The sequence below is a fragment of the Rutidosis leptorrhynchoides genome, chromosome 4 (genome assembly GCF_046630445.1).
Source record: "Rutidosis leptorrhynchoides isolate AG116_Rl617_1_P2 chromosome 4, CSIRO_AGI_Rlap_v1, whole genome shotgun sequence".
In the NCBI taxonomy this organism is placed as follows: domain Eukaryota; kingdom Viridiplantae; phylum Streptophyta; class Magnoliopsida; order Asterales; family Asteraceae; genus Rutidosis; species Rutidosis leptorrhynchoides.
In genome coordinates, this window is record NC_092336.1 from 622046837 (window position 1) to 622118925 (window position 72089).

The 72089-nt window shown below is 33.3% G+C and overlaps 4 protein-coding genes and 1 long non-coding RNA gene across 7 annotated transcripts; 3 read left to right on the forward strand and 2 right to left on the reverse strand.

Moving 5' to 3' along the window:
• Positions 1 to 7120: 7120 nt before the first annotated feature.
• On the forward strand, positions 7121 to 9387 carry LOC139843073 (uncharacterized). Its single transcript, XM_071833152.1, has 4 exons — positions 7121 to 7357; positions 7660 to 8004; positions 8185 to 8382; positions 9133 to 9387. Exons 1-4 carry the CDS (start codon positions 7121 to 7123, stop codon positions 9385 to 9387), a joined length of 1035 nt encoding a protein of 344 aa, XP_071689253.1.
• Positions 9388 to 11186: 1799 nt separating this feature from the next.
• Positions 11187 to 13833, forward strand: LOC139904145 (OVARIAN TUMOR DOMAIN-containing deubiquitinating enzyme 5). Its single transcript, XM_071886083.1, has 3 exons — positions 11187 to 11248; positions 12267 to 12365; positions 12709 to 13833. The coding sequence occupies exons 2-3, from the start codon at positions 12277 to 12279 to the stop codon at positions 13571 to 13573; spliced, it is 954 nt and encodes a 317-aa protein (XP_071742184.1). The 5' UTR covers positions 11187 to 11248; positions 12267 to 12276; the 3' UTR covers positions 13574 to 13833.
• A 1749-nt stretch (positions 13834 to 15582) lies between these two features.
• On the reverse strand, positions 15583 to 17955 carry LOC139904146 (uncharacterized). The gene is made up of 4 exons (XM_071886084.1): positions 17346 to 17955; positions 16833 to 16903; positions 16310 to 16688; positions 15583 to 16155 (listed from the first exon to the last, which is right to left on the reverse strand). The coding sequence occupies exons 1-4, from the start codon at positions 17454 to 17456 to the stop codon at positions 15997 to 15999; spliced, it is 720 nt and encodes a 239-aa protein (XP_071742185.1). The 5' UTR covers positions 17457 to 17955; the 3' UTR covers positions 15583 to 15996.
• Positions 17956 to 19566: 1611 nt separating this feature from the next.
• Positions 19567 to 43255, reverse strand: LOC139904147 (serine carboxypeptidase 24-like). 3 transcript variants are annotated; one of them, XM_071886085.1, is made up of 11 exons: positions 42873 to 43255; positions 30739 to 30766; positions 27096 to 27118; positions 22762 to 22869; positions 22543 to 22638; positions 21939 to 22031; positions 21552 to 21637; positions 21018 to 21415; positions 20826 to 20921; positions 20053 to 20158; positions 19567 to 19953 (listed from the first exon to the last, which is right to left on the reverse strand). In XM_071886085.1, the coding sequence occupies exons 1-11, from the start codon at positions 43153 to 43155 to the stop codon at positions 19810 to 19812; spliced, it is 1461 nt and encodes a 486-aa protein (XP_071742186.1). In that variant the 5' UTR covers positions 43156 to 43255; the 3' UTR covers positions 19567 to 19809. The 3 variants fall into 3 exon arrangements, with proteins under 3 accessions (XP_071742186.1, XP_071742187.1, XP_071742188.1); XM_071886086.1 differs by lacking the exons at positions 27096 to 27118; positions 30739 to 30766; XM_071886087.1 differs by lacking the exons at positions 21939 to 22031; positions 22543 to 22638; positions 27096 to 27118; positions 30739 to 30766.
• Positions 43256 to 67161: 23906 nt separating this feature from the next.
• On the forward strand, positions 67162 to 69397 carry LOC139904148 (uncharacterized). The gene is made up of 4 exons (XR_011778679.1): positions 67162 to 67361; positions 68054 to 68166; positions 68893 to 68972; positions 69108 to 69397. It is a non-coding gene; the product is annotated as an uncharacterized lncRNA (long non-coding RNA).
• Positions 69398 to 72089: the final 2692 nt, after the last annotated feature.

A 72089-nucleotide genomic window follows, 5' to 3' on the forward strand; every position in this document is an offset into this window, starting at 1 on the left:
ATCGGGAAATTCTTTTGCAATGGGAACATCATTGATGCTCTTTTCTTCAGTTTGTACTTTCTCGACGTGTGCTAGAACAGCATAGCAACCTTTTCTTATTAGTTTTTGTGCCTTCAAATTACTAATAAGATGTAGCTTCGTGTTGCCCTTTTCTCCGTACACCATTAAGGGTTTTCCTTTTTCTCGTATAATGCGAATTGCATTTTTGTAACAAACGATCTCCGCTTTCACTTCTTTCAACCAATCCATACCGATTATCACATCAAAACTCCCTAACTCTACTGGTATCAAATCAATCTTAAATGTTTCGCTAACCAGTTTAATTTCTCGATTCCGACATATATTATCTGCTGAAATTAATTTACCATTTGCTAATTCGAGTAAAAATTTACTATCCAAAGGCGTCAATGGACAACTTAATTTAGCACAAAAATCTCTACTCATATAGCTTCTATCCGCACCCGAATCAAATAAAACGTAAGCAGATTTATTGTCAATAAGAAACGTACCCGTAACAAGCTCCGGGTCTTCCTGTGCCTCTACCGCATTAATATTGAAAACTCTTCCACTGCCTTGTCCATTCGTGTTCTCCTGGTTCGGGCAATTTCTAATAATGTGGCCTGGTTTTCCACATTTATAACAAACTACATTGGCATAACTTGCTCCGACACTACTTGCTCCGCCATTACTCGTTCCGACACCATTTGTTCCTTTCGTTCTATTAACCCCTGGTCCGTAGACCTCACACTTCGCCGCGCTATGACCATTTCTTTTACACTTGTTGCAAAATTTGGTGCAGAACCCCGAGTGATTCTTTTCACACCTTTGGCATAGCTGCTTCTGATTGTTGTTGTTGTTGCGGTTATTATTGTTGTTGGGATGATTGTTGTAGTTGCTGTTGTTGTTGTTGTTGTTGTTGTTGTTGGGCCGTTTGTTGTAGTTGCGATTGATGTTGCGATTGTTGGGATAATTGTTGCGATTATTGTTGTAATTGCTGTTGTTGTTGTATTGGTGATTCTTATCACCGTTTTCCTCCCACTTTCTTTTGACTTGCTTCACATTGGCCTCTTCAGCAGTCTGTTCTTTAATTCTTTCTTCAATCTGGTTCACTAGTTTGTGAGCCATTCTACATGCATGTTGTATGGAGGCGGGCTCGTGTGAACTTATATCTTCTTGGATTCTTTCCGGTAATCCTTTCACAAACGCGTCGATCTTCTCTTCCTCATCTTCGAATGCTCCCGGACACAATAGGCACAATTCTGTGAATCGTCTTTCGTACGTGGTAATATCAAATCCTTGGGTTCGTAACCCTCTAAGTTCTGTCTTGAGCTTATTGACCTCGGTTCTGGGACGGTACTTCTCGTTCATCAAGTGCTTGAATGCTGACCACGGTAGTGCGTACGCATCATCTTGTCCCACTTGCTCTAGATAGGTATTCCACCATGTTAACGCAGAACCTGTGAAGGTATGCGTAGCGTACTTCACTTTGTACTCTTCAGTACACTTACTTATGGCAAACACCGATTCAACCTTCTCGGTCCACCGTTTCAATCCGATCGGTCCTTCGGTTCCATCAAATTCCAAAGGTTTGCAGGCAGTGAATTCTTTGTAAGTGCATCCTACACGATTTCCTGTACTGCTAGATCCAAGGTTATTGTTGGTATGTAGCGCAGCCTGTACTGCGGCTATGTTTGAAGCTAGAAAAGTACGGAATTCCTCTTCATTCATATTCACGGTGTGTCGAGTAGTCGGTGCCATTTCCTTCAAAATAGTTAAATGGAACAAGTTAATCATACAGAATATTAAGAGTAGTTAATAGTATTTCGTAGCATAATATGAACTCATTTATAAAAGCTTTTTCTTCATATTAGCGTTTTATAAGTTTAAATTCGGGTAGTACCTACCCGTTAAGTTCATACTTAGTAGCTAATATACAATTCAACTACTACAATTCTATATGAAAAACTGATTATAATAATATTTCGCGTTCAAACTTTTATACAATATTTTACAAACTTACAATACCGCTTATTTTACATAAAGCATGAAATATAGCACACAATAACTTTGATACAAGATAGTTGTGAAGACAATTCTAGCTAGTACACAAGTCGTTCAGCAAAGGCAATAAAGACACGTAATTCATACGTCCAGAAACAAGTCATGCATTCTGGTTTTACTAGGACTACTTCCCATCCTTGGTCTTGTGCAACATAACCGTTATGGCCGTTGATAAGACAGCGTGTTGTAACGTCATCAAAGGGACGAGGGTTACGTAATGTCCAACAGTCCCGTAATAATCTAAAAACCTCATTTCTTACCCCAATTACCGACTCCGTCACTTGTGGAAACATTTTGTTTAATAGTTGTAGCCCGATGTTCTTGTTCTCACTTTGGTGAGAAGCGAACATTACTAATCCGTAAGCATAACATGCTTCTTTATGTTGCATGTTAGCCGCTTTTTCTAAATCACGAAGTCCAATATTCGGATATATTGAGTCAAAATAATTTCTTAACCCGTTGCGTAAAATAGCATTTGGGTTCCCCGCAATATATGCGTCAAAGTAAACACATCGTAACTTATGGGTTTCCCAATGTGATATCCCCCATCTTTCAAATGAAAGTCTCTTATAAACCAAGACATTCTTGGAACGTTCTTCGAATGTCTTACAAACTGATCTCGCCTTAAATAGTTGTGCCGAAGAATTCTGGCCGACTCTAGACAAGATTTCATCAATCATGTCTCCGGGTAGGTCTCTTAAAATATTGGGTTGTCTATCCATTTTGTGTTTTTAAACTGTAAAATAGACAAGAGTTAGTTTCATAAAAAAAATACTTATTAATACAAGCAATTTTTACATATATCATAAAGCATAAGAACACTATATTACATATATTACACCACACGAATACAACTATCTTATTCCGACTCGCTCGTTTCTTCTTCTTCGGTTTTGGTTCGTTTTGCCAAGTTTCTAGGGATATATGATGTTCCCCTAATACGAGCCGTCGTTATCCACATTGGTTTAGAAAAACCTGGTGGTTTAGAGGTTCCCGGGTCATTGTTACAACTTAAGGACTTCGGAGGTTGACGATACATATAAAGTTCATCGGGGTTGGAATTAGATTTCTCTATTTTTGTGCCCTTTCCCTTATTATTTTCTTTTGCCTTTTTAAATTCAGTTGGGGTAATTTCTATAACATCATCGGAATTCTCGTCGGAATCCGATTCATCGGAGAATTGGTAATCCTCCCAATATTTTGCTTCCTTGGCGGAAACACCATTGACCATAATTAACTTTGGTCGGTTGGTTGAGGATTTTCTTTTACTTAACCGTTTTATTATTTCCCCCACCGGTTCTATTTCTTCATCCGGTTCCGATTCTTCTTCCGGTTCCGATTCTTCTTCCGGTTCCGACTCTTCTTCCGGTTCCTCTTCGGGAACTTGTGAATCAGTCCACAAATCATTCCAATTTACATTTGACTCTTCATTATTATTAGGTGAGTCAATGGGACTTGTTCTAGAGGTAGACATCTATCACATAATATCAAACACGTTAAGAGATTAATATATCACATAATATTCATATGTTAAAAATATATAGTTTCCAACAAAAATGTTAAGCAATCATTTTTAAAGAAAACACGGTTGAAGTCCAGACTCACTAATGCATCCTAACAAACTCGATAAGACACACTAATGCAAATTTTCTGGTTCTCTAAGACCAACGCTCTGATACCAACTGAAATGTCCCGTTCTTATTGATTAAAAACGTTCCATATTAATTGATTTCGTTGCGAGGTTTTGACCTCTATATGAGACGTTTTTCAAAGACTGCATTCATTTTTAAACAAACCATAACCTTTATTTCATCAATAAAGGTTTAAAAAGCTTTACGTAGATTATCAAATAATGATAATCTAAAATATCCTGTTTACACACGACCATTACATAATGGTTTACAATACAAATATGTTACAACAAAATAAGTTTCTTGAATGCAGTTTTTACACAATATCATACAAGCATGGACTCCAAATCTTGTCCTTATTTAAGTATGCGACAGCGGAAGCTCTTAATAATCACCTGAGAATAAACATGCTTAAAACGTCAACAAAAATGTTGGTGAGTTATAGGTTTAACCTATATATATCAAATCGTAACAATAGACCACAAGATTTCATATTTCAATACACATCCCATACATAGAGATAAAAATCATTCATATGGTGAACACCTGGTAACCGACAATAATAAGATGCATATATAAGAATATCCCCATCATTCCGGGACACCCTTCGGATATGATATAAATTTCGAAGTACTAAAGCATCCGGTACTTTGGATGGGGTTTGTTAGGCCCAATAGATCTATCTTTAGGATTCGCGTCAATTAGGGTGTCTGTTCCCTAATTCTTAGATTACCAGACTTAATAAAAAGGGGCATATTCGATTTTGATAATTCAACCATAGAATGTAGTTTCACGTACTTGTGTCTATTTTGTAAATCATTTATAAAACCTGCATGTATTCTCATCCCAAAAATATTAGATTTTAAAAGTGGGACTATAACTCACTTTCACAGATTTTTACTTCGTCAGGAAGTAAGACTTGGCCACTGTTGATTCACGAACCTATAACAATATATACATATATATTAAAGTATGTTCAAAATATATTTACAACACTTTTAATATATTTTGATGTTTTAAGTTTATTAAGTCAGCTGTCCTCGTTAGTAACCTATAACTAGTTGTCCACAGTTAGATGTACAGAAATAAATCGATAAATATTATCTTGAATCAATCCACGACCCAGTGTATACGTATCTCAGTATTGATCACAACTCAAACTATATATATTTTGGAATCAACCTCAACCCTGTATAGCTAACTCCAACATTCACATATAGAGTGTCTATGGTTGTTCCGAAATATATATAGATGTGTCGACATGATAGGTCGAAACATTGTATACGTGTCTATGGTATCTCAAGATTACATAATATACAATACAAGTTGATTAAGTTATGGTTGGAATAGATTTGTTACCAATTTTCACGTAGCTAAAATGAGAAAAATTATCCAATCTTGTTTTACCCATAACTTCTTCATTTTAAATCCGTTTTGAATGAATCAAATTGCTATGGTTTCATATTGAACTCTATTTTATGAATCTAAACAGAAAAAGTATAGGTTTATAGTCGGAAAAATAAGTTACAAGTCGTTTTTGTAAAGGTAGTCATTTCAGTCGAAAGAACGACGTCTAGATGACCATTTTAGAAAACATACTTCCACTTTGAGTTTAACCATAATTTTTGGATATAGTTTCATGTTCATAATAAAAATCATTTTCTCAGAATAACAACTTTTAAATCAAAGTTTATCATAGTTTTTAATTAACTAACCCAAAACAGCCCGCGGTGTTACTACGACGGCGTAAATCCGGTTTTACGGTGTTTTTCGTGTTTCCAGGTTTTAAATCATTAAGTTAGCATATCATATAGATATAGAACATGTGTTTAGTTGATTTTAAAAGTCAAGTTAGAAGGATTAACTTTTGTTTGCGAACAAGTTTAGAATTAACTAAACTATGTTCTAGTGATTACAAGTTTAAACCTTCGAATAAGATAGCTTTATATGTATGAATCGAATGATGTTATGAACATCATTACTACCTTAATTTCCTTGGATAAACCTACTGGAAAAGAGAAAAATGGATCTAGCTTCAATGGATCCTTGGATGGCTCGAAGTTCTTGAAGCAGAATCATGACACGAAAACAAGTTCAAGTAAGATCATCACTTGAAATAAGATTGTTATAGTTATAGAAATTGAACCAAAGTTTGAATATGATTATTACCTTGTATTAGAATGATAACCTACTGTAAGAAACAAAGATTTCTTGAGGTTGGATGATCACCTTACAAGATTGGAAGTGAGCTAGCAAACTTGAAAGTATTCTTGATTTTATGAAACTAGAACTTTTGGAATTTATGAAGAACACTTAGAACTTGAAGATAGAACTTGAGAGAGTTCAATTAGATGAAGAAAATTGAAGAATGAAAGTGTTTGTAGGTGTTTTTGGTCGTTGGTGTATGGATTAGATATAAAGGATATGTAATTTTGTTTTCATGTAAATAAGTCATGAATGATTACTCATATTTTTGTAATCTTATGAGATATTTCATGCTAGTTGCCAAATGATGGTTCCCACATGTGTTAGGTGACTCACATGGGCTGCTAAGAGCTGATCATTGGAGTGTATATACCAATAGTACATACATCTAAAAGCTGTGTATTGTACGAGTACGAATACGGGTGCATACGAGTAGAATTGTTGATGAAACTGAACGAGGATGTAATTGTAAGCATTTTTGTTAAGTAGAAGTATTTTGATAAGTGTATTGAAGTCTTTCAAAAGTGTATAAATACATATTAAAACACTACATGTATATACATTTTAACTGAGTCGTTAAGTCATCGTTAGTCGTTACATGTAAGTGTTGTTTTGAAACCTTTAGGTTAACGATCTTGTTAAATGTTGTTAACCCAATGTTTATAATATCAAATGAGATTTTAAATTATTATATTATCATGATATTATCATGTATGAATATCTCTTAATATGATATATATACATTAAATGTCTTTACAACGATAATCGTTACATATATGTCTCGTTTAAAAATCATTAAGTTAGTAGTCTTGTTTTTACATATGTAGTTCATTGTTAATATACTTTATGATATGTTTTCTTATCATAGTATCATGTTAACTATATATATATATCCATATATATGTCATCATATAGTTTTTACAAGTTTTAACGTTCGTGAATCACCGATCAACTTGGGTGGTCAATTGTCTATATGAAACATATTTTAATTAATCAAGTCTTAACAAGTTTGATTGGTTAACATGTTGGAAACATTTAATCATGTAAATATCAATCTCAATTAATATATATAAACATGGAAAAGTTCGGGTCACTACAGTGACAAAGCTTGGAGAGCGAAAGGTATACTGGAGCTGGTGCACACTGACGTTTGTGAACCAATGAAGACCCTGTCGCTTAACCAAAACAGGTACTTTATTCTCTTTATCGATGACTATTCTAGAATGACGTGGGTGTACTTCATGCGTGAAAAATCTGAAGTATTTACTATATTCAAGAAGTTCAAGAATTTCGTAGAAAAGAGTAGTGGCCATCATATAAAAATACTAAGGAGTGATAGAGGAAAGGAATATAGCTCTACACAATTCAATAAATTTTGCGAAGATGAAGGAGTTAAACGCCAACTCACTGTTGGTTATGCCCCTGAGCAAAATGGTGTCTCTGAACGCAAAAATAGAACTGTAATGGAAATGGCCAAAACAATGATACATGAAAAGTCCTTCCAAACAGTTTCTGGGCTGAAGCTGTATACATGGCTGCATATATACTAAATCAATGTCCCACGAAAGCCGTAGAAAATAAGACTCCAATAGAGGCATGGAGTGGAAGGAAACCATCAGCGAAACATCTACGAGTATTTGGATCTATCTGCTACATCCATGTTCCTAAAGAGAAACGTCACAAGCTCCAAGAAAAATCAGAGAAGGGAATATTCTTGGGCTATAGTACACAATCAAAAGGTTACCGAGTCTACAACTTGAAGACTAATAACATCGTGATTAGCCAAGATGTGGAGTTTGATGAAGACGCTTCTTGGAACTGGGAGAAGGACAAAGTTGAAAAACAAACATATCTGCCACAGATATCTATAGAAACTTCAGATCAACAACCACTACAAGTTGAGCATTCTGAACAACAAGAAAGTACTGGTGAAACAAGCCCTGCTACACCAACTTCTCCATCGACAAGATTACCTTTGGCGCAAGACGAGTCAAGTCCAGAGTCAACACCTGGAAGAGTCAAAGCGTTAGCAGAGGTATACGAGGCATGTAACTTTACAGCCATGGAACCTGAAAGCTATGAAGTTGCAGCCAAAGATGAAAAATGGGTGACTGCTATGAAAGAAGAAATCAGAATGATCGAGAAAAACAACACAAGGGAGTTAGTTGATCCTCCAGAAAATAAAGAAATCATTGGAGTTAAGTGGGTTTACAAAACAAAGCTCAACCCTGATGGTTCTATACAAAAACACAAAGCAAGGCTAGTAGCTAAAGGCTATTCACAACAGCCTGGAGTCGACTACAATGAAACTTTCGCACCCGTAGCACGACTGGATACTATAAGAGCACTTGTGGCGCTAGCAGCTCAACGAAGGTGGAAGATTTACCAGCTAGATGTGAAATCAGCTTTTCTAAATGGGTTTCTCGAAGAAGAAATATACGTCGAGCAACCACAAGGGTTCATTAAGAAAGGAAAAGAAAATCAAGTCCTAAAGCTAAAGAAAGCTTTTTATGGACTTAAACAAGCACCACGTGCTTGGTATAGCCGCATTGACAGGTACTTCACAAGTTCAGGATTCAGGAGGAGTCAAAGTGAGCCCACACTCTACATTAAAACCCAAGGTAACTCTGACACTCTCATTATTTCTTTATATGTCGATGATCTTATATATACGGGAAACAATGAGAGAATGATACAAGAGTTTAAAGAAGACATGATGAAAACATTCGAGATGAGCGACTTTGGATTGATGCGCTATTTTCTTGGCATCGAAATTAGTCAAGAAAATGAAGGCATCTTCATTTGTCAAAAGAAATACACAGAAAACATCATGAAAAAGTTTAAACTATACGGTTGCAAAACCGTAGCCACGCCACTAGTTGCCAATGATAAGATGAGACAAGAAGATGGATCGGAGAAAGCGGATGCTTCAAGATTCAGAAGTCTCATTGAAAGTCTACTATATCTAACAGCAACAAGACCAGACATCATGTACGCAACAAGTCTACTATCCAGGTACATGCAAAACCCTACTCAAATACATTATGGAGCTTCTAAAAGAATATTAAGATACTTGCAAGGTACCATGGACTATGGAATATGGTACAAGCCCACTATAGACTCGAAGCTTCATGGATACACAAATAGTGATTAGGCCGAATCGGTGGATGACATGAGAAGTACTTCCGGATACGCATTCACACTTGGATCTGGTTTATTCTCATGGACATCAAAGAAACAAGAAACAGTGGCACAATCATCAGCCGAAGCCGAGTACGTAGCAGCTGCAAACTCAGCTAATCAAGCTATATGGCTAAAGCGAATTCTAGAAGATATGGGCGAAAAACAAGATGAAGCTACAAAAATATTCTGCAACAACAAGTCTGCAATTGCAATGGCAAAGAATCCTGTGTTTCACGGCAGAACAAAAATATTGACATCAAGTATCACTTTCTGCGAGAAAGCTCTGCCAAGAAAGATATTGAATTAAAATACTGCAAGACAGAAGAGCAAATTGCAGACATATTCACCAAAGCATTACCAAGATCAAAGTTCGAGTTTTTACGCAACATGCTCGGAGTAACATCGAAATACATTAAGGAGGAGTGTTCAATTAGTAATGTATTTCTCTAGACTAATCTAGACTTAATAGATATTTATGAGGCATGTTGTAGAACTTACTAGGATAATTAAAATATCCTAATAGCTAGTCAAAATATAAATGTTGCTAGAAAAGTCCACCACCGACATTTTAAGGCCTATAAATAGGCTAAGTGGTGATGCAATGTGATGTACACAAAAACACTCAACATTTCAATAATATAAAACATTATTTCTTACAAGTGCTATCTCTATCTATCTATCGATTCTATATTTATAAAAAATCCCCTCATTTATCACATATCATTATTCTAATACTTCATAACTAAAACTAAACATCACATTTTAATTAAACTAAATCTAACAATCGGATTGTACTTTATATATTTAAATATTAAATTTTACAAATTATATTTGTAAATATAGAAAAAAACCATAAATGTAAAAATAAACTTTAACATAATTGTCTAAAATTATTCATTTTGCTCAAAAAATATAAAGTTCTAGTTTAAGTTAATGTTAAAATGTTAACTAATTGTGACTTTGACCGACTTTGATTGCTAAATTGGATTTTGACCCATCAATTGATTTTTTTAACGTCCCCAATCAATTGATGTTGACCGTTTAATTAAACGGATTTTTAGAAATCGGAATGAATTGCTCTTAAAAACGATTAATCGGAGATTAATCGACGAGTAATCGGGTTTTTACAACAATGGTAGCTACTACTCAAATTACTACTCATTTCTAGATATATAATTCTGTGACTATGAGTCTATGACATTATGTCCAGACAATCGTGTTTAAGGCATGCTTATTTTCTATTTAATGATATATTTTTGTACATCTCTTAATTTAACAAGTAAATTTGTTGTTTCTTTGTCATATAATTTTAAATATGATCAGACATGGAAACAGATAGAGACATCTTCTCAAAGTGAGGTATATAAAACAACACTTTATATGGAGGTATATAAAACAACACTTTATATGATTGTCATTCGTGCATAATCTATAGTTTCTATTATATTGCTAAAATGATGATGTCATTATTAGGCTAATTCATTTGTTAAGAAAAAATTAAAAATAAAAATAAAAAAAATCTAATTATGATGGGTGATGTCATTAATCTAAATAATTTTGAATTAAAATTAAATCTTATTAATTAATTATTATTATTAAATCTTATTAATAATTATTTTAATTATTAAAATTAAATAGTTTTAAATTATTTTAACTAATTATTTTGAATTGAGTACGAGAATGTATAAAAGTTAGGAAGAAGGAAACCAATTCTACATTTATATTTTGATTTACACTTTTAAAATAAAATGACAACCGATATTATCTTTTATGATTGGATGTGGATTGTTAAATATGCATTTTAGGTGTTTGATGAAATGTTCAGCTGACGAGTTTCTTAATCGTACTATGTGATTCCACGGATCATAAAACTAAATAACTTTAGCATGTACGTTCACTTAATACCTATCATTAAACTGTTTCGTTTAAACAAACCCGTGATTCCACGGGTCATTTCACTAGTCTATTCATTACATGTACAGGGTAGGTCATAGCTTTTTAAAGAGTGAAAGGGGTATTTATAATAAGTTGTAATAACCGAAGGGTAATAAGACATATTAAATATTAATGAAATATATTTATATAAAAAACCCTGGTAATTGTGCCCTTTCTTTGCGCAGCGTTGCTTTGCTGCTTCCTTTTCACTTCGCTATTCAAAAACCCTCAAGGTAATAAACTTTCTTTTTTTCATTCAGACGATTGATCTAACATCGTTAATCCTTTATTTTTCTATATTTATTTTATAATATTATTATTTGATAATCAATCAATATAGAACCTTAATTTGTTGCTAATTCCCAGCTTAATTCAATTTACGGTCTAAATTTGAGTGGATTTGATCTTAGCTACTCGTATTAAATTAGGGCTATTTGTATTTCTTCATTTTTCTTTTTTTCAAAAAGTACTAATTTTGGCATTGAAAAGTGAAAATGTAGTAGCTTAACGCTAATGGGCATGTTTATCATCTATCTATTTAATGTTAATGCTAGTCCATTTTATATTGATTTTTTTTTTTGGTACAGAACTGTATATATATGGTTCCAAAATGATATGAATGTATAAGTTGAATTGTTATACTTGAACATCAAAATCATATCTTCTTGTATCTGTTTCATTCTCTGTACTGCCTGACAAGTTGGGTAAAAACGATACAACTGTATAAAATCTGTGTATATCATTTTATTTTACCAAACATATAGTGTGTGTTTTTATTTCACTAGTTATTATGGTAACTTTATAGTTTTTTAGTTGTTGAAACGATATATAACTTATTACCAATTATATAGCGCACGTAACTAAGGTTTTCCGGATGTTTAGACAATTGGGACTCTTTAGTTGTTTTAAAAGGTAACTAGACTAGTATGAAGAGGTAAGTTGACAGATTCGTTCATAAATGGCTGCAAGACGTCTAATGTAACTGGATGCTGAACATGATTCTAATGTGTATGTTATGGCACATGTATATTCAGTTTCATTTGTTAATGTACTCATATCTATATGGCTTACGTATCCAAATTGATAACATACCGTGTAGTTACTTATTTCTACTCTTGAATGCTCTTTGTTATTTTATGATATACTAGAGGACATTAATGTTTGCGCACTTGTTTCTTTGCCAATAGGCTCTTGTTACTAAAATTTATGTTTCTTAGTGAAGCTCTACTGATAATCATCTCATGATTACAGAGTTCTGATAATGGAAAATACTGAAGAATTGGTGGAAAATCAGACCAAGGAGATTCATGTAGAAAAAGAAACTCGTGAGGACATGCTTTCAAGGCACAGGTAAGCAGTTTTTATTAAAAACTGGCGAGGTGGCAAAATAGCAGGTTGGTAAATTGGTCGAAAAGGGTTGGGTCGAACAAGTAGTTTTTTATACCACAGGTCGACACACAAACGCTATTTCTCTTATCTTTATTTTTGAGTTTTACAAACAATTAATGTTTTAAATGAGTAAATAACTAAACAGGTTGGGTAATTTTGTTTTTGGAGTAAAATGGTTTAGAAAGTTTGATGCTTTCTGATTACAAGGCGGCCGACATTCAACGTGGTTGGCATGCTCAATCTGTTTTTATTTGAATTAATAGTGTACTCATAATTTTTAACCAATTTACCCAAAAAATTACAGGAAAGAGATTAACCAGATACAGAATAAAGAAATTGCATTAAAAAAAGCAGCTGCTAAAGGAAGCAAAGCTGAACAAAAAGCTAAGAAGAAACAAGTGGAAGAAGAGATCTCTCGACTCACTAATGAGCTCAAACAAAAGCACGTAAGTGAACTAGCTTCAGTAGGTTACGCTAGTACCACTACAAGTGGAGAAATAAAAGAAAACAATATTGATATTTTAGCAAAAGCCATAGCTGGGTTCTCGGTTACCAACCAAAGCGAGCATTCAAAACCTACTAAAACTGCAAAGAGGAAAGAAAAACGGGCCCAACAAGAAGCAGCTAGAGAACAAAGAATACAAGAAGAACAAAGCAATATTGTAAGTGACCGAATGGTTGAAAATGCAAGATTAGAGAAAAAGCTTGAACCCCTTGGTTTAGTCATTAATGAAATCAAACCAGACGGTCATTGTCTCTATCGAGCTGTTGAAGATCAGTTGAAAATCAAAAGTTCTCCTTTTTATACATTTCAAGAACTTCGAAAAATGGTGGCTGATTATATGAGGGAAAATTCGTCCGATTTTCTTCCTTTTTTTCTATCGGAAACTGTTGCAGATGGAGAATATGATGATTCTGTTGTAGAGAAGAAGTTTGAAAGTTACTGCAATGAAGTGGAGTCAACTGCTGCTTGGGGCGGTCAACTTGAACTCGGTGCATTGACTCATTGCTTGCAGAAACATATCATGATATTTTCCGGGTCGTTTCCCGATGTGGAAATGGGAAAGGAGTACAAAGCTGGTGACTCTGCAGGCTCAAGTATTATGCTTTCATACCATAAGCATGCATTTGGGCTAGGTGAGCATTATAATTCAGTCGTGCCTGTTTGAAAGCAAAGGTCTGAGTATGCATATTATACTTTGAAGTTAAATTTATACCTTTCACTTTCGTAATTTTGTTATCTGGTGGTAAAACTTTGGTTGATATTTAAACTAGGCTTTGTAGTAGACTCTTGATATGCCCTGCTCTTGATTTTGACTTGTATCACCTGTATAATCTGATTGCCATCATAAATACTGGATGGCATGTGAATTATGGTGCTTCGTTTGAATTTATGATAAATAAATGGGTTTTGATTTTGGTTTCGTAATGTCATTGATCGACTGGTTAAAGGTGAATGTTACGCCTTGTTTATCATGCTTGTGAGCATGCAAAGCATATTATTTTGCTTGTAGTGCCTGATACATTCGAAGTATGTTATTCTGCTTTGAGTGCCTGATCAGATCAACTTAATGAACGTGAAAAATGGTGAATATTTCAAATTATTTGAATAATACGTAGTTAAAAGGTTCAAATATGATTGGAATAATCTTTGCTATTGATATAAAGTTACAGTCATCATCATAAAGTCGGCAAAATCATATCTTTGCCCATGATGCTTGTTGCTTCGGAATCTCGGGCAACACCAAACCATCACTAACACAGATCATCGATCCCACCAAATCAAGAAACTGTTAATTTTCGATACTAGTTTCATGAGTTGGCCGGAGCTATTGGCAGTTTTCCATCACCCAAGTGGAGCAAGAAAAGGTCGATATCAGCCAAGTCAATAGCTAAGAGCTAGAAAAAACAATGAGACCGATCAACCACCGACGAGTCAACAAACTACGAGTATGGGTTTTACTTAGAGGTACACAAAAAACCGGATCCGATCCGGGAAAAAATCCAAAACGGATCCACCGAATGCCGGTTCTAAAAAAATCCGGATCCAGATTCGAGATCCGATCCAGTTCCGATCGGACATGGATTTCGTAGGAAAACGGAAAAAAACCGGATTTTATCCGGATCCAGTCCGACTCAAAAAACTAGGCGTTTTTCTTTTTTTATTTTATTTTATTTTATTTATTTATTTATTTTTTGAATTTCTGGCCTTCATTTTGGTTTTTTTTTTTTAGTATTTTATTAACCAATTTACTCCCATAATGTATATTACAAATAGAAGATGGTAGTGTTTTGGTTGAAGATGCACCGACATACACTCTCAAATTTCTTTCTATTATCTAAATACTCTCTAAGTACAATATAATTACTCTTTAATATTTACTTACTTATCCAGTCCTATAATGGATAATTCACAAGTTTCCGGTTCCGGTTCCACTTTTGTTGGAACATCTTCACAAGATTACACCATGGCCGATATTAACTAAAAAAAATACAAAGCAAAAAAGTAACGTTTGGTCTAAATTCGATTTGTGTGTAATGAAGGCGGTAACAAAAGAGCTCGTTGTACACAATGTTCGAAGTTCCTAGGTGTTTTGGTTAATACTAGTTTAAAAACATTTTGACAAAAGTTGTAGCGCAAACGCAAGAGACCCGAGACAACAAACACTTCGCCAAGATGGTTCGATTTATGATTACGATGCTGAAGCTCTTCGGCAAGATTTGTCAAGGTTTGTCATTTGACAAGGGCTTCCTTCAAGGCTTACGGCGCTGAAAAACCGGATGAAAAATCGGCAAGATGGTTCGAGTTTGATCTTGATGCTTGATTCCTCCCACGTCCGAGAAATCCGGAGACGTGTCATTGTCATAGTCAGGACCTGTGACCTGTCAGAAAGAACGTTACGCCTTCAGCTGGCATAGTACACGTAAAACTTGAATCATACCTTATCAATCGATGGTCTGTCCATCTTAAGATTAGCCATTTATACGTCATGCGCCGCACGTGATCATGCATGGCGTGACACACGTCTTTATACATATACATAAATTATGTAACAATAACAACCCTTTTATCAAGATTTCAATTAGAAATAGTCTTTTACTTTTTGAATCGTAAAGTAAATAACAAAAGAAACAAGTTTTCTACTATACACAAGATACTACTACAAAACTTTGAAGTAAATTCAATCAAGTAATCAACTTAATGCAAAAACATAAGCAAAAAATAATTTACCATGGTAAACATGCTTCAAATAGACAATATCTACTTACTCATCAAGATCAGGATTAAACAAACAAATCAAGAAACTTAAAACCAAAGCTCATCTTGTTTACTCAGCCATAGAGGACAGACAAGGCATTGATCAGCCATATACATCATAATGATTCTTTATAATTCAAATCGTCTCTGTGTCAAAAGGAAGTCACTAATACACAAAGTTCTCTTTACAAAATACACTTTTTTTAACCATTGAATAATTACTATCAAAGGATCAATGTAACCATACCCGATAACCAACTCAAATGCAAATTCTTCGTCAAAGTATAGACTTTGACCTAATCCATCTAACTTAGCTTTTATTAGTTTCGTACTTCATACGCTTAAAGCCACAGGATCTTGCCATGAGATCTTCCTCTTTCCTGCTCGATTTGTCGAACCATCACCCACATTTCTACAGATTGAAAGCTTAATATCATTTTGTTGTTCTATCCTTTGATCCTCATAGCTCTCCTGAACTTCTTCTTCTTCCATCTGAAATTCAACCAACAATGAATTGTAAGAACAAGAAACCATTGAGTTTGTAGTTGTAGTTTGACTGTTGCTACTATCTACATATGTATCTTGCTCACAGTTTCTTCGATTTCTTCAATCAAAGCTATACAATGATCAATGTTCATTAACTTACCGAAATCTGGTTCAAGTCAAATATAGGAGCTCGAGGTTGAACGACGGCTTCTTTAACACTAACACCGCTTTCTGTCTGGTTGAATTCGGTCACTATAGACGAAATGTTCCCAGTAATCCTTTGATTTATATCAACACCATGGAAGTCAAAAACAAGAGGTGGTCTACTTGGAGCAATGTTTTTCTTCTCAGCATACACTTTTCCCCTTTGGTTTACATCAGAAACCGAGGGCAAATGGCGCAAAGTTGCCACCTTTTTAGAGTTCGTCTTGTCTTTATTGCTTTTCCTGTATTGGGCTGTATCTAAATTTTGTGAGCTCACTTCTTGTGGAGCCGATGATTTCGTTTTCAGTAGATATTTGTGTCTACGCCTCAAGAATCTGTGTGAACCGAGAACAGTAGCAAGTCAGTGCATAATAAAGACAAGTAGTTTGGATTTATGGAAACTCAAAATACAAATTTTGTAACTAAAACCTAAATGGAAAGCAAGTTTTATTGAATTGAGTATAAGAAAACAATTGTACCTCACTTCAGCTTCTAAAGTCTGTTTCTTTTGCTTCATGGCTTCCAATTTGTTTCTTGCAGCATCTGTTTCCTGTAATTTTTCACAAAAATTAGAAAGCTATTGACAAAAATACCCTTTTCAAAGATTTACACCAAAAAAAATATTATGCTAATCAGTAATCAATTCTCTTCCCAATCCAAACCCTAATCCCCAAATTTTGGAATCATTTGAAAAAACGAAACGAGAGAACAAAATTTATTTTAAAAAATCATGGTCAAAAATTGATCAAACAGATCAAAATAAATTATTATACAGAAACAGTTGATTCAACAGATCTATTCCCAAACAGACCATATATATGTGATCTATATAACAATATGAACAAGAAACATAAACAGTTGAGCAATATATATATCTCAACATGTAATCAAACCAACAATATCCCTAAAAAGAAATCAAACAATCCAAACCCCAATACCAAATCTTTAAGCAAAAATGATTAGATCAGAAGAAAACAAATAAAGATTCTTACTTGTTGCAACTCTAGGTAATCTTGGATAAGGGTTTGATGTTTAAGTCTAGCCCTAACAACATCTTCATAAGAAGATGAATCAAAAGCAACCGCTTTCATCTTCTTACTCATCAGATCTCAACTTTCTTGAAATCCCAAATTGATAAAGAAATCAATATGATATGATAAATATAAATATATATTATATAAATAGAAATAAAAAAGAGAGACTTCAAAGAAAAATGATAGAGATAGATATATAATTATAATGGATAGAAGGGGTGTTGAAAAGAAATACTTAAAGAAAGAAGAGAATGGGTTTGTGTGTGTGTGGGGTGAGAAGTTTCTTGCTTTTTCCTGTTTTCTGTGTTAATGGTGATGAAACTCTGACCAAAGAGAAAGCCCCAAAAAGCCCATATAATTCGGTTGGTTTGGTAGACAATGAAGTGATGAAGATGGAGAATTTTGGGGGGTTGCAGAAGGGTAATTGTGGAACAACCATAATTAATTGATCTGTATGCCAAATTTTGTTTTTGTTTTTGTGTGTATGGATGGATGTAATGATAACTGAGTGAGGTGGGTTTGGTTGGATTTTGAAGACATCTTCTTTCTTTCTCTATTTTTTCATGATTTGTTTTTTCCTCACTTTATCTAACCTTTCAAGACTATTTTTTTAACATAAAAAAAAATATTTTTTTGTCCAAATTGGACTCCTCTTCCTTTCTTTTCTGATAATGTGTTTCTTTTCTTATAATACTCATCGCTAATCCCATTTACAAATTAAACACACCCTTAATTGTGATTGTAATGGTAACTTTACTCAAATTAGTATTAGAAGATTTTTTTTTTTTTTTTACTCATGACTCATGAGAGCCTTGTGATCTGGGTTTGCCCACTATATTCCTTTTAGGCTTTTATCATATGCATAAATGCATACCACTCCATGGGTAAATAGGTAAGGTATATTCAATTATATAATGGAAAATGCAGGTCCATTCTTTACTTTCTGGTTGGGTCTCACTGTATGTATTATTAGTATATGCTATCAATAACAGTTATGGCAGAGTAAATCAGCAGTGGAGAAAGTTGGTGAAGAATGCATTAAAAGAATATTTTTTCTCACCAAAACCATTGTAGAAACTTTTCATTGAATGTCAATTTTTTCTAGCAGTGGGACTACTATTGGCCCATCCTCTATCTACAAAAGTTGACTTGAGTTTTTGTCTATTTAATATTGTTGTTTGACTTTGTGTGTGGTTTTCAAGTTAGATAGAACCAAGCCTAAGCCCACATGCAATGGTACGTGAAAGCCCCATGTTACCAATGTTAAAGCTTTAATAATGAATGTGGTCAATTGGTGAAAGGTGGCGCCAGCACTTCTGTAACGAGGGAGTGAAAGGAAAAATGGGACCCATTATCTTTTTTATTTGTACCTTGTGTTAGTTTATTTGTACATTTTATATTTTATAGGTATATTTGTGGGTATATGTAGTTTGAGATGGAGTGGTGATTGTGAGAGTTTAGTGAAAAGAATGTGAAAGGAATATTAAATGGTTTCTGCTGATGTGGCGATGATGTGGAGAAAAGAAGTTTAGTGAAAGGAGAGAACGATTGTATGTGGCCTAACACTGATTTGGTTTGGTTTGACTTTTAGTGTTTTCATGCCTTTTATTTTGCTAACAGCAATTTGGATCACCAAGGCGACTAAACTACACACGCGATCATCTTTCGCAGTTGCATAACTCGCCCCAACTACTGCCCTAGAAGAAACTCGGACCAATTCGAGGGCATGGCTGGTAAAACCCCCTCCCCGATGCCTCCGCAACCCAATGTGCGAAAGACAACCTTTGGTGGATTTCAAGGACATGGAATAATCTTGTGTGCAATGTTGTAGTCCGGGTAGTCGAACTTCTGACCTCTAACAAAGAGTGTCAGACCAGTAACTCTTGAGCTACAACATAAAGGTTTTCATGACTTAGAGTATAACTGACACCCTATTAGAAATGGTATAGATGTTGAAGATGCATATCATGAATTATGTAAGATGTAGAATAATACTCGTATTTACGAACCTAATCAAACATGAAAATCTTAAATTACAAACTATACACTACAATGACATATCCAAGAGTGTACAAATCAATTTTCAATTATGTTATTATGTTGAGCTAGAACCTAATTATTGGTATGATTACTGTACTTCAAAAGTTTCTTTCGTAAAGAAGGTTTGATAATGGTAATACAATAGTACTAGTATTAGACTTTATGCTCTTACAATGTGGGAACAATGTGAAGTTATATGTGTGAAAAAAGAAAAAATGGAAACATATACCAGGGATGTGAAATTCATTGACAAATGTTTGATGCATTTGAGTAACAAGCAGGATAACGGTCGATCTACCTGACTGAATCAATCATGCCTATACTTACTAACCCACAATTTGTTGCAGGTTGATCATATTACTTCTAAAATTGCTAGTGTTTTTCATGATTTTGGTAAGTTTTTGCCTGCCAAGAACCGCTGGAATAGAAGAAACGCTCTTTTTGGCTGGAACAAAGGGACTTCATGACCAGCTCCTCGAACCGTTGCAAAGGTTAGTCCTTCATAAACTTCAGTCCATCCTGCTACCTGTTTATCAACACACATATTAACCAGCACATGGTCATTTTCAGTTAGAAAAGCACCAATCTTTATTATCAAGACTCAATTGGCTAACGTATATTGTACCTGGCCTTTCGAGTACCAGGGGTACCACGGTGTCTTGACCGTGAGATCTAGATGGCTTAGTGACATCCTTGTGGCAGTAACCGGTACAACCGAATCCGTATCACCACTGTATAAAAAAAACAGTTTTTTTTTTTTTTTTTTTCATTTTTGAGATGTTGGTAATCCAAATGAATTAAAGTTGGCAAGATAAACAAGCCGGATCAGTTAACATATCAAAACGAGTGCTCTTTCCCAGTGTCTCGAAACACGTCAGGTCAGATCAACCCAAAATACTCTGTGTTCCCAATAGTTTATACCTTCCTTTATACATCCAGTATGAATACAAATATATACTAAGTATCATTACATAAGCTGTGTTAAGGCCATTTATAAGCTGATTAGTTGGTTAAATCTATTAAAAACTACAGTGTGGGCTAGACCGATTTGACCTGTTTGAAGTATTTTCTTTGGCTATTTTCTGTTATTATACCCATTTTGACCGGTTACAGATAATACAATAACCTGATGTGCCTATTCACATGGGCGGATGTACATTAACACGTGCTACCAGTGAAACAAGTTACCTAGTGTAAAAAAGTTTAGGCTTTTAACTAATGACATGTGTAGCTAGTGTAAAAAAATAGGGTTCTAAACAGTAACACTGGTGGATGGACAATTATTATTATGTGATATCAGTGAGTACGATTCCTATATCCGCCACTGCCGGCTATTCATAAGTAAATGGATCGAAAGCACCACCTATATTTACAAAATCTTGTATGCGATAAGTTTACCTAAACACCCATATTCGATAACCAGCAGCAATTAGTTTCTTGTAAGTTGGTAGCATCGAAAACTGAGAATCCTTCCAGTTTTCCAAAAGTTCATCACTGCCAAAAAAAAAAAAACCAAGAACCTAATTAATCTCTAACATACAAGATACAACACTTGTCATAAAACATTGACATTATGGACAGACAAGCAACCTGCAAGCAGTCCACTTATACGCAATCCCTGTATTGTTTGCGTGCATTGCCTGTTGTACCTCAGGCCGGTTAAAATACTTCTCTGCGTTCTTTTCAATGCAAGGATCATAGCCTGAAACTCGTCTACGCATAAGACTATTCTTGAGTCTTGTTGACGTAACATTAACCGATGATTTGTTACAAGAAGGTGTGTAAATACTGTATTGATCAATCTCTCCAAACTCATTATTCCATGCATAATCGATTGCATTATCACATTTTTCAGTGTATTTTGTAGATTTGAAATTGCACGAACTCTTGATTGATTTGTAGGCTGTGTCTGATATAATCGAATGACTCCACCAATAATCTACTGTCCCAATGTTATCATATTGGTTATCTGTTACTGCATTCCCTACCTGCATTTAGTATTTATACACATTTACTATTATTATTTGTTACTCAAAATTTGAAATGCTTGTGTTTTGTATTGTGCAATTGGACAGCGTGATTTCGTCATTGTTTTGTTGAGTGTTTCGAAGAAAGTTAACTTACAATGAACCCTTTTAGATTGATGAATGAACCCGGGTGATTCTTGTTATAGTTATGAATTTTCTTGGCTAGTTGAGGAACATAATGACCTAAACAAAACAAATACTTATTAATTATCACCCAAATGCGGTTAGTTTCAGAAACAATAGGAACAAAGTTAAGGAACCAAACACATCCAAAAAAAAATTTAATCACCCCTTTTAGAATAAAGCTCTATCCCTAATATATAAATGATCTAATTCAAGATTTCAAGTTGACTACTTTTTAGCATAACTTGTTCTCTGTAGCCTGTTCCTTAAAGGTTGTATCTTGATTAAAAAATGATTATTTTACCCCTGTAATCTTGATAATATTGCTAGATGATACTTTTGTACAAAGTTTAAAAGTGACCTGCATAACTTTCTCCAGATATATAGAAATCTCTGTTTTTGTATTGTGGAAATCTTGTCATCCATTCTTTGAGGAACTTAAGTGCATCCCTGGCTGCATTACAGTTACAAAGAGTATAATTAACTACTTGTACTTGAGTTACTATTTTTGCTACTACGGAATGGCTGCATTACAGTTACAAAGAGTATAATTAACTACTTGTACTTGAGTTACTATTTTTGCTACTACGGAATATCAACGCTTTAACAGTATGCATCATTTTGTACAATTTACTTGTACTATGCAAGAGATGATGCATACCATGGTTGCCTCCTATTCTACCCGTCCCAAATCCATTGTCTTGTTTTGACTTTTGAGGTCTTTTTCTTCCAACTTTGACTTTATATATTTCTGTTTGTACTATATATTATTCGATGAAATTTATATCAATGAATTGGTTTTTGAATATACTTTTAAAGTTATAACGTTCATCAAGTATTATGTAACACATAAAAAATAATTTAAGGTCAAAGTTGAAAAGAAAAGACCTCTAAAGTCAAAACAGAACAATAGATTTGATCAAATTAGCATGAACATAAACGAGTTTATAATGATCAATAACTACCGGTTCTTTTGTCACCCGAGTTTCTAAGTTCGGTACTCGTGTTGGTATATGAGAAGCCGACACCAGCAGGAGATTCGAGGAATAGAATATTTGCCTCTGTATTATTGTATCATATAACATATAACATATAATTAAAAATTAAACTTAAACTGGGATGAATATTAATTTGAGAATTTTACTGAAAGATTTTAGTAAAAAGCAGTAACAAATTATGATCACCTAAATTCCAGGAATATTTATTGAGATAAAGGGAAGAAGCATTCTTGTGAATTCTGAATGGTCCAATTTCTTCTGATGCTCCATATGCTATTGATGAGCAACCTGGACCTGTATTTATTAAAAGGAATTCAATTCAATTCTGCTTATATCACTTTTTCAATTTTCCTTTTTTTTTTTTTAAAAAAAAAGTAACAATTAGATGAATGATAATGCTAAAAACGAACATATATTTCATAGCATTATTCCTCAAGAAAGACAAGCTTTTAGTTGCAATTGTTCTATTTACAAGTGATATTCGTTTAAATAATAAAAGGTGAAGACAAAAGACAGATTCGACGATTTGAAGACGCAAACGACCAAAAAGCTCAAAAGAACAAAAGACAATCAAAAAGGTTCCAATTATTGATAAGAAACGTCTCGAAATCACAAGAGTACAAGATTCAAAACGCAAAGTACAAGATATTAAATTGTACGCGAGGACGTTCGAAAAACCAGAACCGGGACCAGAGTCAACTCTTAACGCTCGACGCAACGGACTAAAAATTACAAGTTAACTATATATATAAATATAATATAATATATAATTAATTATATTAATTATATATATTTTATATATATATATTTAAAACCGTCGGCAGCAGGAAACTCCAAGGGTGTAAACTGAAAATACCTCTCCGCGACTCGCGGAGTTTGAAGGCTATTTGGCCGCGAGTCGCGGAGCCCCAAAAATCATTCCTGGCTATAAATCAACCCGAATTCTGATCAAAATCATCATTTTTTTCTTCTCTTCATACGAAGTAATATATATTTATATTTATAATTTATATTTTAATTTTAATTATAATTCTAATAATAAGGGTATGTTAGCGAATGTTGTAAGGGTGTAAGTCGAAATTCTGTCCGTGTAACGCTACGCTATTTTTAATCATTGTAAGTTATGTTCAACCTTTTTATATTAATGTCTCGTAGCTAAGTTATTATTATGCTTGTTTAAAACGAAGTAATCATGATGTTAGGCTAATTATTAAAATTGGGTAATTGGGCTTTGTACCATAATTGGGGTTTGGACAAAAGAACGACACTTGTGGAAACTAGGCTATGGGCTATTAATGGGCTTTATATTTGTTTAACTAAATGAAAGTTTGTTAATGTTAATATAAAGATTTACAATTGGGCGTCCCTATAAATTACCATATACACTCGATCGGACACGATGGGCGGGGTATTTATATGTACGAATAATCGTTCATTTAACCGGACACGGGAATGGATTAATAGCCACTAGAATAATTAAAACAGGGGTGAAATTACATTCAAGGGTAATTGGTGTAATTGTTAACAAAGTAGTAAAACCTTGGTTTACACGCAGTCGATAACCTGGTGTATTCATTAAACAAAGTATTAAAACCTTGTTACAATTCGAATCCCCAATTAGTTGGAATATTTATCTTCGGGTATAATAATAATTTGACAAGGACACTTGCAATTTATATTTATGACTGATGGACTGTTATGGACAAAAACCAGACGGACATATTGAATAATCCAGGACAAAGGACAATTAATCCATGGGCATAAAACTAAAATCAACACGTCAAACATCATGATTACGGAAGTTTAAATAAGCATAATTCTTTTATTTCATATTTAATTTCCTTTATTTTATATTTAATTGCACTTCTAATTATCGCACTTTTATTTATTGTTATTTTATTTAATCGCACTTTTAATTATCGTACTTTTAATTATCGCAATTTAATTTTATCGCATTTTTATTATTCGCAATTTCATTATCGTTATTTACTTTACGCTTTAATTTAAAGTCTTGTATTTATTTTATATTTTACATTAGGTTTTAACTGCGACTAAAGTTTTAAAATCGACAAACCGGTCATTAAACGGTAAAAACCCCCCTTTATAATAATAATATTATTTATATATATATATTTGTATTTTTATAAAAGTAAACTAATATAGCGTTGAGCTTTGTTTAAAGATTTCCCTGTGGAACGAACCGGACTTACTAAAAACTACACTACTGTACGATTAGGTACACTGCCTATAAGTGTTGTAGCAAGGTTTAAGTATATCCATTCTATAAATAAATAAATATCTTGTGTAAAATTGTATCGTATTTAATAGTATTTTCTGCTAAAATTTAATAGTATTTTATACCCCCCTGCTTTGACATCAAGTATTTTTGGCGCCGCTGCCGGGGAATCATCTTAAAAGCCGGAAGCGCAACGCTAATATAAAAAAAAAAAAAAAGATTTTTATCTACTTTTATTAAAAGTCGTTTTTGTAAAAAATTACGTTTTAATTATTCAAAAATATAAAAAGAAAAACAAAAATATAAGTATTTTTAGGATTTTGTTAAATATTTAAGTTTTATAAGTTTCTTTATCTTTATTTTAATTTATAAAAATATAAATTTTATTAAAAATCGTTTATTTAAAACTAAAAACAGAAAAAAAGAAAATAAAAAAAAAAATAAATAAAGAAAAAACGCGTAAAAAGTGAAACCTGTCAACTGTTTTTCTGAACCCCGCGACTCGCGGGGTTTTCCTTTTTAATTGCCGCGACTCGCGGAGGGCTTCTGACACACGGACAAAAACCCTAAAACCGCATTAATCACGGGTTATTATTTATTATTATTATTTAAACATTATTATTATTATTATTATTATTAGTTTTAAGTTTTATTTTTATTTAATTTATGTATTTAGTTTAAATAAGTTTAATTAAATTGTAAAATTAGTAGTTTTTATTAAATAAATAATATAAAAATAATATTTTTATAAAAATTGTACCTTTTACAACTTTTTGTATATTTTTATATTTTGTACCTTTTTAATCGTTGTAGCGTAACTTTTGTATTTTTAGCTCATAATTAATTTTAAACTTAGTTTTTGCTATAGTTATTTTTACTCCTAGATTTTTAGGCTTTGCCGTAGAATTCCTTAAGTGCTTTTTCTTTAGACTAAGATTTAGGTGCTTTAGAATTTTGCGACGCCTTTTTAAGTTTTAGTTTCTTTTTAAGTTATTTCCATTTGGGATTTAGTTTTTCCTGTAAGCTTTAATATTTTTAGACCTTTTACTATGTATCAATTATCATTCCAATTAGTAATTTCAATTTGCGATTATAATTTTAAGTTAGTTGTAGTAATAAGGTTAAATTAGTTAAGTATTTTTAAGTTTTTATAAGTTTCTTTTATTTTTCCGTCACCTTTTATTTTTCAATCATTTTTCTTTTTTCGACCTTTTGCGACGAACTCTTTTTCTCTCTTATTTCTCGCTATTTTAGTTTTAGGACTTAGATTTTTTTTTTCTACTTCTTATCTAAATTTCTTAAAATTACGAAAATTTATTTTAAGTGGTTAAATTGATAGACATCAAAATTTTCTGGTTCGTAGTAATAGTTGGATTTGTACGTGGACCGGGTTATTGGAGCCAAACAGTCCTCAATTATATTGAGACCAAACGAATCCTGCCCCTCTGCTGCATCTTTTGGCTATTCGAAACGTGGGCAAAATCAGAAAAGTCTATTGATTGGATAACTTATTATAATTTTTCTTTCCTTTTTAAAACTAATAGGATATTCTGTGAATGCACCGAGCAAGACGTTCACCACCTTTTGTACGTTCACCACCTGTAACTCGATCAAGACATCGTTTAACAAATATAACCGCCGTTGATTTTTCTTTAGAATCGTCATCCAGTCGACCAAGTACTTCAGTTCAAATTTCCGATAATCCATTTTTTGAACCCGACCTCACAATTGAGAATCCAGAAAATATTCAGGAACGGTTCATAGATCCTGAACCATTAAACTTTCCTCCGGAACCACCAATCATTCAAACAGAGATTGTTGAGGAACGAACTATTAAATCAGAATCATCTAGTGATACCGATTCAACAAATTCAATTATGGAGAATCTGGAACCTTTAAGTATGGAAGACCGAATGAGAGCTAAACGCACTGGCCAAGGTCACGCAATTACTCATCCAGACATTAATGCGCCAGATTATGAAATCAAAGGACAAATTCTACACATGGTGACTAATCAATGCCAATTTAGTGGTGCGCCGAAGGAAGATCCAAATGAACATCTACGTACCTTTAATAGGATCTGCACACTATTTAAAATACGAGAAGTGGAGGATGAACAGATATATCTCATGTTATTTCCCTGGACTTTAAAGGGAGAAGCCAAAGATTGGTTGGAATCGTTACCTGAAGGGGCGATTGATACATGGGATGTTTTAATTGATAAATTTCTTAAACAATTTTTTCCTGCATCTAAAGCCGTAAGACTTCAAGCAGAAATTGTTACGTTCACACAGAAGCCAAATGAAACTCTATATGAGGCGTGGACAAGATATGGAAAGTTGTTAAGAGGATGTCCGCAACATGGTTTAGACACCTGTCAAATAGTACAAATATTTTACCGAGGATGCGACATCACTACAAGAAAAGACATAGATATAGCAGCTGGTGGTTCTATTATGAAGAAAACCGAAACTGATGCTTACAAAATTATTGATAATACTGCTTCCCACTCGCATGAGTGGCACCAAGAAAAAGACATCATTAGATCATCTAAAGCAGCTAGAGCCGATTCTAGCCATGACTTAGATTCCATTTCAGCAAAGATAGATGCTTTCGAGAGACGAATGGAAAAGATGACTAAGGATATTCATGCTATACGAATTAGTTGTGAGCATTGTGGAGGACCACATTTGACAAAAGATTGTCTCAGTATTGAATTAACAATGGAACAAAGAGAGAATATTTCATACATAAACCAAAGGCCTGGAAATAATTATCAGAATAATTATCAACCACCAAGACCGATTTACAATCAAAACCAGAATTATAACCGAAATATTCCATACAATAACCAACAAGGTCCTAGCAATCAACAAGTATCCAATAATACTTACAATCAGCAAAGACCGAATTTTCAAAACAAACCGATGATAAAAAGCCGAATTTAGAAGATATGATGACGAAGCTAGTTGAAACTCAAACGCAGTTTTTCACATCTCAAAAACAAACCAATGAACAAAATGCTCAAGCATTTAGAAATCAACAAGCTTCTATTCAAAATCTGGAACAAGAAGTAAGTAACCTAGCAAGGTTAATAGGTGAAAGAAAACCGGGAAGTTTACCTAGTGATACGAATGCTAACCCCCGGAATGAAACAGCTAAAGCTATTACCACAAGAAGTGGTACAACACTTAAACCACCTGAAATACCTGTAACTTCTGATGAAACTATTCCTACTCCACAAGAACCACAACCTGATCAGGATAAGGAAAAAGAACCGGTAGTTGAGAAGGTTAATGAAGATAACACAGTTAAGGATAAACCTTATGTTAAACCATACCAACCACCACTTCCTTACCCGAGTAAAATGAAGAAAGAAAAACTTGAAGCCGAGCAATCCAAATTCTTGGATATGTTTAAACAGATAAATGTAAATCTTCCTTTCATTGATGTAATTTCAGGAATGCCAAGATATGCTAAATTCTTGAAAGATCTAATCACGAATAGAAAGAAAATGGAAGAACTCTCGGCTGTTACTATGAATGCTAATTGTTCAGCAGTGCTGTTGAATAAGATACCAGAAAAACTATCTGATCCAGGAAGTTTCACAATTCCATGTTTTCTGGGTAGTCTTAGTTCAATAGAAGCATTGGCTGATTTAGGTGCTAGTATAAATCTAATGCCGTATTCACTATACGCTAAACTAGACCTCGGAGAATTGAAACCAACAAGAATAAGCATACAACTAGCCGATAGATCAATAAAATATCCTAGAGGGATAATGGAGAACATGCTAGTTAAAGTTGGTACTTTAGTATTTCCAGTAGACTTTGTTGTTTTGGACATGGAAGAAGATTCTCAAGTTCCTCTCATATTAGGAAGACCATTCTTAAACACGGCTAAAGCAATGATAGACGTGTTCGGTAAGAAACTGACCCTAAGTATAGAGGATGAGAGTGTTACCTTTTCAGTTGATAGAGCAATGCAACAACCACAATCTGCAGATGATACATGTTATTATATTCAAACTATAGATGCACATGCAGAATTGTTAGAAGAATTTCCAGAATTACAAGGAACAGGAGAATGTTCTTTAGGAGAAAGTAATGAACCAATTGATGAAGCTGAAATGTTAGCTACACTTATAGCTAATGGATATGAACCAACAACAGAAGAAATTCAAATGCTAAAAGAAGAAGACAGATATCGATACAAATCATCGATAGAAGAACCTCCGAAATTAGAGTTAAAGCCACTTCCAAACCATTTGGAATACGCTTATTTACATGGTGAATCTGAATTACCTGTAATAATATCGTCTTCTCTTACTGAAAATGAGAAATCACAACTCATTTCTGTGTTGAAAGCTCATAAACCAGCCATTGCATGGAAGATTCATGATATTAAAGGAATAAGTCCTTCGTATTGCACACATAAAATCCTTATGGAAGAAGGTCATAAAACGTATGTGCAACGCCAACGAAGACTAAATCCTAATATGCAAGATGTAGTTAAGAAAGAGATTATTAAACTGCTAGATGCAGGTTTGATATATCCAATCTCTGATAGTCCATGGGTAAGCCCAGTTCAATGCGTGCCTAAGAAGGGTGGCATGACTGTCATCACAAATGAGAAAAATGAGCTTATTCCTACTAGGACTGTAACAGGATGGCGTGTATGTATTGATTATAGAAAATTAAATGACGCCACCAGAAAAGATCACTTTCCCTTACCTTTCATAGATCAAATGTTGGAAAGATTAGCCGGAAATAGTTACTACTGTTTTCTAGATGGATTTTCCGGATATTTTCAAATTCCAATAGCACCCGAAGATCAAGAGAAAACCACATTCACGTGCCCTTATGGTACTTTTGCTTACAAACGCATGCCATTTGGACTTTGCAACGCCCCTGCAACCTTTCAAAGGTGTATGATGGCGATTTTTCACGACATGATAGAAGAATGCATGGAAGTATTCATGGATGACTTTTCAGTCTTCGGTGATACATTTAAATCATGTCTAGTTAATCTGGAACGAATGCTAATTAGATGCGAAAAATCAAATCTAGTACTTAATTGGGAGAAATGCCATTTCATGGTTAAAGAAGGCATCGTTCTTGGACATAAAATTTCAAAAGAAGGAATTGAAGTGGATAGAGCTAAAGTAGATGTAATTGCTAAACTTCCACATCCCACCAATGTTAGAGGAGTTAGGAGTTTTCTAGGGCATGCCGGTTTTTACCGACGTTTCATAAAAGATTTTTCAAAAATTGCCACTCCTATGAATAAACTCCTAGAAAAGGATGCGCCATTCATCTTTTCAGATGAATGTATCAAATCTTTTAATATTCTTAAAGAGAAACTCACTAATGCACCGATCATGATAACACCAAATTGGAATCTACCATTTGAACTAATGTGCGATGCAAGTGATTTTGCAATGGGAGCCGTTTTAGGACAAAGGATTGAAAAAAGATTTCAACCTATATATTATGCTAGTAAGACATTACAAGGAGCACAAACGAACTATACAACTACTGAAAAAGAACTCCTTGCTATTGTCTTTGCTTTTGACAAATTTCGATCATATCTCGTTCTAGCAAAAACGGTGGTCTATACCGACCATTCTGCTCTTAGATACCTATTTTCAAAACAAGATGCTAAACCAAGATTAATCCGTTGGATCTTACTCTTACAAGAGTTTGATATTGAAATCCGAGATAAAAAAGGAGCAGAAAATCTCGCCGCTGATCATCTTTCTCGTCTTGAAAATCCCGAATTAGAAGTTCTGAATGAATCGGCCATACAAGACAACTTTCCTGATGAATATCTATTGAAGATAGATTATAAAGAAATCCCATGGTTTGCAGACTATGCAAACTACTTAGTTTGTGGATTCCTTGAAAAAGGATTATCGTACCAAAGACGAAAGAAATTCTTCAGTGATATAAAACACTATTTCTGGGAAGATCCACATCTGTTCAAAAGTTGTCCCGATGGAATAATACGCCGATGTGTATTTGGAGATGAAGCTAGTAAAATATTAAACCATTGTCACACAGGACCAACAGGAGGGCATTATGGGCCTCAACTAACAGCAAGAAAAGTTTATGAAGCTGGATTCTATTGGCCTACAATTTACAAAGACGCACACCTTCTTTGCAAATCCTGTGATGCATGTCAAAGGGCCGGAAGAATAAGTCAACGTGATGAAATGCCACAAAATGTCATCCAAGTATGTGAAGTATTTGACATTTGGGGTATTGACTTTATGGGTCCATTTCCAAAATCTCATAATAATTTATATATACTCGTAGCCATTGATTATGTATCTAAATGGGCGGAAGCACAAGCTCTCCCAACCAACGATGCACGAGTTGTAGTCAACTTTTTAAAACGTCTTTTTGCAAGGTTTGGAACACCGAAAGCTTTAATAAGTGATCGGGGTACTCATTTCTGTAATAATCAACTTGAGAAAGTTCTTAAAAGATATGGAGTAACTCATAAAATCTCCACCGCATATCATCCACAAACAAGTGGACAAGTTGAAAATACTAACCGAGCTTTAAAACGTATTCTAGAGAAAACCGTAGGATCAAATCCGAAGGAATGGTCCATTAAATTGGAGGATGCACTCTGGGCTTTTAGAACAGCCTACAAAACTCCAATTGGAAACACACCTTTTAGACTTGTTTATGGAAAAGCATGTCATCTTCCAGTAGAAATTGAACACAAAGCATTTTGGGCTTTGAAGACATGTAATCTTGATTTACATGAAGCCGGACGTCTACGATTAAGTCAACTAAACGAATTAGAAGAATTAAGACATGAAGCATACGAAAATTCGTTAATCTATAAAGAAAGAACGAAGAAATGGCATGATAAAAGAATCAGAAGTTCAAAAGAATTCAAAGAAGGAGACAGAGTTCTTCTTTTCAATTCACGATTCAAGCTATTTCCTGGAAAATTGAAATCAAGATGGTCTGGACCATTCATAGTCAAAAGAGTTTTCCCATACGGAACGATAGAATTAATAAATTCAAATGGGATTGAATTTAAAGTTAATGGTCACAGAGTTAAACATTACATACATGGTCCGATGAAAGTCGACAACGAAGTTAATCACAATTTCGACACCACAGCTAACTAAGTGTGGGGAGAATCAAGTCTTTAAAGGAAAAATATGTATTTCTGTTAAAGTTAGATTGTCTGTTTTCGTGTAGTTCTCGAAAATGGAACACGTATGGTCTTTCCCTAGCAGACCCTAAAGAACTAGTCTTCTCCCCCCATTCTGAATTTTTATTTTTTTTAGGTTTTTACAAAATGAAGACTGCCTGTGAATTAAACCATGGTCTAATGCTACACGCTTTGATCACTAAACGTAATAATGACATACTCCCGAGTGAAATAGTATCAGTAATCAGAGAAAGAATGGACGGAGTTAGAAAAGGATCCAGATGCGAAGATAATAAGTTACAATTTGGTAAAGGAAAATCAAAATCCGCAGCGAAAAGAAGAGCACGACACCTAGAAAAATGTCACAAATGCGGAAAATGGTCACATGGAGGTAAATGTTCAAATAATCAAACCTATTCAAATACCGAATTTGTTACTTTATGCAGAGACGGACCGTTCATATGTTTAGAAGAAAAGACAATGAATGCTAGAGGTTACGCCTATGCAGCCATGGAAAACCAATTAAACCGACTATCTTATGAATATAATAGATCATATAACTAAGAAATCTATTTCACAGGTATGTCTGTACAGTTTTTATTTTTATTTTTATTTTTAACCTTTTGATAATAAACGCTAATTTGTTCGCTAAAAAGTATTAAATTGGTATTAAATAAAATTAGGTTTGGCGACCGAAATTATTGATATCATTCAAAAATTTATTACATCACTGCGAAATTTAACGTTTATTCTTAAGGTATAAATATCTTTAATCAATCAACCCAAAATATTTCAAAAATTCGTCATGAGTTAAATTAGGTCTTGGAACCGAAATTACTTTACCGAAAAGAGGGGCGCATATTTTTGATAATATTTGATTGATTAAAGTGGGATAAAAAGACAAAAAGATTTTTTTTAATTTATTTTTTATTATGTTTTTAAAATTAATATTTAAATCTTAAATTAATATTGTAAACTTTGTAAAAACAATATATTTAAAATTGTAAATATTTGAAAAATTAATATAAGTTTGGTGTGAATTTATAATATGAATTTTTAAATTAAGTTTGGTGTGAATTTTTAATTTTTAAAAATATTAATTTTTAATTTTATGCATTTTAAATTTTAAGTTTGGTGTGAATTTTTAATTTTTAATATTAATTTTGAATTTTATATTTATGTTGTGTGAATTTAAAAACAAAAATTTACTTTATCTCATTAAGTTAAGAATATGATTTTTAAAATTCGTCGTAAGTTGAAGACTAGGTCTTTGAACCGAAATTGCTTTACCCAAGGGAGGGACGAGAACTTTTATTATCATTATTTTTAATCTTATTGATTTAAAGTATGCCAAAAACATTAAAAAACCCAAAAATCTTAGCTTTTAAAACAATCGCTACAAAAAGACAAATTTTAAAATTTTGTCGAGGGACGGACTAGGACATCGATCCGAAACGACCTCGTCCTAAATAACAAGGGAAACAAAATTTTAAAATTAATTTCTTAATTGTTTTATAAGTTAAAGATTATAAAAAAAAAAAAAAAAAAAAAAAAAAAAAAAAAAGTAACTCCGAGACTCGCGGAGTTTTAAGTGAAAACCTCCGCGACTCGCGGAGGGACAAAATTACAGAAAAAAAATATAACCAGCTGCTCGATCAGTTTATCTCCCCCACACAAAAATAACCCGAACAAACTGCGAAAAAGAACCCGAAAATACACCCAAAAACACTCCAAAAATCTCAATTTTTAACCGTTAATCACCAAATTTTTTGCTACAATCATGTTGAGAAGGATGATATCTAGGAACTACTCAAGAAAACAGGTACAATTACACCCCAAATCACCTTTAAATCCGAATTTTAGTGTGTTCTTGAGCATATTTTCATAATTTGAATTTTGTTAATTTTTAGTGTAATTAGTGTTAAATTGTTAGTATATTATGCATGTATAACCTAGATTGATGCTTGTTAACATGATTTGAAGCCAAAAACTTCAAAATTTTTAGAATCTAGGGTTTGTGTTCTTGAGCAAATTTGGGGCTTTTTGATATAAACAGGTTATGGCCGATTTTTGTCATGAATTGTTGCTAAATTGAGTAGTGTAACATGTCTAGGTAGTTAAATGATCCAAACTTTGAGCCTAAACATGATTTTGAGAATTAAAGTGGACTTTTTCAAGTCCAAAATTCATGAACTTGATTTTTGAAAGATAATGCCATTTGAGACTTGTTTATTTGCTAGTAATGATTATTTTGACATGTTATTTGAGTTGAATGCTTATGAACTTGGCGAAAATTTTCGTATATGATTATTTGAAAAAGTGTAGATTTGATAAAAATGTGAAAATGAGCTTAAGTTTGATATAAATTGATAATGTCATTGTAATTATTTTGATTGATGATTTTGCTGACACTAATGCATATTTGGATGCACAAAATTTGTGTTTGATATATTTTGCAGAATGAAAGGGGTGAATCTTCATCCCAAGCCCGCCATGCTCCTGCTGAGAACTTAGAACAACAGGAGGTAGATAACTACTACAAGCAGGATGTACCTCATCCAGTCATGACCTTTTCAGATATGCACTTGGAACAGTTGCACCCGAACCTGCGATTTGACAGACTTTGGATAGATTATCCAAAATATCAACGGGGTTTGCATACTCTTCACTCTAAGGTTGTTGAGGTACCGAGGGTCATAGAATGGGGACCCTTGGAAGCTGTAGAATTGGCCGGGCCAATTAGGGAATTACTGGTACAGAGGTATGGTAATTCTTATTTTAATGACTGGATATGTTTATTCACCATACGCAGACCTGTATATAAAGTATGGTGTGAAGAGTTGTTATGTAGTATAGAGTTGAATGATCGGGTAGCTAGTTTAACCGATCGTTCTTTTATTAGATTTTTGTTAGGCGGTTCGATGCGCCACATGTCTTTACTGGACATGGCTCAGGCTTTACGTATATATACGCCTGAGGAATTAGCGTCTGCCGATTGTAGAGGATTGATACTAAACGGTAGGAAAATAGATGAAAATTTTGATACACACGGTGTGTGGAGTCAAATGACAAGCCATCACCGTTTTAAAGGGGGAAACTACTCTTATTTGGATATAGATAGAGCCGAATTAAGAGTAATACATAGGTTTTTAGCTAATTCGATTACACAAAGGGGTAAAAACAAAGAAAAGGTAAATGAACAAGATTTGTTTTACCATATGTGTATTCGAGACCCACACAGCGCTGTAAGTATACCATATTGTGTGGGTTATTATTTATCAGCTATGGTTCGAGGGATGCGTCCACATAGCATAATAGGAGGTGGTATTTTTATTACTTTGATTGGTGAATATCTCGGTGTGGATATAAGTCGGGGGGGATTATTAGTAGAAGAGCCGGAACCCCGCGACACTATAGGTTTAAATGTATACCATGGTGCGAAAGTGTTGAAGCGGCGAAATAACGCCGCAGTACGATACAATGGTAGACATCCACAGGTAGAGAGAAACCAGGAACAAGGTAATGTAGGAGGGGGGCAAGAAATGCACAGGTTTATAGCTTCTCAGGAATACGAAAATGCTAGACAGAGAGCATTTGAGGATTGGCAAGTTCATCAGAACCAGATCATAGCGCATTGCCAACATATAGGTAGAAACTATATTCCTACACCGAAACCCGTCTTCCCTCCTTGGTCGATAGAGATGCAGCCACCATATCCTACGTATGACCCTGCCGAAGCATTCTATAGCACTTATGGTTATGCGTGGAACCCCTATTGGTACCAATATCATCCTTAGTTACTTTTTATTTTTATTATTTTGTAATTTGTAATTATTGATACATTTAATATTTTTGTTTATATTGTAATCATTTTTATAATTTCTAACTTTTATTCTTAGATTTTAATAATTTTTGAATGTGGGGTAATAAACCAAACTTCAAAAATATGTATATATGTTTGCAGTTTATCTTATGTACACAACAGGGTAAAACAACGCATTTTCAAAGACTGGCATTAAGTTCAGCAAAAGCAAGTAATTTTGACGACAAAGATGCAAAATATATGTGAAATAACAACAAGACGGAATGAACAAATGATGTGCACCATTTATCATTCAGCAAACAAACGCCAATATATTTGGAAACTTTGGTAAAAATTTAATCATTTTCACACAAATCACCCTCAATAATTTAAATTGTTACTGATTTCTTGCAAATGAGGGCATTGCAAGATCTTAAGTGTGGGAAGGGGTTAAATTCTTTCGGATTTTAAAATTTTTATATTAAACACTTGGTTACCATTAAAAATACTAGTAAAGCAGTAGTTGTATTAGAATCTAGTGCTCTCTGATAAAAAAAGAACAGCCCTAGTCTTATATACTGACTACCCAATTCTAGTAAAATTTTTCAAAATTTTCAATTAAATGAATTAAAATCATGTTTATACATATTTATGAACGATAAAACTAGGTTTTAACACCGAAATTATTGTTACCTCGGAAAGGACATAAATTGAGAAACAAACTAAAATGTTAAAATTCATTTAAAATGGAATAGAGGACGATAAAAAGAAAAATAAAAAGCCAAGTGTGGGAAAATTTACCAAATTATTTTAAACATATGTCACATATATCTGTAACAAATAACTGAAAATACTTTTGCTTTGGACTAAACTAAACTGTTTTACCCGATGAAAGAAAAGAAGAGATGGATCTACACGATGAATCAATTCCATCATTAAAAGGAAGTAAAGTCTTCCGAAAAAGACACGCGCTTCTTGATTTAGGTCATGAAGTTGTCGTTCAGACCAGCTGTAGGTTGACGAAAAATCTAGAAAAGTCATCACTAAAATCAGCTGGACATCCACGGACCTCAGCATTAAACAGGGTCGCCAAGTGGTCAGATTTATCCTAACCATGAGAAGGATTTATCTCGTACAATGGGGGGGCACCGTGCAAATTAGCTGGATAAGACTAATAAATCAGATCCCCAGAAAGGATAATCTCCTTAAAGATTAAAAATCAGCTTTTAAGACTGATATTACTCAATCCTAGAGATTGACCTTAAAGATTGAGAATTCAAACTCATGGAATTCAATGATATCTAAACTCGAGCTTGAACGAGAAAATATTTTGATCAAAAATACAAACCGATTTGTTTTCTGAAAACCCTATTTTCAATGCGTTCATTACCATTGAACGTAAAATCCTAGGAATTCACCTGGAATTCATTAGGTCACCTGAACTAAATCGGGTGTCAACCGTAAGAACGGTGGTTGCATAGCATGGTCAAAGACAGGACTTTGTGCCAAACCGAAAAATTATAAGGGTGAGCTTTACTATTGCTCCTACCAAGAATAGTAATTGCATCCGACACGTTATAGACCATAATCAAAAGCATGTCACGGGACATTGCCTTAACAGTTGCTTGTTCAACGCTTTCCTTTACAACCGGACGGTAGTTTGCCGAAAGGTAATATACGGAACAAGTAAACTGGACGTGTTGCTTTCCAAATACAAGGTTAGCAAGTGGGTGACACAAAACCGCAAGTTTTGAGCTAAAATTTTCAAATCTGAAACCCACCAAACCCACAAAAATATTTTGCAAACACCGGTAAAGGGTTATTCCGGAAAACTTATCTAGGGTAAAAACTAGATTTAATTTTCAAAAGATCAAATGTTTTCATAAAGATCCAATTTCCTTAATGGATCTAAATTTTTATAGTCATGTGGGACTGTAAACCATATCGTTACTACCATTGTTTATACCGCCGTATAGAAATCACTGATGTACAAAGTGTGAAGAATAAAGAAGTGATTCTAGTATTTCAAGACAATATTGCTTGAGGACAAGCAACGCTCAAGTGTGGGAATATTTGATAATGCTAAAAACGAACATATATTTCATAGCATTATTCCTCAAGAAAGACAAGCTTTTAGTTGCAATTGTTCTATTTACAAGTGATATTCGTTTAAATAATAAAAGGTGAAGACAAAAGACAGATTCGACGATTTGAAGACGCAAACGACCAAAAAGCTCAAAAGAACAAAAGACAATCAAAAAGGTTCCAATTATTGATAAGAAACGTCTCGAAATCACAAGAGTACAAGATTCAAAACGCAAAGTACAAGATATTAAATTGTACGCGAGGACGTTCGAAAAACCAGAACCGGGACCAGAGTCAACTCTTAACGCTCGACGCAACGGACTAAAAATTACAAGTTAACTATATATATAAATATAATATAATATATAATTAATTATATTAATTATATATATTTTATATATATATATTTAAAACCGTCGGCAGCAGGAAACTCCAAGGGTGTAAACTGAAAATACCTCTCCGCGACTCGCGGAGTTTGAAGGCTATTTGGCCGCGAGTCGCGGAGCCCCAAAAATCATTCCTGGCTATAAATCAACCCGAATTCTGATCAAAATCATCATTTTTTTCTTCTCTTCATACGAAGTAATATATATTTATATTTATAATTTATATTTTAATTTTAATTATAATTCTAATAATAAGGGTATGTTAGCGAATGTTGTAAGGGTGTAAGTCGAAATTCTGTCCGTGTAACGCTACGCTATTTTTAATCATTGTAAGTTATGTTCAACCTTTTTATATTAATGTCTCGTAGCTAAGTTATTATTATGCTTGTTTAAAACGAAGTAATCATGATGTTAGGCTAATTATTAAAATTGGGTAATTGGGCTTTGTACCATAATTGGGGTTTGGACAAAAGAACGACACTTGTGGAAACTAGGCTATGGGCTATTAATGGGCTTTATATTTGTTTAACTAAATGAAAGTTTGTTAATGTTAATATAAAGATTTACAATTGGGCGTCCCTATAAATTACCATATACACTCGATCGGACACGATGGGCGGGGTATTTATATGTACGAATAATCGTTCATTTAACCGGACACGGGAATGGATTAATAGCCACTAGAATAATTAAAACAGGGGTGAAATTACATTCAAGGGTAATTGGTGTAATTGTTAACAAAGTAGTAAAACCTTGGTTTACACGCAGTCGATAACCTGGTGTATTCATTAAACAAAGTATTAAAACCTTGTTACAATTCGAATCCCCAATTAGTTGGAATATTTATCTTCGGGTATAATAATAATTTGACAAGGACACTTGCAATTTATATTTATGACTGATGGACTGTTATGGACAAAAACCAGACGGACATATTGAATAATCCAGGACAAAGGACAATTAACCCATGGGCATAAAACTAAAATCAACACGTCAAACATCATGATTACGGAAGTTTAAATAAGCATAATTCTTTTATTTCATATTTAATTTCCTTTATTTTATATTTAATTGCACTTCTAATTATCGCACTTTTATTTATTGTTATTTTATTTAATCGCACTTTTAATTATCGTACTTTTAATTATCGCAATTTAATTTTATCGCATTTTTATTATTCGCAATTTCATTATCGTTATTTACTTTACGCTTTAATTTAAAGTCTTGTATTTATTTTATATTTTACATTAGGTTTTAACTGCGACTAAAGTTTTAAAATCGACAAACCGGTCATTAAACGGTAAAAACCCCCCTTTATAATAATAATATTATTTATATATATATATTTGTATTTTTATAAAAGTAAACTAATATAGCGTTGAGCTTTGTTTAAAGATTTCCCTGTGGAACGAACCGGACTTACTAAAAACTACACTACTGTACGATTAGGTACACTGCCTATAAGTGTTGTAGCAAGGTTTAAGTATATCCATTCTATAAATAAATAAATATCTTGTGTAAAATTGTATCGTATTTAATAGTATTTTCTGCTAAAATTTAATAGTATTTTATACCCCCCTGCTTTGACATCAATGAATCAAATCATGATCATTATACAGAATTATAATAATAATCTCCCATTTAATATATAGAATGTAGTATTGTCATTCTGGGTAACATATCCTTATTTTACTGACAATTTATTCTTAAATTCCACATAAATACTTCACAGTTAACGTACTCCTTAACTACCCATAATAATATATTTATATAAATTTACAATGACATAAAAATTTCCTTCAGTTATTAATCTTGACTTGTCACTTTTCTCCAAATTTAATTGAAATCAATACAATATAGAGAGAATAAATATGATAGTATATGTTCAGCCTATCTTTTCAAATGTGTACACATTCTAAATACAGTAGTTAATACTCAGAATAATTGAAGAATGCAAAACTGCACACTCTTTCTTTAATGTTTTAAGACATATATTATATATACAATACAATATACATATAACTTGGCCTTGAATGTTGATGTAGTGCCAGCACATATAGATGCTATATGATCATCAGAGTAATTAAATTAAACACATATAGATATATAATAGATTGACAGACTGAATTATATTAAATTTGACAAGATATATGAATATGACAAGTAGCTAACCCACCATCAAGAAACCTAGCTAGCACACACTAAATGTGCATGCCTCTTCACAACAATTCACCACTTATTATATTTGGTTATACATAAGTTCATATATCTATATTTGATTATGTTATTGCTGTGTATAAATATTTAGACATACAGTTGATGTGCGTATCAAAAACGTACACAATATTGTTGGATTAATTAGTTTATCCTAAGTATTGGTTTAGTAAGTATTTATTAGATCAACAGCAGCAACAACAACAACAACAACAACAACAGTACCCAATCTCACATATGAGGTATGGGAGAATGGGAGAAGTGAGACGAGTTTAATTAATTGTTAATTAGTTTTATTAAGTAGTTTGTGTATTTGACTGATTATTGTTTTAAAATGGTGGTCAAATAAGAAATGGTCTAGTGGCTAATACGGAGCACGTAGCTAGAGTAGCTGGTAGTTACATCCGAGTAAAATGGGTACATAACGTGGGTTATAAAGGGGCAGTAGTTTGCTCCACTTTGTTGTTTACATGGACTATTTATAGTCCCTTTGTTATTAAAAAAAATTGTGAAGTTTTATCTTTTTTTCTTCACAGAGCATATTATTGTTGCTAAAGGGCCTCTTTTTATACAAATATAAATTACATAATCCAGTCTCGCAGAGGCGGGGCATGGGGAGGTACAACTAAAGCAGTCATCAAGGGTAGATGTAGTGTGTTAACACTGTTAGCACGTGTTACTAGTGAAATAAGTCATTTGGTAGAAATTTTTTAAGCATTTACTTTTGTGACACTCAAAACATTTTTCTTGACGACAAATTTTCGCATCGAATATTCTCATTTGCGATCCACACACACTAGGTAGGAAACTCCAAGGATTGACCCGTGTTGCTTGATAACTAATCGCGGGTTTCAGGATGCTTGACAACTAATTGCGAAAAAATCTTGGAGAAAACCTCCCCCTTATCGGAATTGAACCCGGGTTGCTTGACAACTAATCGCGGGTCCCCTTACTAAGGTTTGAAAACCACTCAGGCAACGATTCTTAGATTCGCCAATAAAAGTCATACCTTGAAGGGAGACTACTTTCTAAAAGGACCTCTTGCTAAATGTTATTAATTCAATTGATGTACGTGTATAATAACCAGTGGGTCATAGCTCAGTGGTCACCGAGTTCTCTGTGAAACCGTAGATCCACGTTCGAATCTTGATAACGCTCAAGATCAAATTAAAATGGGCTCTTGATCAGGCGGAGTTGCCAATGTGCGCAATTCACTTGGTTACGGGTCTCGTCGCGCGAGGGGCTCGTCACCCAGAGTTTTATTCGTTAGCGGGACCCAATGTGGTTGTCGCTAGGGAGCTTTTCTCTAAAAAAAAAAAAAAAAGATATACTCAGTATAATATTTCCTTATATATAATATAGTTTTCTTTGTATGACAGATCAAGCTGTATATATATTTATATTTATATTACTCCATCTGTTCCATCTTAAGTGTTCATTGTTGACTTTTCAAAAAAAAAATTGTCAACTTTGACCGTAATTTTTATTTGTGTTATATAATATTTGATGAAAATTATATGAACGAAAACACATTTACAGTGGAGTATATGTGTAAAGTTTATGTATGCAAATTATATAAAAGGTAGACTTAAATTTTGTTGTTTGCGACATTGAGATATTTATAAAGATGATCTGGATACAGTTGAGGCACGTACTCGCTCTTTGCCTAGGTTGGGTTGAGTTGAATTGAGTGAGTTGGGTAGGATGTACATGCCTCTAGACATTAAGGGCAGTTAAACATGCATTAAATATGGTCTTGAATTTTATACACGTGAAAGTAGGGTAGATACATGAGACAATATATGTGGATGGGATTAAGGTTAATCATCATCAACATATCAAAACACACGCTACTAATCATTACCAAATCATTTCATCCCATTCTATGATTTGATTACTATTACTATGTTTTTATATAATTTCCTACAAAAATATATACTTCGTATAAAAAAGAGCATAACCGTTTTTAACACATTAATTGGTTCTTAAAATATATATATATATATGCGTGTAATTCCTAAATTATAATACGATACTTGCAAATTCTTTCACCAAATGGTTTAGGACTTATCTTTGATGATTCCGAATCAACTGTTCAACTCTTACTTGAAAAAAAGACATATATTATATTTGGTACTTAAAGTGGGCGTATGAAAGTACATGAACATAGACACACAGTACGGAGTATTTGTTTACCCGTTTATATATAGTAAGTGTATAAGTTTGTAGAGAAAAAACAAACAAAAGGAACTTTTTAATTAATTTCCTGAATTACTCCGTAGTTTATAGCCTTGTTGTTTAAAATGACAAACATTATAGGTTTGGTTGAATATATATTACTGAATAAAATTATATAATGCATGGCTTAATTGAAATTAAATTGGTAAATAAAGATTACCTCCATTGAGCCAAAGAACAAGAGGCTTATCTTGTGGATTGACTGCTTCAGTTAACCAGTAAAAAAGGCCTCTACCATGTTTCTTGTGCACCGTAACATAGCCCGAAAATTGCGAAAACTCAACTGCCGGTTGCCCTGGTAATGCAGTGATTCGATCATTTTCTTGTTCTTGGGTTAGTGATGAAACTGTGGTGATTAGTGTTATGAGAAATAAACACATAACAAATAGCTGCTGCAGATTCATAACAGCAATTAGTATTAATTTTCTTCTTTGTCCTAGCATTTATCTCTGATCTTTTTTCTCCCCACCTAGCTCTAGCTAGGTTGTGATGTCTATACGTTATATAGAGGAAGAGAAGGAAGGAAATTATAAGTTAATTCGGAGTATTTGCTTTACTTATTTACTCCGTGTTTATTTAAAACTATATGAATATGAAGGTTAGAGAGAGAGAGAGAGAGAGAGAGAGAGAGAGAGAGAGAGAGAGAGAGAGAGAGAGAGAGAGAGAGAGAGAGACCATGAGCTAGAGTAGCAAGGTAGATTAGTTATGAACGTTTAAAAGAACACAACCATAAATGGTGACAAAATATCAATATCTACATTCCATTATAATTCGTTAATAGTGACGTGTTGAGAGGTAGGGGTGAGATGTTTGGATGACGTGCTGAGATCACTCTCAACTATGACATACTTCCTTAACTTTTTTTTAGTGTCACATCAGCTTTCCTCTTTTCATTTTCCTTTTCACTTCCTCTCATAACGCTCTCATAACACACAATTGTCAACCATGACATATTTTCTCAAATTTTATTATTATTATATTATTATTATTATTATTATTATATTTCGATAATATATACACTTTTATAAATAATACTATTATTAAAATAAAAACACACTTAAATTAATTAAAATAAAACAATTACAATTTATTAAAAGTCCTAAAAATTAAAAAAATTACAATAATTAAAAAGTCCTAATACAATTACTACTTTAAAATCCTAAAATGAAATTTTGTACATGGATCATTTTCATATGGGTCAAAGTGTTGTCCATCTTCATCGTCTTCTTCTTGAATTTCTTCATCATCATCATCATCAAATTCCAATTACAGATAAATTCGATTTGAACGGAAGGCGAGATCGAGTTTCTTTTATACCGTTCCATTGATCCTCGGTACGAAGGTAAAGAGCGGAAAATTCCGGTATACAGTCGTAGTCATAATATAACACGTTTGTGTGTTGAAACAGTACATTTTGTTTCAAAAATTCAAGCAAGCCTTCTAAACAAACATCTCGAATGTCAATGTCTTCAAATAAAATGTTTTAACCACGTTTGTAATCATATAATTTGGATTCGTAGTCGAATTCACTGACGTAATAAACATCGAATGAGACGATAATCGGGGAAACTGTCAACATTTTTGAAGATGTGTGTGAAATGTATTTTTGATTTTGAATTTTGTGTTTTGAGTTTGAAGATAAATATATACGTTGCATTAAAATATATCCGTTGCAACCATTCTGGTGCCCTACAAGATGCTTCACAAAGAAATGAACGAGGGCGAAGTGGTGTTTGGTAATCGAGGGCGGCCATAGCATGGGCAATGTCATCAGCGCCCTCGATAGCATACTTGAGGGGGGGTGCATAGCACCACAGATGGGAGTGGTCTAATAATCTCATAAATAATGAGGAACGTGTTGGGGGTAGGGGTGGGTATTTATAATTTCTTTTTCATTTTATTATTATATAAATGATTTTAGTTTTTATTTTGTATAATTAGTGATGTTATTATTTTGTAATTATAAAAAATAAATTATATTAATTAAACACACTTAACTTAAAATTAATAACACGGTTACATTATTTCAAAGGTCCTAAAATAAAAAATTACAATATTTAAAATGTCATAAACTTACATTTTTTTAGAAAGTCCTAAAACGTGAAAAGTACAATACTAAAAATATTAAAACTACTCGTCGTCTTTATCTGACAACTGAATTAATTCGTCGTACTCTTCGAGCGAGTTCTTCTTCATCTTCAAGCAACGTTTCCTTTCCTCTGGGTTCGGTATGTTTGAGATGTACAAAGACGACATAAATTTTGTAGCTTCGAGTGCGGCTTTCATAAGTTCCGTATTGGTGATTGTGTCCATTTGGTGAAGCTTTTCCCAATAACGCATCTTCAGTTCGAAACCATCTGTAGTCGTTATCGTTGAATTTGCTTGCTACGGCAGCCCATAAATAATTTCTTTTTTTTAAGTTTTCGGTAATCGAATCCTCAGACGAATCAATCCAGCATTTTCCAACCAAACCTCTACAGTAGTTGTTGCCCAAATTTTTTTGTTGCACGAATCTCGTGCCTTATATTTGCCTTTTCGATGGTGACTTTGTTTTCTCCTCGTGCCACCGGGTTGTTCAGTTTGTTTGTTGCGTTTTTTGTTCGGTTTCTTGTTGGGTTTGATATTGAGTTTCTAGTTGGCTCAAGTTAAAGGTGTTTTGAGTTTTTTTGAAAAGGTCGTTGTGGGGTTATCCCGAATTTTTGTTGCATTTCTTGTAGTCTATGAAGTTGTTGCACTTGATGGATTTGATGTTGAATTTCTTGTTGGCTCATATTGAACGAGCTAGTCGTATAATTGGAAAAACCAAGTGAATGTTGAGAGTGGTTAGAAGATGACGAGTCAGGTGTAGTCGATTCGCCGGTACTGGTTAAAATGTTATTATAAAACGACTTATCGTTTGGGTTCGGGTTTGCCATTGTTGAGTGTTGTTTTAGAAAATATTGAAGAACAAAAGTGGAAGAAAATATAGATGAGATTGTGTAGAAAATGTGTTGAATGAAACGTATTTTACAGGTAAAATTGTATAAATTTATTTTTTTATTTTTTATTTTTATTTTTGAAAAACAAACAAATTTGATTAAAAATTATCATACTTACAAAGCTTATATATTCTACCAATACACAGAATGCTTAAGCTAGCTAAACACAAACATCTCAATAGATAAAGATGTTTTATTATTAAAATAATTGTATCAATCATATAAATGAATTATTTTTTTAAATAGTTTTCATTAATATAATACTTCTAGTAAATTAAAATATAATTATCAATAAGGTGAATAAGATAAAGAGAAAGAAATGTAACATAACTATATACAAATATGACTAGACGTATTATCCACAATAAAAATTGAAAAGCTATAGTAGTTAACATCGCATTGCATGGTCAACGTGCTAGATTACATAATTGTATAGAAGAATGTTGTTGACATAAAATTTCTTGATTGATTTGAAAGATGAACAAAATGTCATAAACTCACAATACGAATATATATATATATATATATATATATATATATATATATATATATATATATATATATATATATATATATATATATATATATATATATATATATATATATATATATATATATATGTGCAAACAATTTTCACCAATATATTCACTTTTGTACTTAGAATCTACTACAATTTTATAACAACAACAACAACAACAATACCCAATCCCACACTTGTAGGGTATGGGGGAGGTGAGACGTAGACAATCCTACCTCTACCCTAGGACAAAGAGAAGTCATTTCACCACCCCGAGTGAAACACTCACAAGGGTAGGGAAAGTCCTCCCTCTCTATGTTCGACGGATAAAGAGATTGCTTGCAACGGACCTCCGGCCAAAAAAAAAAAAAAAAAAAAAAAAAAAAAAATGCCAACGCCATGAAAATGGTGGAACGAATTTCCATGGGTTTTAAAATGTTGCCTGGAATTCGATTTAGGCTCTAAGCGACAGTCAAGTCGCCAATAATTAGACGCTTGCTGATGGCTCCCGAAACAGCGCCGTAAAAAAGAAAAAAGAAAAACGTACCTTAGAGTGTACTGCGGAGCACAGGACGAATAAAGTAAAGCTGCATTAAGTGAGAAATAAACATAAATGTCCACATACAGATAAAAACACAACATAGCAAGCCATTCTATAAGAATTAACATACAAACATACATAAAACAGTATCTACCCAACAAGCATACATACGGGAAAACCAACATACGCATACATAGATATAAAACATACAAACATACGAATATACATACCAACATACGGATATACATACAAACATACGAATATACATACAACCAAACATATAACTATACATACATATAAACATACAACCATACATAAATACAAACATACATAAATACATAAATACAATCAAAGACAAGCAGAAAAGCAAAACAAGCGAACATACAAACAACCAAACATAAACTTGCGAACAAAGTTAAATACATACATACAAACACGAACATCCATACATACACATAGAAACCCACATGTCCAAACTTACACCATCGATGCATGGGTCTAGAGAAAAAAAAAAAAAAAAAAAAACCAGCAAAGAGCAAAGAGCAGAGTGAAAGAAGATACCCACACAGACCCACAAAACCACAAACACACAAACAAAACCAAAAAACCTACTCGTCTATTCTAATTCTAGTCCTCCACGCAACCCTATCAGAGGTCATGTCCTCGGTCAATAAGAGCTCCTTCAAGTCTAGCTTTATCCTATCTTCCCACCTACGCGTAGGTCTACCCCTTCTTCTTACGCCGTCAACCGTAAGTGTCTCGACCCTCCTAACAGGGGCAGTAGGAGGTCGTCTTCTCACATGCCCAAACCATCGAAGTCGTTCTTCTCTAAGCTTGTCGATGATGCTTCTAACTTTCAGGTTCTCCCTAAAAACACTATTAGGAATCATATCTAACATGGTTTTACCACATGTCCACCTAAGCATCCTCATCTCTGCCACCTCCATCCTCCTCTCTTGTGCTTTCGTCATAGGCCAACACTCTGATCCGTATAACATGGCAGGTCTAATTGCCACCTTGAAGAATTTCCCTTTCAGCTTAAGGGGGATCTTCTTGTCGCATAAGACTCCAGTCGCTGCTCTCCACTTCACCCACCCTACCTTAATTCGGTGCGACACGTCTTCATCTATCCTCCCCGATTTGTGTAGCACCGAGCCCAGGTATCTAAACGAAGTTTGTGGATGCAAGATCTGGTCTCCAATACAGATGTTCACTCCATCACTTTGTTCATCAACATTCCTATCAAAATCGCAACTAAGATATTCTGTCTTTTGTCTACTAATGTATAGACCGTTACTTTCTAAGGCCACCCTCCATTGCTCCAGCCTTCTATTAAGCTCCTCCTTAGAATCCGAAACGAGCACAATATCATCGGCAAAAATCAGGCACCAAGGGATGCATTCTTGTATCCCTCGAGAAAGTTCATCAATGATCAAAGCGAAAAGGAAAGGGCTAAGGGCCGATCCCTGGTGCAGGCCTACTTCTATTGGGAAAACTTCAGTATTTCCCACCGGTGTTCGAACACAAGACTTCGCCCCTTCATACATATCTCTAATAACATTAATATACCTACTCGAGATACTTCTGCCCTTAAGGGTCTTCCAAATCAAGTTTCGTGGCACGCAATCGTAGGCCTTCTCTAAGTCTAAGAAGACCATCTCTAGGTTCTTTTGCTTTTCTCTATACTTCTCCATAAGGTTCCTAATAATATGGATTGCCTCTATCGAAGAGCGCTTTGGCATAAAACCAAATTGGTTCTCCGAAACATTGGTTTCGCGTCGAAGTCTAGTCTCAATCACTTTCTCCCAAAGCTTCATAGTATGACTAAGTAATTTTATGCCTCTATAGTTACCGCAACATTGAGCATCCCCCTTGTTCTTATAGATGGGAATAGTCTCACTCAGTCTCCATTCCATAGGCATTTTAGAGCTTCGAAACGTCTTGTTAAAAAGGCAAGTCAGCCATCTAACACCAGTGTCGCCCAGGCACCGCCACGCCTCAATAGGGATCTGATCCGGTCCCACTGATTTATTTCTCCCCATCTTTCGTAGTGCCAATCTTACTTCCTCTTCGCTAATCCTCTCGCAATCTATGCTGTTATGGGATTGTTCTAAATCAGCGTCTTGTAAGTCCTCGTGGCGCTCTGGTCTTCCCACTACGAAGAGAGATGAGAAATACTCTTCCCATCTTTTCCTAATTTCGTCTTCCTTAACTAAAGTTTGACCATCTTCATTTTTGATAAACTTGATGTTATCAAGATCCATGCGTCTTCGCTCCCTAGCTTTGGCTATCTTGTAAATATCATTAGCTCCCTCTTTGGAGTCAAGTTTCTTATACAGATCTTCATATGCATTTTCTTTTGCTAGGGCTACAGCCTTCTTAGCTTCTCTTTTGGCTTCTTTATATCTCTCTACAGCCCTAATTCTATCCGTCGGAGTCCCCTCCCCACCAGCAATGAGCTCCCTAAACCTTAGTTGCTTAAGCGCAACTTTGCTTTGAACCAAACCAGTAGTCCTTTGGTCACTTAGTAGAGGAAGTATTTTGCAAGCAGTTTTTTTTTTAACAGCAAACCCAAACTGATTGATTAAATAGTCCACGATGAAATTCAAGCTCACAGTTTCAAAATTAATAAGTTACCCCGATACCGCTAAGTCATAAGACTTTTGATTTGAAAGTAATTTTTTTTTCATCATTGGAGCTAATCAGTTAGAGTGTCCCACATAGGATTGAGAAAAAAACAAATATAAGCTTAGTGGAACCTCCTCTTATCACCAATTGAAATTAGAATACTATGGAACTCTTGAGTTTATATGTAGGACATGTTGGTGGACCTAAATCGATCCAACAAGTGGTATCAGAGCGGAGTGGCACGGGTGTACGTAATCAGTGTGGCAACGGCGGTTCAAATCAGGATAACTGTGAACGTGACCAGGGGAAGAGTTCGAGTGTCCGGGAAAAGTCGAGATGTAAATGAACGGGTCCAGGGTAAAAACCCGGGAAAAGTCGAGCCACGTTATATGATACGAGTGAATGAAAACATTTTGAGACAAGTTCAACTGCACCTTTTGCACGTGTCGCAAAAGTATTTGTAATACACGTTCTAAAAGTAGGTTACGATCAGGGGCGGATCTAGTATATCTTGAGTGGTAGCACGTGACACCACTGAAATATGCGATGTAGTGAAATAATCTTTGAGTTTTTAACTAGTGACACCGGGCGAATTCAGCTTGGGGCAACCGGGTCAGGTGCCCTCAATGGCCAAATTTTTATTTTTGTGGAATTTTATGTGTTTTAATGGAAGAAGATGGTGAAGGTGGAAACTTTCTTTTAATGGAGTTTGGGTGGCTGTGAAGAAAGAGACTAAAATAAAATGGAAAGGAGATAGAGAAAAAGGAAAGGTGGGATGTTGACCACGTAAGGTGTTCTATTTTAATATACACTTTTTATTTCAAATGACCCATATCATTACCTACATTCCTTATTTCATACTCCGTATCTAGTTTTATGTTGTACTTCGTATCTACTATTATGTATCTAGTTTTATTTAACCTCTGTATAATTGTGCTTACTTCGTATTTATGTGGAAATGAAAAATTAGTTTGTTATTATTAGTATTAGTAATAATTACTATTAATATTAATTAATTAATTAATATTAATACTACTACACCTTCCGTTTTAAATTTATTGTCTTGTTTTGACTTTGAAAGTATTTTTCCTTCAACTTTGATTTCAAAAATTGTATTATATATTTTTCGATAAAATTTATATTAGGATTGGTTTTTAAATATACTTTTTTAACGGTATAACATTCATCATCATCATATATTATATAACACATAAAACATACTTCGTAATTTATAGTTAAAATTGGAAAGAAAAGACCTTCAAAGTCAAAACATTACAATATATTTGTGACGGAGTATTATTATTATTATTATTATTATTATTATTATTATTATTATTATTATTATTTGTGCTACCAGTCATTATGATTTCTAAATCCGTCACTGGTTACGATGTAGCTTTTTATACTCTATATGATTGATATCACACAATTTCTATATATGTTCTTTTTGTTTCGTGGACTGATGCTATGTATAGTTTGAGCTGAGTGTACAACACTGTTTTGTTTATGTTACTGCGTTAAGTTCATGGTGGCCACTTTATAGAACTTATGGCCTCTCACGCACAGCACCTTGTAATTACCTCATGTGTATTCTTATATACATGCAACATCTTTGTAAAAAAATTGATTACGAAATAATTTTATACTAAAATTGTACAAAATGTACAACTTAATTAAGGAAAAAAAATCAAATGGTTCAAGTAAAGTACATTTAATATGGTTAAAAACAAAGATTGCATGGGTGGTAACGTAAAATTGACTAATTTAATTTAATTACTACACGTGAGAGCCCCACAATTATCATTATCACATGACCTATCCTCTCTACATGGTACATGACTAAAATATTCCTTTATTGTACGTATGTGATGATTATGTCATATTTTATTTTTCTTCTAAAAAATGACCTTTTAAATTAAAAAAGAAACTTTCATCATCAAAGTGAAATAAACTCAGCGAGAGTACAACGCCAAATAAGGAGCCGAGCATACAACAAACTGCACTCAACGGACAAAATTAAAGCCGAGCAAACAAGACTAGCTAAGAACAACAATATGACATGATTATGTCATATTGTTCTAATAAAAAAATTCTTCATAGATATATATGAGCATGTTATAATATCGTGCCGAATAATATATATTGTATTAATGAATACATATAATTGACGTTCAAAAAAAATTAGTGCATACATATACCGAATTTATGAAAAATATACATGGATCACTTGTATTCTCGAAACAAACTGATTGTAGCAATTTTATAAGTTTATCTTTTTGTTATTCAATATTCAATATAAAATATAAATATAAGTTTTCGATAATTCAATGTATGTCCAAGTTTTGTAAATAGTGCGTAAAAGGCTATTTGGATTCAAATTCCAATTAATAGTGTCCCACAAGCTCGATTGAATGTGGTTAACTAATTTGGCCGGCTACTTTTAATTCACATTTAAACAAATGTTTCATCATGTGTCGGTATACTCGTCCTTTCTCATACTATTCGATGGACAAAAGCTGGGTAATTTTAAAGGTGAATTACTCATAACATTATTGATGATGATGATGATGATGATGATCTAACGACCCGTCCTAATCCATCTGGACAAATACATTACATTTGGTTACATCGCGGGGTACTTGACCTCTATATGATACATTTTACAAACATTGCATTCGTTTTTAAAAGACAATCTTTCATCACATCGAAAGTTGACGGCATGCATACCATTTCATAATATATCCAACTATAATTGACTTAATAATAATCTTGATGAACTCAACGACTCGAATGCAACGTCTTTTGAAATATATCATGAATGACTCCAAGTAATATCTCTAATATGAGCAAATGCACAGCGGAAGATTTCTTTCATACCCGAGAATAAACATGCTTTAAAGTGTCAACCAAAAGGTTGGTGAGTTCATTAGTTTATCATAAATAATCATTTCAGATAGTATAATAGACCCCAAGATTTCATTTTCATATACATCATTCTCGTATCAGGCATTTCGCAAACTGCATAGAGATAAAAATCATTCATATGGTGAACACCTGGTAACCGACCTTAACAAGATGCATATAGAATATCCCCATCATTCCGGGACACCCATCGGACATGATAAACTCGAAGTACTAAAGCATTCCAAATTCCAGAATGTGACTTGTTGGGCCCGATAGATCTATCTTTAGGATTCGCATCAATTAGGGGTGCACTAATTCTCAAAATTAGTGATGTTCCCTAATTCTTAGATTATCAGACTATAAACGGGCATATTCGGTTTAATAATCCAGCCATAGAATGTAGTTTTAAGTACTTGTGTCTATTTCGTCAAACATTTATAAAGCAGCGCATGTATTCTCAGTCCCAAAATTATATTGCAAAAGCATTTAAAAAGGGAACAAATGAAACTCACTATACTGTATTTTTTGTAAAAATACATATGACGACATTGAACAATGCAAGGTTGACCTCGGATTCACGAACCTATATTATTCATATGTATATTAAAACACATACATGTAATCAAACAATTTCATATAGTATAGCTTTGTATATTATATATTTAATTTGTATTGTATATATATATTTGAAAATAATTATTATTTGTATATATATATATATATATATATATATATATATATTTTAAAAATACCTAAATGGTTATATATGAGTATCTATATAAAGATTGTTAATATAATTAATTCATACTTATACGTAATATTACTTATAAGTGTATTTTATATACATAATAATATTAATAAAAGTTGTATTTGATTATAATGATAATATTAATAATAATTATAATACATGAGATAATAATAATAACTAATGATAATAATACAAATAACAATAATAAGAATAATAATTAATAATAATAACATAATAATTAAAATATTTGAAGAACTACCTTAATGAAATAAGCCTAAAAAGAATTAAACACCGCTGCTGGGTCTCGAACCCTTGACCTCTCGAAAACCCGAAAACACCCTAAACCGTCTGCTCTAATCTGTTTATCTGTTTTAAAACCGTTTTAAATACATAAAACATATCTTTTTTTTTCTGTTTCTTATTTCCTCATCTTCTTAAAAATCTCAATCGACCAGGAGTACCAGAATTCATACAATTGGATTAATTGTTTTGTTTTAATCATCTCAATAGAAAATATATGTCTGATTGTTTGTGGTTTGGGATTAACAGAAAAATGAAAAGAATATTTTTTACATCAGATGAAGAACACGAAAAGAAATGAATATGAACTCAAACCTTGATTTTAAAAATTGAACACTTTTAGCTTGTAATTCTAACATGAAATCGATCATAAATCACTCATAGAAACTTTGTGAACCTTTAATTGATCCAGAAAATTTAAAACGAACTCGAATTTTATCCAAAATCACTTCGTTTGACTTTTACATTGAAACTTTAACTCCAAAATTCCCAATCGATACTATAAATTGAGATTTGATACTTTGCAGAAAGTTTGGATAGAGTAATCCTAACATTTTTGAATTTTTAGTTTTTGAAAATTCATTTGATTTGAGCTTTTGATAAAATTAATTCAAGAACAGAGCTCCTGGCCGTTTTTCTTAACTTTTCTGTTTTAATTTTTGAAGTGCAGTATAAGAGAACATTAAATATAGATGCTAATCGAATAATTTAAGTTTGTAAAGATGATTTGATCAATTTTGTTTGTAATGGCAATGGGATTCGTTTTTCAATTCTAGCAGACAACCCGTACAGATAAATATATAAAAATAAATAAATGGATGTTGACTCCTAACAGAATTTTGTATCATATCTGTGGCTGGATCGACAGGATTTTCAATCAAAGGAAAATTTAAAAAGGAAAGGAAGTGACATCAAGCAGAATTTTGTACCCGGTTTTGTTTGATCCTGATTATCGACTTGCATCAGTTTTCTTTAGGGAATAAAGGATTGATAATGACGGGTAACAAACTGGTTCATCTAGTCTGTATTTATAATTCATATACTTGTTAATTAGCAAATATAGTTATATTAATAATATTAATAATGCAAATTAATAATATTATTATTATTTAATAATAATAAAATTGTGACGATCGCTCCAAATCCATATGGACGAACACGTCATTCATTGATTTCATTGCGAGGTATTTGACCTCTATATGATACGTTTTGTAAACATTGCATTCTTTTGAAAAGGCACACCATAAATGAATATTTAAATCAAAGGTTTTCGACATCTGATGATTTCTACATATAGACAATCACCATAAATAATAGTTTACAACATCATTTCTGTTGACAATGCAGTCAAAATAAGATACATGGTGATGATTTGGTAAATGCAACGTCTCCTTGAAAAATATGTCATGCAAGACTCCATGCACATAGCTTGTTTAACATCTAAGCAAACAGCGGAAGACTTCTAGGAAACCTGAGAATAAACATGCTAACAAGTGTCAACACAAAGGTTGGTGAGTTCATAGTTTTAATGTTGCTCATAATCTGTATATAAAGGTGGATCACAAGATTTCAGTTGTTTAATCCAGAAACGTTTATCAATAGATTCTACATAACAGAGCACCCTGGTAACTAAACTTTAATGCTTATATTATTTGTACCCTTTGTATAATCATCTTAATAATACACGCAAACCAACGTGTACGCTTCTCAAATAGCATACGTCCGTTAAAAGGCTAGCGCTCTAGCTCGGACGGGGATATCAAGCCCTATGGATCCATATACTACTACTCGCGCCCACCAGTTCTTATAACTGGCAGTTACTAGTTACCAAAGCTAAGGGATTTTCGGTTCAAACTCAGTGTAGAATTTAGTATGTACTTGTGTCCATTGTTTTTAAAATAAAGTGCATGTATTCTCAGCCCAAAAATATAGATTGCAAAAGCAATTAAAAAGGGAGCAAATGAAACTCACACATATAAATATTGTATATCGGTTAATAAAGCATTTGCATGTATTCTCAGCCCAAAAATGTAGAGAGTAAAAGGGATCTTATGAAACTCACGCATATAAATATTGTATATCGGTTAATAAAGCATTTGCATGTATTCTCAGCCCAAAAATGTAGAGAGTAAAAGGGAATCAAATGAACTCACTCAAATCAGTTTTAGTTTTTGTATTCATTTTATAAAACAGCGCATGTATTCTCAGCCCAAAAATATGTATAAAAAGGGATCAATGAACTCACTGTTTTATATTGATATACAATATTGCAGGAAAGCACGTAGACGCATTGGATATAATAAGCACGAGGTTTGATTCACAAAAATACCCCCGAATATTACCCATAACCTCCTTGGCAATAACCCATATTTTCCTTAGCTCTAGCTTTCTCGGAAACTCGTTTTGAAAAATTACTTGGACAGCACTCCGTCGTAATATTTTATGTACATTATTATTTTTGTATCGCAAAAGTAATAACACTAATAATAAAAATAATAAGATTAATAATAATCTTATTATTAATAATAATAATAATAATAATAATAATAATAATAATAATAATAATAATAATAATAATAATAATAATAATAATAATAATAAATACGGAGTAAAAATAATATATGTGTGTGTGTGATTTATCTGGCCAAAACTCGAGAATTTATAGCACTTGGCCTGAAATCTGGAGTCATGCGACTCGCATGGAAATGGCCTTCTGGCCATGCGACTCGCATGAGGACCAGGGACAGCTCACATTGTTTTTGTCCTAACATTTGTCGACATAATAAAATATAAATATAATATATATAATTTAAATTAATTAATTATATATTATATTAAATTCACGTGCATAGTTGACTTGTAATTTTTGTTCCGATAAGTCGTACGTTGTCACTCGACTTATGTCCCGGTTCCGGTTTTTCGAACGCCCTTTCGTACGCTGAGAAAACTTGTACTTACGTTTCGTGAATCGTACCTTTGTCAAAATATAGTCTTAAATCATCCATAAAATATACCACTGTAGCAAAGTTACTGTAGCAAAGGCATTTTTTACTGTAGCAATTCACTGTAGCAAAGTCAATTTCACTGTAGCAAATAGTGATTTTTGAAAACACTGTAGCATTTTGAGTAATGTGGCAATTTGAAAACACTGTAACAAATTAGTGTTTAACTGGTTCATCTTAAACGCTTTAGTTAACTTATCTAAATATCAATTGAATCAATAAACGAATGTTACTATCGTTTATTATATATATGTATATATCTTTTTAATATACATAAATCAGTTTTTAAATACACATTGGAAGTTATTTATAAATAAATTTTAATAATAAATATTTCAACTTATCATATACATTCAAATAGATATTTAAACCAATAAGTTTAATGTACGGTATCAAACAATTAATACATTGTTACCTTTTCATGTTATAGTATATATGTATCTATTTACATATAATTGTTCGCGAATCGTCGAAAACAACCGAAGGGTATTTAAATATATAAAAGTAATTCAAAAATTTTGAGATTCAGTTTTACAGACTTTGCTTATCGTGTCGGAAATGTTAATCATACAAAGATTAAGTTTAAATTTAGTCGAAATTTTCGGGTCATCACAGTACCTACCCGTTAAAGAAATTTCGTCCCGAAATTTGAGTGAGGTCGTCATGGCTAACAATAAAAATGTTTTAATGACGAATATGGGTTGATAATAGAGTTTTATCTATGTTTGAATAATATAGATAAAATAATCCAATTACTCGAAGCGTATGAGAGAAGTTATCGTAATAAAGTGAAATGGAGAATAAAGATGCGTCTTATCTCTTAATGTAGTAACGATTGATTTCCGGATTTTAAGGAATAGAAAATCTTCATAATTTAAATAAGATTTGATTTTTCAGAATTTGCGGAAATTAAGATTTTCTTTGATTAAATGCGTAATCTGCCTCTATTGCTGCGTCCGATATTTTGCTCTAAATTGACCTCTTTCGTTTCATTTATTTTCAACACTCCTATAATCTTCTTTCTTATTTCATACATCCCAATAGATTGTGAAAATGCTTAATCCAGTTCTGATTCTTGATATTTTCCTGGCTATCGTATCCTTCATTCTTCTTTTTCATCTGCCACCAGAGGAAGTTATTTTCTTCTACTATTACCTTGGGGTTATAGTGTTTTTCATTCTCCCGTGTCTTTATATTGCTATACGCATTGATATACACGGTTTGTAATTTCGGGGTTGTTATCGGGCTTTATGTTCTCCATTATATTTCGGAGCTTCATGCTTTCGTTTTCTCTTCCCGGCCTTAAGTCAAGCGAATAATGGTCCAGAATTCGTAGGTATGAATTTCAGAATAAACATAATTAATGTTCTAAGAAAGAAACGGTAATGGCACAATCTGACTTGTCAAATTACCAGAATATCCGGAAAAGACCAAATCATCAAGAAAATATTTTCTTGATATGTTTAGAGGTTAAATAGAATAAAAGAGTTATGTAACATGGTTTATGATGAGGGTGTGATCTGTGAACCTTTGTCACGTTCCATTAGAAACTCAACATGACTTACTGTAATATAATCACGTTGATCAAGTGTCATTACATTATACTAACTCATGCTTCAGTTCCCAACATTACTTCAAAACATCCATTTTTTTTTTTTTTTTTTTTTTAGATTTTAGAAATTAAAATAGTTTCTTTTATGATGTAACACAGATAGCGCGAAGAGGTAATGATTTCAGATAAGAATGGTTTAAAAAAAATATCTTCAGAAATATGGAGGATATTTATAATGGGAGATACGATGATATCTTTAGAATGTTTAAGATAAGATGATGATGAAGAATATTGTCCGCAAAGGTTTTAGTGTAAGGAGCAAGGTATTCTTTAATGATTTCAGCAGACTCTGAATCATTTGGATTCTTTGAAGGTAGATTTAGTCTTTGTGATTTGTCCACAGCCTCCTTCATGGTCTGCTCAATCCGTTTTTCAATTCCAAACCTTCTCTTTTTCTCTGCTTTACCACCATACTATTCTTTATCATCAAACTTTTGACTGTTAAGGTCGTTTACAGTTTTTGCTGCTTCATCAACATTTTTCCAAAATTCGGAGAACTAGTTTCGTAGTTTGGGGTGTTTTTCAGAAACTTCACATTCGAAGTATGTAAGTCCAGGAGGTAGACGTTATATGTACATATAACTGTTGGCGTAGACGTGCTACAAGATTTCAAGATACTGATTGCTAATTCCCGATAGTTGGTATGGCAATTGCCGTTACAAGATGTGGATGAGTACATGATACGGTTTCAATGAGTATAAAGATTTTTCGGAAGGTCAAAGATCAATGAAGTTGTTGGTAAATTTACTGCTAATGTGGTGAAACATGAAAGGTTCCCTGATAACAAAAACGTATATGCCAAAGTTACAAGTCTGAAAGGTCGTCGTTGACTGATTGAACGATTGATAATACTGGATACTTTGAAAAGGAATTGCAAGGTTATTTTCGGTAAAAACAATGCTAAAGGATTTATCACAGATACGTGTTAAAGTTTTACTTAGGTTTCGAGAGCTTTCCAGATGTATGATTATAAGTACAAATCTTTCTTCTCGTAGATATCGTGTAGTTGGTTTGTCTTCTCGTTTGTTCATTAGTTGAAGTGTTTCCAAGAATTTCGATGGGTTTGAACGCAAAATGTAATCATATGATGTTCTAGTACTGTTCTGAATTCAAAGCATGGTTTTCGAAGCATGGTTTTGAAAGATGTAGGAATCTAAGAGTGATGTTTTTCGTTTAATCTTGACTTGGATTCTGATCTATCGAAATCAGAATATGAAATTGAATGAAAATGGTTATTCTGCGATGAACAGATACGTATATCTATAGGTTTGAGCAGTATAGTTAATGATTGCTGAATCAGAATTGAAGAATGTATAGTGTAACATATTAATGTGGAATTTATATATTTCTAGGGTATTACCTACCCATTAAAATATTCTCATCATTAACAGTTTGTACAAAAGGATTTTCAATTATAATCTTTATGAAAATATATGTATGTATATTTCCTTCAGATGTAATATAGATTTAATGAGTTATTAAACTCATTTGATTTTCGGTTGGAACTAGAAACGAATAATCTCTTCTATATTAAAGATTACATAATCGTCGCAGGATATTTCTCCAATGAAGTTATGAATTAATACTTCATCGTTTATAGTTATTAGTATTCTTCGGTGTCTACGGTGCGTATGAGGTTGATACTCGTGGGACAGATTGTGAAGTTGAGGTTTGCGATGAAGATGTTGTTGGTGATGGTAATGGTACTGTTGGTGTTGTTGTCGGTGGTACTGTTGATGCCGGTGATGCTGCTGGTGTTTGTAACCTTTGCACCATATTCTCCAAAGCCACTACCCGAGCACGAAGCTCGTTGACTTCTTCTACTACACCAGGATGATTGGCGGTTCGGAAGAGCGGATGAATAAGATCCAGAATTTGAGAGAGTATATGATCATGACGAGATATTCTGGAGATGAGAGAGAAAATGGTATCACGAACAGGTTCGCCGGTAAGTGCTTCAGGTTCTTCGCCAAGAGGGCAATGTGGTGGATGGAAGGGATCGCCTTCTTCTTGTCTCCAATAATTAAGTAGGCTACGAACCCATCCCCAATTCATCCAGAATAAATGATGGCTAATTGGTTGATCCATTCCGGTTACACTGTCTTCGGAATTCAGGTGAATATCCATATCGGAATAGCTGTCAGTGTTTGAACTAGATATGGGATCCATCTTGTATAAATAGGGAGATGATTTTTTTTTTATATGAATTAGATTATAGAATTTAGTTTGATATTCTTCAATACATAATTTACATATGTATATATAATACCAAATTCCATAAATCACGGAGAAATTTTCGGAAGATATCAGGAAAAGTTTACAGTAATAGATACGCTAAGATATGAATTTTTGTCTATACACTATTTATGCAATCAATGCAGTAAAACGTGTCTAGACTTAAGAATGATAAGCATGTAATTTTCGACAAAAAATGATAAGCAAAACTTTTAACATGCAGACACAGTCGAAGTCCAGACTTACTAATGCATCTTAACAACTATCAGTTAGACACATTCATGCAAGACCTGGTTCGCTAGGACCAACGCTCTGATACCAACTGTGACGATCGCTCCAAATCCATATGGACGAACACGTCATTCATTGATTTCATTGCGAGGTATTTGACCTCTATATGATACGTTTTGTAAACATTGCATTCTTTTGAAAAGGCACACCATAAATGAATATTTAAATCAAAGGTTTTCGACATCTGATGATTTCTACATATAGACAATCACCATAAATAATAGTTTACAACATCATTTCTGTTGACAATGCAGTCAAAATAAGATACATGGTGATGATTTGGTAAATGCAACGTCTCCTTGAAAAATATGTCATGCAAGACTCCATGCACATAGCTTGTTTAACATCTAAGCAAACAGCGGAAGACTTCTAGGAAACCTGAGAATAAACATGCTAACAAGTGTCAACACAAAGGTTGGTGAGTTCATAGTTTTAATGTTGCTCATAATCTGTATATAAAGGTGGATCACAAGATTTCAGTTGTTTAATCCAGAAACGTTTATCAATAGATTCTACATAATAGAGCACCCTGGTAACTAAACTTTAATGCTTATATTATTTGTACCCTTTGTATAATCATCTTAATAATACACGCAAACCAACGTGTACGCTTCTCAAATAGCATACGTCCGTTAAAAGGCTAGCGCTCTAGCTCGGACGGGGATATCAAGCCCTATGGATCCATATACTACTACTCGCGCCCACCAGTTCTTATAACTGGCAGTTACTAGTTACCAAAGCTAAGGGATTTTCGGTTCAAACTCAGTGTAGAATTTAGTATGTACTTGTGTCCATTGTTTTTAAAATAAAGTGCATGTATTCTCAGCCCAAAAATATAGATTGCAAAAGCAATTAAAAAGGGAGCAAATGAAACTCACACATATAAATATTGTATATCGGTTAATAAAGCATTTGCATGTATTCTCAGCCCAAAAATGTAGAGAGTAAAAGGGATCTTATGAAACTCACGCATATAAATATTGTATATCGGTTAATAAAGCATTTGCATGTATTCTCAGCCCAAAAATGTAGAGAGTAAAAGGGAATCAAATGAACTCACTCAAATCAGTTTTAGTTTTTGTATTCATTTTATAAAACAGCGCATGTATTCTCAGCCCAAAAATATGTATAAAAAGGGATCAATGAACTCACTGTTTTATATTGATATACAATATTGCAGGAAAGCACGTAGACGCATTGGATATAATAAGCACGAGGTTTGATTCACAAAAATACCCCCGAATATTACCCATAACCTCCTTGGCAATAACCCATATTTTCCTTAGCTCTAGCTTTCTCGGAAACTCGTTTTGAAAAATTACTTGGACAGCACTCCGTCGTAATATTTTATGTACATTATTATTTTTGTATCGCAAAAGTAATAACACTAATAATAAAAATAATAAGATTAATAATAATCTTATTATTAATAATAATAATAATAATAATAATAATAATAATAATAATAATAATAATAATAATAATAATAATAATAATAATAATAATAATAATAATAATAATAAAATAAATAAATACGGAGTAAAAATAATATATGTGTGTGTGTGATTTATCTGGCCAAAACTCGAGAATTTATAGCACTTGGCCTGAAATCTGGAGTCATGCGACTCGCATGGAAATGGCCTTCTGGCCATGCGACTCGCATGAGGACCAGGGACAGCTCACATTGTTTTTGTCCTAACATTTGTCGACATAATAAAATATAAATATAATATATATAATTTAAATTAATTAATTATATATTATATTAAATTCACGTGCATAGTTGACTTGTAATTTTTGTTCCGATAAGTCGTACGTTGTCACTCGACTTATGTCCCGGTTCCGGTTTTTCGAACGCCCTTTCGTACGCTGAGAAAACTTGTACTTACGTTTCGTGAATCGTACCTTTGTCAAAATATAGTCTTAAATCATCCATAAAATATACCACTGTAGCAAAGTTACTGTAGCAAAGGCATTTTTTACTGTAGCAATTCACTGTAGCAAAGTCAATTTCACTGTAGCAAATAGTGATTTTTGAAAACACTGTAGCATTTTGAGTAATGTGGCAATTTGAAAACACTGTAACAAATTAGTGTTTAACTGGTTCATCTTAAACGCTTTAGTTAACTTATCTAAATATCAATTGAATCAATAAACGAATGTTACTATCGTTTATTATATATATGTATATATCTTTTTAATATACATAAATCAGTTTTTAAATACACATTGGAAGTTATTTATAAATAAATTTTAATAATAAATATTTCAACTTATCATATACATTCAAATAGATATTTAAACCAATAAGTTTAATGTACGGTATCAAACAATTAATACATTGTTACCTTTTCATGTTATAGTATATATGTATCTATTTACATATAATTGTTCGCGAATCGTCGAAAACAACCGAAGGGTATTTAAATATATAAAAGTAATTCAAAAATTTTGAGATTCAGTTTTACAGACTTTGCTTATCGTGTCGGAAATGTTAATCATACAAAGATTAAGTTTAAATTTAGTCGAAATTTTCGGGTCATCACAAAAATTATTGATAATAAAGATATTAATAATAATAAATGATAAAAATAGTAATATGATAATTCAATTCTAACAATAATGATAATAAAAATAATAAGTTTAATAATAATGATAATTATAAGATGATGAGTTTTAATGATAACAGTTATAATACTTATAAAAGTAATAATGTAAGACCCGAATATTCGTAGTGTACATATGTGTATATGAGTTACTCAAGTTTGGGGTTTTTGTTGCACATTATTAAAAAGACAAAAGATGCTGAACTGGGAGGTCACGCGCCGCGCGGCTAGGTGGCGCGCCGCGCCATCTGTCTGCGACAGATTCCCCTTTTCTTTTTAATTAGATATTTTGAGGGCATTTTGGTAAAATCACCTTGGGGTCCGAATTTAATGCCTTAGATCAGTTTTGGGAGCTCATTAACTCCATTCACAACCACCTTATCCTCTCCAATTCAATTCTAGTGAGAGAGTGCATTTCTTGAGTGAGAAAGCTTCATTAAAGGGTAAAGGAGGTTGAATCGGGTCTTAGTGCGAGTTCTAAAGTCGTTCATCTAGTCGCTAGCTACGTAGTGATTGTGTTGGTAAGTTCTAAAACCTAGATTCTTACTTTAATTGCATTAAGGGTTAGGGTTTGGGTTAGTGATGCACACAAAACCCACTTGCTAGTAATTTGGGGGTTTTGGGTTAATTTGGGTCATGTAGACTCAAAGGTAACTAATTAGGGTTTTCAAAGTGTTAATTTATGTTTATGAACCTAATTAGTTAGTTAAAGTACTAGAACACTTCAATGATATGTAAATGGGTGTTAATTGAGCATGGATGACCCAAATGGGTGTGTCGACCTTGAAATGGGTCAAATGGGTCTTTAATGACCTAAGTGGTCTTGCATGTGTGAAAATGAGTTAAATTGGTGATTTAAAAATGTAATAAGACCATATTTGACCAGAGTTAGGGTTTTTGGTGAAGTTGACCCATTATTAGGGTTAATGGTGCAAAATGGGTCGGGATTGCACTTTGGGTCAAAATGACTTAGGAATGGTGAAAGAATTGGTTGACCGACTTGAGTTTGCGTTTGATAATATGTATAATGTGATAGGTACGTTACTTTGAGGTTTCGCAAGCTCGGGTATCTTTTCACAAGACTTTGAGGTGAGTGGAATAATTATATGCGTATGTATATAATGTATCTATTTGTTGTAGCGTGAAAGGTGTAGTGTCGAGGTGTTAAGACACCACGTTTCATGTGAAGAGTGTAGCATCGAGGTGTTAAGATGCCACTCGGGTGTAGCATCGAGGTGTTAAGATGCCACCTAGGAGTGTAGTGTCGAGGTGTTAAGACACCACTCCATAAAAATAATGAGTGATGCATCGAGGTGTTAAGATGCCACTCAGGGTGATGTGCCGAGGTGTTAAGGTGCCACCCTAGGGGTTAGTGGTGCGAGGTGTTAAGTGCCCTAACGAATGTTATGAACACCGATGGCGTTTTCGCGAGCGCCGTTCCCTTGTACTATTGGTTAACCATGGTTATTTGTGTTGTAAGCATATTATATTATTCGAGTTATATTTATATGCGGATGTTATGCTAGCTTGGGGGTATTGGTGAATTATAGCTTGTTATTGCGATGATAAGCTAATGTTGTTTGCTAGCATGTTTGCGGTTGTGTAAGTGTATGCAAGTAGGTATAATTATATATGTATTCGTATAATTATTTCATTCACTAAGCTTTGCTTACCCTCTCGTTGTTTACCATTTTATAGGTTCGGTTTTGGACAAGGGTAAGGGCATCGTTTTGGACTAGAGATCCCGCTTGATGCTAGGGGACGCTTTTGGCTTTAGTAGCTCTTGGAGTTTGACCGATAGTTGGGTAGTTTAATCCCAAACGCCATGCTCATTGTGTAGTTTGGAACTTAAACTTTTTGGTGGTCAAAACTCGTAAATTGTATTAAACTCGTAAAACGGCCGATGTGGGCCCCGCCTGTAATACATTGATTTTATATTTGAAACAAGTTAGTTTTACATATTTGGATGTATGGTAAAAAGCGTTTCGTCTAAAAGTGTCGGGAACTAGTCAATCTTTTTCGCATTTTGAGACTTTCCGGACAGTCCACTTTGGCGCGCCGAGCCCCTATCTGGCGCGCCGCGCGGGTATGCTGCACAGGAAATTTTTTTTTATTTTGTATTTTCGCGTGGTTTGGTCGAGGGTTGGTTTGGGTTGTTACAAATAATAATAATAATAATAATAATGTAACAATTTACATGTATCAAAATTTATATCTGTTTTTAATCTTAATAGTATTAATAGTACTGATGTTATTATTGGTAATATAACAACTATATTTTAACTTGTAATTTTAATATTACATTTTATTATTTACGTAACATTAAATGATTATATATTATATATTATACAATACTTATTGAGTACTAAATGTTATATATTTTAATATATACATACGATCAATAATTATGTATAGCAATTATATATATATATATATATATATATATATATATATATATATATATATATATATATATATATATATATATATATATATATATTTTATTAATTCTTTATTATATTGTTTATTATTTTACAATTTTTAGTCTTTACAATTTAAATCATATATTATTTTAATTTATTTTTCAAATTCAAATTATTATATATATTCTTATGTTTATATATATATATATATATATATATATATATATATATATATATATATATATATATATATATATATATATATATATATATATATATCTGTACATATTATACATATTTATTTGTACACATTTGTTCGTGAATCGTCGGAAACAGTCGAAGGTTAAATGCATTCATGAAAACAGTTCAAAAATTTTGAGATTCAGTTTAATAGTCTTTGCTTATCGTGTCGAAACCATAATAAGATTAGATTTAAATTTGATCGAAAATTTCTGAGTCGTCACAGATGATGATGATGATGATGATGATGGTGGTGATTTTAGTGTTATTTAACATTCATTTTAGTTAATTATGACTTACTTGAATGCAAAAGTTAACTAGTTATACTTAATAACGGGTTCGGATAGTGTGAAGTACACACCCGTAAGATTTGGCTAGTAATTGTCGCTTAATTTGCGGGGGTCAACGGGGTCGCGCCCCTCCTGCGGGGTCCAAGAAAAATGTGTCTTCCAACTGTTTTTCCCACAAAAAATGAAGAGTTGTGTATCTTCATTTTAACTGGGCCAAAAAATTGTAATAGTTTCGAGTTTTGTAGGATTCCACATTCATCATCTTCATAACACATACACAGAAACATACAGAGTCTCTATACTTGATTTTGATTTATTCTTGCCTGAAAATACAAAATCGTTATTGTCTTATTTCTATTAGGATTTCGTGTTAACCCGAGACTTGTGAGAAGTGAAATACTTAATTAAGAATGTGTTTCACGTTTCAAGAACTAATCCAGATTATCGGTTTCGTACCCTTTTTCTTACAACTATAACAATGTTTTAAAAGTGTTTAATGTTTAATTAAATAGTAGTACTCCATCCGTCTCAATATAATAATCCACAAATAAAAAATACACATTTTAATAAATGTTATCGTTGATCGGTCCCTAATTTATGCTCGGAATGGTTATTAATGAAAAGGGTTTTATGTGATTTTAATTGTCTAAACGAAGTGTTTTTATGAGTTTTCATGTGTATCAAGTATTGAAGAAGATTGCGCTAAAAGAAGATAAAAGATGCTGAAAATGTTGAAAAAGTTGTCTCATGCGCATTGTTACGAAATTGGCCATAACTTGAGCATACGACCTCCGTTTGAGGTGAATCAAATTGCCAGATGTTCGTATTTCATAGATCTACGAGTTTGATTTTTATATGAGACCGCAAATTTTCGTGCTTTGGCCGCAAATTGCGGTGGCATCTGGATAAAAAATAGTAAAAACCACAATATGGCCGCAATTTTGCGGCGTGATTGAAATTTGCGGTAAAAAGTAAAAACACCGTAATTTGCGGTGGAAGTTGAATTTTAAGGGTGTTTTTCATGTTTCATCATCCATTCATCATGTTTATCATCACCTTTAATCTTTTACCTTTACAATTTTGAAATATTACCCTCATTTCCCACACCATAATTCACTCACCTTCTCTGTGTATCTATAACTCCGCTTTATTAACCCTAACCCTCTTCACAGTCGGCCTGCTTTGTCACGAACTTAACGGCCCATATAATCAACCACCGTCGCTGCTACACCCACCGCCATCGATGTCCTTGCAGTTCTCACCGTCATGTCCGCTGATATTGTATACTTCTCCGATCCGATGGTCAACCAAATCGTAACTCTATTTCTCAATCTGTAAGTTATTTTCCCCTAATCTTTTCACCTCAATCTGTAAATTAGGGTTCGTATCCATTTCTTACACCATAATTCTACAATCTACACCACATGTATTCGAATCACGATCTCACTTTATTTGTTCCTTTAAAAAATTCTTCAATGTGCGTATTGAACCTCACTTATTTTATTTTTAATAAAATTAGGGTCCAAGATTTTATTGCTGTAAAATTAGCCCTATACAAGACTAAAATATGCTGTTAAATTATTGAATCATGAACATGTGAGAACATGTTTCTTGATGCACATGTGGGGATGTTGTTACAAGAGGTTTGCTTTTAATTAAATTGTCATTCTAATCGTATTAGAAAATATCATAAATTAGGATTTCTATAGTTTTGTTTTAAGCTTAACATGAGGTTATATGAATGAAATATATTGTGTTTTTGACATGTGTTCTTCTTAGTTTGTTTTCTGTTAACTGATTGTAGCAAGATTGATTTTTGTTTGTGTTATGTGTTGCTTACTGTACATCTACTGTTGTCATTTGTTTAAATCTTCATGATGACTAAATGTGGGTTTTGTGGAGACATATTTGTTTAAATCAAGAGGTAATAACCGGCACATTTTTCTTTCAACATTTTGTTTTAGTTATTGTTGTGTGGTGTACAGTTTTGATTCTTTTAACGTCCTTTTTTTTTTAACATTTACAGCAACCTACTGTGTTATTTGTGGAGGGTTGGATGAAAATGCTCTATTGTTGAATTCAGACATGGGCGAACGCCGATTATTGTATATCAGTTTTCCGTTCCCGTTGAGAGTCAAGGTACACAGTGATAGTTTCAATGGTTTAGTACATTACTGAATGTTGCTTTTGGAAGCAAAAAACTGGGCAAAGTGATTACTTACTCTTAAACATGTAGTTGCTATTGCGTTGTTTATTTTTATATAAATATAAATATAGTTGTTTGCAATCTGAATGTTTTAATCGGAGTTATGATTAACTGAATATTCTATGTTTTATTTGAGTCATTTTGATAATTGGGAAAATTTGAGTGGGAGTATGAGATGGTATCAAAACACTTTGTATTGCATTTTTTAATGTTCCCGTTGATATGGTATGAACTTACTTTTGGGCTCTATCTGGTCTACAATCAACCCTATCAACATCCCTACATAATAGCATTTAATGTTTGTATTGACATGGGTTATGGTCTATATATTTACTTAACACGGAAGGTAATAATGTATTTGTGTCTTAGAATCGCTGCCTTTTAATACGATATAAATAACATGTACGGTATGTACATAACTACCTAAGTAGTTGTAACAAAACTAAGCGTCTATGTATTTTGCTAACTGTTGATGATAAGAGTCATTTGAAATAAACTATGATGGTTACCATAATACCATTGGTTACACTATCAGCTGCATGTATACATATGCGTTTGCAAGAAAATCTTTTATGAGGCATATATGCATAAGGTTAGTGTGAGATGAACGATTACAACAACAAAAGCGTTATCTTATTGTTAGAATTTGTCATCCTTAGGTTTTGGAAAGCCATATGCAATTCAACAAAAAGGAAATTGATGTTATTACAACAAGTTCAATTAGGAAGATAGGTACGAGGTACGTCCGCTACTTTGAAAAATCGATTATGACTATGAATATTTTTGATTTTTAAGCTGCAAGGTGCATTCGAATGGAACTGCTTTGAATATCTTTTCCTAAATATAAACTAATAAACATTTGTCACTGCAAAAGGCTCCAAGAGAAAATAGGAGTGAAAGACATTCCAAGATTAGGTTCCTAGAGTAGACACAATCACCTAAAGATCGTGGTGCCAAAAGCTTCTGATGTTCTTGCAACCAGAACAAGAAAACAAGATTTTCAAGAGTTTCCGAGGCTTCTATGTAATCGAGTTTTGGTATTAAAAGTATTTGATAATCAACCTTTTTTGTATTAATGTGTATATTTTGTTGAGCATTTGTGGATGGTATTGGTTTCTAATAACAATAACATATGCACATTATAATAGGATTATTACTTTTTCAGTTTTTGCATTGGGAACGCCTAGGCCGAAAACCCGACGCAAAGCGAGGGTCTTTCACTAGTTAATATTAAAAATAAGGATAATGCTAACCATAGCTTTAAGGCAATGGTTAAACATTAAGAAAGTATTAATTCACTGTTATAATTCAGTAGGCTTATAACTAACTTTAGTGACATGTTATAATTCAGTAGGCTTATAACTACCTTTAGTGACGTGTTATAATTCAATAGGCTTTATAACTACCTTTAGCGACGTGGTTTTTGACTGTGGACTATTGATAATTATTAAAAGATATAGAGAGAGAGAGAGAGAGAGAGAGAGAGTATATATGAAATATATATATCATTCAAGCAAGTTACATGATTACATTTGATGAGGTATTTATAATACATGATTTACTGTGCATTATTTGACTTATAATTAGGAGTAGCTGTCATCCATATTTACTTTATCACAACACTCTCCCTTGGATGAAAATTTTATTAGCTCGGATATTGACTATAAATTACTGCCTCGTTAAAAACCTTGCTAAAGAAAACCCATTGGGAAAAAACTTTAGCTAAGGGAAAAAGAGTGCAGCATTGAGTTGACTCCCCCTCAAGTAGACATCGCTTCAGCTGTTACATCTTTTGAACATGTCTCATGCCATTGTTATGAACGCATGTTCTGAAAATAGCAGTTGTAAGTGCTTTCGTGAAAAGATCGGCAGAGTTTTTGCTGGATTGCACATATCTCATTTCAATCTGGTTGTCCTTAATGAGATTTTTGAGTATATGAGAAGAATCTAGGAGGTATGTGTTTTGTTCGGTCACTTTTGATATACCCTTCTTTCATCTGTGCTATGCAAGCTGCATTATCTTCATAGATAGTTGTTGGACTTTTATCGCGTTCTAGTCCACAAGAATCAGTAATGAGTTGTGTCATTGATCTCAACCAAAAACATTCCCGAGTAGCTTCATGTAATGCAATCACTTCGGCATGATTTGATGATGTTGCAACAAGTGTTTGTTTTTGAGAACGCCATGATATTGCAGTACCTCCATTTAGGAATACATATCCATTTTGAGATTTAGCTTTATGTTGATCAGATAAATAACCTGCATCTGCATAACCAACCAAATCTTGTTTTGATTTGTTAGAATAAAATAATCCTAAATCAGTAGTTCCTCGAAGGTATCTAAATATGTGTTTGATCCCATTCCAGTGTCTTTTGGTAGGAGCTGAGCTGGACCTTGCCAACAAATTAACTACAAAAGAAATGTCAGGTCTTGTACAATTTGTAAGATACATAAGAGCTCCAATTGTACTAAGATATGGTACTTCTGGTCCCTGGATATCTTCATGATCTTCATAGGGACGATATGGATCAGTGTCAACATTAAGTGATCTAACAACCATAGGAGTTCTTAATGGTTTTGCCTTGTCCATATTGAAACGTTTTAAAATCTTTTCCGTATAAGTTGTTTGATGTACAAGTAAACCATTAGGCATATGCTCAATCTGCAAACCAAGGCAATACTTGGTTTTTCCGAGATCTTTCATTTCAAATTCTTTCTTTAGAAGTTGAATGGCTTCATGGATCTCTTTATTTGTACCTATGATGTTAAGATCATCGACATAAACGGCTATGATCACATATCCGGATGTTGTTTTCTTAATGAATACACATGGGCAAATAAGATTATTGGTATATCCTTTGCATATCAAGTAATCACTTAATCGTTTATACCACATGCGACCCGATTGTTTCAACCCATATAAAGACCTTTGTAACTTGATTGAGTACATTTCTTTGGATTTTGCATTGGTTGCTTCTGATACCTTAAATCCTTCAGGTATCTTCATATATATATCACTATCAAGTGATCCATATAGATAAGCAGTCACAACATCCATGAGATGCATTACTAAAATTTTAGAAACTGCCAGACTGATTAAGTATCTAAAAGTAATTGCATCCATAACAGGGGAATAAGTTTCATCATAATCAATTCCCGGTCTTTGAGAAAAACCTTGAGCTACAAGTCTAGCTTTATACCTTGTAACTTCATTTTTCTCATTTCTTTTTCGCACAAAAACCCATCTATATCCCACTGGTTTCACATCTTTAGGTGTGAGAACGATAGATCCGAAAACTTTTTTTTTATTGAGCGATTCAAATTCAGCTCGTATTGCTCCTTTCCAATGATCCCAATCATGTCTATTTTGACATTCCATGACAGATTTTGGTTTTGGATCATCATCATCATTCATGATGTCATATGCAACATTATATGAAAATATCTCATCAAGATTTTTCATTTCATTTCGGTTCCATAATATTTTTAAATGTGCATAATTAATTGAAAATTCCGTATTGACATCATCAATCTCCTCTGCAGAAGGAGTATTGATTTGTGGTTCTTCTTGAATACTTTCTTTTACCTCATTATCAGCTGATTTTCTTTTTCGAGGATTTTTATCTTTGGAACCAATTGGTCTCCCACGTTTCTGGCGTGACAAAGACTCAAGAGTGACATTATTGCCAGCTTTTGAAATTTCAATTCGAGCTGGAACATTTGCTGCTGGTATATATGATTTAGTCACTCTTTTTGTATCTGTAAATGCATCAGGCAATTTATTCGCAAGTTCTTGCATATGCATTATTTTTTGAACTTCGATCTCACATTCTTTTGTGCGAGGATCAAGATAAA

Bases quoted from the DNA above. Each gene is read 5' to 3' on its own strand.
- LOC139843073 (XM_071833152.1), top strand. From the start codon at position 7,121: ATGACGTGGGTGTACTTCATGCGTGAAAAATCTGAAGTATTTACTATA. The intron at 7,358-7,659 runs GTAATGGAAATG...TACAACTTGAAG, and splicing joins CTGAACGCAAAAATAGAACT to ACTAATAACATCGTGATTAG. The intron at 8,005-8,184 runs GTGACTGCTATG...TATTCACAACAG, and splicing joins CAGCCAAAGATGAAAAATGG to CCTGGAGTCGACTACAATGA.
- LOC139904145 (XM_071886083.1), top strand. From the start codon at position 12,277: ATGGAAAATACTGAAGAATTGGTGGAAAATCAGACCAAGGAGATTCAT. The intron at 12,366-12,708 runs GTAAGCAGTTTT...AAAAAATTACAG, and splicing joins GACATGCTTTCAAGGCACAG to GAAAGAGATTAACCAGATAC.
- LOC139904146 (XM_071886084.1), bottom strand. From the start codon at position 17,456: ATGAGTAAGAAGATGAAAGCGGTTGCTTTTGATTCATCTTCTTATGAA. The intron at 16,904-17,345 runs GTAAGAATCTTT...GAAAAATTACAG, and splicing joins ATTACCTAGAGTTGCAACAA to GAAACAGATGCTGCAAGAAA. The intron at 16,156-16,309 runs GTAAGTTAATGA...GTTGAATTTCAG, and splicing joins TTGACTTGAACCAGATTTCG to ATGGAAGAAGAAGAAGTTCA.
- LOC139904147 (XM_071886085.1), bottom strand. From the start codon at position 43,155: ATGCTAGGACAAAGAAGAAAATTAATACTAATTGCTGTTATGAATCTG. The intron at 22,870-27,095 runs GTAACAATTTCT...TAATAAATACAG, and splicing joins CATTTGGCTTCTGTGTGAAC to GTCCAGGTTGCTCATCAATA. The intron at 19,954-20,052 runs GTACAATATACG...GTTGATAAACAG, and splicing joins CCTGGTACTCGAAAGGCCAG to GTAGCAGGATGGACTGAAGT.